We start from the raw sequence: 71,064 nt of genomic DNA on the forward strand, positions 1-71,064 counted from the left end.
GATCCGGGTTCCATCCCAGGCTGACTCGCAGCTGGCTGTGACCTTGAGACCCATGAGGCGGCGCACAATTGGCCCAGTGTTGTCCGGGTTAGGGGACTGTTTGGCTGGCTGGGATGTCCTTGTCCCATCGCGGTCTAGCGACTCCTATGCCGGGCGCATGCACGCTGACACGGTCACCAGTTGTACAGTGTTTCCTTTCCCTAGTCCGTACAGGATTTACTGCATGGGACAAGACTAACTACCAATTGGATATCACAAAATTGAGATAAAATACATTAAAAAGACATTTCACATTTACTTAAGTATTCAAACTCTGTACTTTGTTCAAGCACCTTTGGCAGCGATTACAGCCTCCAGCCTTCTTGGGTATGACGCTACAAGCTTAGCACACCTGTATTTGGGGAGTTTTTCTCATGCTGTCAGAATAGCTGCGGAGCATCACTGCACAGCAAATTTTCAGCTTTCTCCAGAGATGTTCGATCAAGTTGAAGTCTGGGCTCTTGCTGGGCCACTCAAGGACATTCAGAGACTTGTCCCAAAGCCACTCTTGCATTGCTTGTATGCTTAGGGTTGTTGTCCTGTTGGAAGGTGAACCTTCACCCCAGTCTGAGGTCCTGAGTGCTCTGGAGTGGGTTTTTATTAAGGATCTCTCTGAGCTCCATTCAGTCCCTTAATGCTGAAAAACATCCCCACAGCATGATGCTACCACCACCATGCTTCACTGTAGGGATGGTGCCAGGTTTCTTCCAGACGTGACACTTGGCATTTAGGCCAAAGAGCTCAATCTTGGTTTTATCAGACCAGAGAATCTTGCTTGTCATGGTCTGAGATTCCTCAAGTTGCCTATTGTCAAACTTCAAGCGGGCTGTCATGTGCCTTTTACTGAGGAGTGGCTTCGGTCTGCCCCCTCTGCCCTAAAGGCCTGATTGGTGGAGTGCTGCAGAGATGTTTGTCCTTCTGGAAGGTTCTACGATCTCCATAGAGGAACTCTGGAGCTCTGTCAGAGTGGCCATCGGGTTCTTGGTCACCTCCCTGACCAAGGCTCTTCTCCCCCGATTACTCAGTTTGGCCGACTCTAGGTTGAGTCTTGGTGGTTCCAAGCTTCTTCCACTTAAGAATGATGGAGGCCACTGTTCTTGGGAACCAGACTTCTTTCCCTCGATTGCTCAGTTTGGCCGGGCGGCCAGCTCTAGGAAGAGACTTGGTGGTTCCAAACTACTTCCATTTAAGAATGATGGGAGGCCACGGTGTTCTTAGGGACCTTCAATACTGCAGAAATGTTTTGGTACCCTTCAGATCTGTGCCGACACAATCCTGTCTGAGCTCTACGGACAATTCCTTCAACCACATGGCTTGCTTTTTGCGCTAACATGCACTGTCAACTGTGGGACCTTACATAGACAGCTGTGTGCCTTTCCAAATCATGACGAATCAATTGAATTTACGACAATTGCACTCCAATCAAGTTGTAGAAACAATGACCAACAGAAACACCATGCACCTGAGCGCATTGTCGAGTGTCATAGCAAAGGTCTGAATAGCTACGTAAATAACTTGTTTTTTCTAAATACATTTGCAAACATTTCTAAAAACCTGTTTTTGCTTTATCATTATTGGGTATTGTGTGTAGATGAGGAAAATGTTTTTCATTTAATACATTTTAAAATAAGGCTGGAGCAAAACAAAATGTGTAAAAGGGGAAGGGGTCTGAATACTTTCAAAATGCACTGTGTGATGTGTATGGTGCAGCGTAGGCTAAGAATGTATTACGAGTCCATTCAATAAAAGATAAATGATACCCAAAACAATGGTTATTAATTTATCTATTAATGTATTTATTTCTATACAACAAATGAACTCAAATACAGACAAATCAAACAATTGACCAATCCTGGAGAGTCATTATTATAAACATTAAAACACTTTGTATATACTGTATGTTTTCAACAGAGAAATGAGTTTCAGCCACCTCCATTCATAGAATATTGCTTTCCTGTTAAAAGGCATCTCAGGTTCCAACCATCACACTATAGCATCCTTATGACTAATAGAGTGGACGCGTTCCTCTGCTCAGCCGTTGCTTATGCATGCCAAATCTTACAATGCCCCGTAAGGTATTTTACCCATCAGCTAACCACATTATGTTATAGCAATCTGGTGCCTGACCACAGTCGATGAGGATGCACGCAACCATTGTTGATGCATCCAACTTCTGAGCAGGGGAACGCGACCATTGACATTGCCCTGTGTAAACTGTCAAAGGCAAAAAAATTATAGAAGAGAAAACATAGCACTGCAAAAGAGACTTACAGTATGAGGCCCCAGCAATGCTTTTTCAAGGTCATTTGAAATATTAACAATGAATTTTTATGCCAACAGAGCTCCTTTTTGACTACAAGACTTTACGCTGCAAGGTGGTTCAATCAGAAATTAGAGCCAGCTGGCAGCTGAAACGCGCTAAACATGTCTGGGCAGAAACACCAACAGAATAAAGGGTAAAAACTCCAACACCTAAATAGAAGTTGCATAAAGGCTGACATTCCTTTATACATGTTTTGTCTGAGACACTTCTGCCTTTGGGACCTCTTCTTTCCCACATCTTTCCTTTGGAGGCAAATGACTTTGAACTGTCAGGTTGTGAATGAAAACAACTGGTATAGATGAAACAGAACATAATAAAGAATACAAAGATTTCCTGTATAACATGTTCCTCTGTCCCAACTACCACCACCTGATTCACCTTAATAACAGGTCAGATGAAAGTATACAAACCCCTACTCATCCTCCCACAACACTTCCCATTCATAAGTAAACAGTGTTAAAATGCAAAAAATATAATCAAAGAATGATCTCCAGCAGCTTTAGAATTAGAACACAGGGGAGGAGTGAAGACACTAGAACGCCTGCCGCTGTGACCTCACAGAATACGGAGGAACTAAACAGGCAAACCTGAAGTGCTCCTTTTCCGTCTCCTCCATAACGCCCGGCTCACACCCTTCCCTCATCGGAGATGAAGGGCAGGAGCCCAAGCACATATTACCCCTGAGCTGACAACCCTCATATCGATCCCCTCCTACAGTCTTCTTGTCTCTCCATCCTCCCCAGATCGTTTTCCAGGCCAAGTCCTCGGGAGACAGGCCTAACGCTTGGACTTGGAGTCTTCAGCTTCTTTTTCTAGGAAATCGTCAGATAAAGACAGTCAGGCACTGAATTCAAAAGGAGCAACCACAGTCTGTCTGATTAAACAGTGCCTGTATGACTTTCTGACTAACCATTTAAGTCCTGTGCTCCTGTCAGACAGTATAGCACAAAGGACAAGCACAGTATGAGAGATTCCTTATCCCTCACCTTTTTTGAGGCCGTCCCTCTTCTTTTGTGCGTCCTCTCTCTGCTTCTTGATGATGGCCAGCCTGGCGAGGTCGGCCCGTGCCTGGTCTGTCTTCCCCTCTAGGTGAAGCTTCATGTAGCGTTCCTTAGCTTTCTGCTTCTCTATCTCCTCCCTGAGACAGAAAGCAAGATGGTCAAACCGGGTCCTGCTTTCAAGACTTTAGAATGATAACATATCCTTGCCTACACCTACTCCCAAGACTTTCACCAACAAGTCAAAACGGGCTCTTCCGAAATCCACCGACTTCAATCCTTTCATTTTAGACATTGGCATTAGGCCTGAGATCCTCACCTCTCTCGGCGTGACAGCTCTTTGGGTGCGTTGACATCAAGCTCGGTCACCTTCTTACTTTTCTGGGATATACGGTTGGGATTCTCAATCTCAATCAATCCTTCCACTCCACTCTTCTTCTTATTCTGCAGTAACAGAACATCAAGCCATTGAACAGAGAGCCAACACTGCAGCTCTGACTGAGGTAGTGCTGGCAAGTAAATGGTAGGTGACACTTTGAAAGTGAGTAGGTGCATCTTGACAAGCCTTTCAGTAAAACCACGACACTTCTAATTCCTTAGCGGACAGACTAGACATTAAAAGGAGATCCCACACTCACAATGTCCTCCTCTTCACTGCTGCTGTCGTCAGATCCTGATGACTTCTCCTCCTCCTTCTCTACTCCACCGTTCGCCTCCTATCACACATTCACCGGTTAGATCATGTTCAAGACATCATGTCTGTTTGAAATGTATTTCACACCTCTGAATATATAGATATGTTACTAGCTAAATTAACTGGTGCAGGAGGTCGAGCAGCCAGGCTATAGACTGCAAGGTAAACACATTTTCAACCATCCTTGACAATACCTCCAATCGAGGGCAGGTGGAATGCCAAAAAACAGAATAGAGAAAAATATTAAATCCACTTTTTGCAGAGTAAAGAGCTCCCTCGTAATTTAGTTGAAGGACATCGCCATCTTCCAAACATCATTGCTGGAACTAGAAGAGGTCTGTCTTCATGTAGCGTTCCTTAGCTTTCTAAATGACGCAGCCACACGTGGAAGAACATGAGAGCACTTTACACAGCTTCACCCAAAAAAAAGACCTACACATATTCGAAAGGCATTTATCACACAGTATATTCTAAAAGGTATTTCTCAATCTGGATTTAAAATATTTCGGTATATTTATTCGTTGGAGTTACACCTGCAATTTGAAACGGGAGTTTAAGTCACTGGTGGGTTCCAAATCAAGAATTTATGAAATATCAGCAAGTAAATGCAGGTTGAAAATATATTTCCCACGCATTGCACCTGCAAAGCTGGAACCTTGTATGTGGTCTATAATACAGGGATCTGTTTAGAACTGTTAACCACAAGGGGCAAAAACTAGATATCCCCTCAGAGCCATGGGTCCTTTACTCACCAGCTCTCTCTGTGCTTTCATCTGTCTATCAATCTCTTCAGGGTTGCTGAACTGCTTTCCCCGGCCCTTGTGACCTTTTTTACCTAAAAAACAAACAAACGACAAATGAGAGCAAGGCATGTTGTAGGAGATCAGAGAACCAGAGATGAGTCAAACATGACGTTCACTCTGCAGGATGGTTACAGATGTCAGAAAGTGATTGAGCTTCTTCGCTGCCTTACTATATTGTGGCATAATGTTAACTCATTAGTTACATATCATTACTACTGGGGATGAAATTAACTGGCTGAAATCAACTGGGTACAAATGGTGTTCGCCAGACCAAGTTTAGCGATCAACTACTGTAGTGACAGTAGCCTAGCTTGCAAGCTAACTAGCTAACAGCTGTAACTAGTTAGCTTGCTAGTTAACTAACGTTACGTCAGTTCTCACGAAACGTTGATACTCAAGTAGAAGATACATTTTACCAGATCCAGCAATTAGTTAGCTAGCAAGCTATATTTCTTGAGTTGATATTACGTTGGCTGGCTAACTTAGCTAACAGTTACACTTGGAACGTTAGCGAAAATATCGTCGCTGGATACTCACCCCCTCTTGGCATATTTGGTATAAGAACTTGAACGACTAAGACCGCAAATAAATAAGTTCACTGTTTCCAGTTAAACATAGAGTTTATTTTCTAAAGAAAAGGCCTTCGCGACACAGTCCTCTTCCAGCTAGACTATCTTTTACCCGCTTCCTGAGAGCAACAAGAGTGGAAGGCGTTAAAAGTACAATGACGCAATATTCAGCCAATCGCTTCACAGGGATTTTGACAGACTTGTCAACAGACCATTCACACCAGGAAAACACATGCACAATGTACGAAAAGTAAAAATAGCCAATGATAAAACACAGGTCTATAGGTGCGTTGCTTTATCTAAGCACCGCCATAATAACTTTTGTGGCGGTCATTTTTTCACTAGCAAATGTTGCGTTTATATGTTTGTTCAGTACAGTTCACAGACAAGGCATGTGTATGTGTTATTGAAATGATTCAGATCTCCAGACAAAATACATGTCCAAGATGGTCACATTTTCTATTTTGATCCTCCCATTCAAAATTGCAGTCCTTTTTGTTGACATCGGACAGCTTTGTTTTTCGTATAGGATTCAACCTCAGAGGCCCCTAAAGCATCTCTTTGATCGTCTTCAGACCTGAGCTATAGAGCATGGCCAGTATGATGGAGGATATCCAGGCTGTGTCGCCGTTACCCACGAAAAAATCCCTCATCAGCTCTTTGAAGTAGACACTGATGGCTTTGGGGAAGGTGTAGGAGAACCCAGTAACAACAAAACAGCTGAGCAGCATCATGCTGCCCCCAGCCATCATCAGGGGATGAAGCCTCCATCCTCTTGGTTGTACTGACTCCCATTTTCCATCATGAGGGTGTTCCTCGCTAGGAGGCAGGAGTGGGGTATGTTACACAATCCATGTCTCAAATGTGGAATGTATATTGTGGAAGGAGGTACTGTGGCTCACACTGAGTAATAATTGGTCAATTCATAACCAAACAGTGAAAATGTCACTTTGTTTTTGTTTTCCCCCACACACTGGTGCAATGCTTACTCAATGAACGACTGACGAAACCTTTGGATTATGATTGTATTTACTACATTTGTTTACAGTGACTTGGCCTGTTTGAGAAAGCTAATCAGATTGAATTTGTCTGATATGGTGTCTGAGATTGCTGTTAATAACAGCCTGTTACTATAGAATTGTCTCTTGCCACACAGAAGTATGATGTAAGTCTATTTACTTGATGGATGGGCTTGTTTGTTTAGGTCTTGAATTAAATATCTGCTTAGTTGCTGGTGTCTGATCTCAACACATTCACTGACCCATTTCACCACAATCTCAAGCATCCCCACCAATAAAAGTACATTTTGAGTTAATGGAGTCTACAGTTATCCCTCTTAAAGAAAAAGTATAAAAACCTTCTCTTGCATGGGTCCTCAGATCCTCAAAAGGTTCTATAGCTGCATCCCCACCTGGTATGGCAACTGCTCGGCCTCCCACTAGAGGGTAGTGTGTACGGCCCAGTACATCACTGGGGCCCAAGCTTCCTGCCATCCAGGACCTCTATACCAGGCGGTGTCAGAGGAAGGCCCTCGAAATTGTCAAAGACTCCACCCACCCTAGTCGTAGACTGTTCTCTCTGCTACCGCACAGCAAGCGGTACCGGAGCACCAAATCTAGAAGCCTCTGGAGCCTAAACAGCTTCTACCCCCAAGCCATAAGCCTCCTGAACATCTAATCAAATGGCTACCCAGACTATTTGCATTGCCCCCCGTACCCTCTTTTACACTACTGCTCTCTGTTATTATCTATGCATAGTCACTAATAACTCTTACCTACATGTACAAATGACCTCAATTACCTCAACTAACCGGTGCCCCCACACATTGACTTTGTATCGGTACCCCCTGTAATATAGCCTCGCTATTGTTATTTTACTGCTGCACTTAAATTACTTGTTTTATTTTTGGGGGTATTTTTCTTAAAACTGCACTTTTGGTTAAGGGCTTGTAAAGTAAGCATTTCACTCTAAGCATTTCACCCTGTTGTATTCAGCACATGTGACAAATAACATTGGATTTGACATTGTTAAACACATGGCAAAAACATTACAGGAATGTTACAGTAAAGCATTTTTGCTGAATAATAGGATGCAGTATGTATAATGAAGTAAACTGCTGGAGAAATCTGCTGAGATCACTGAAACCAGCTTGTTTTTCAGCTACAGAATTAAATAGCCTACCTTTAATGACATTCCTCACATTCAACATCTGGTATAACAACATTCTAGCAGTTACATTGTAATAACAATCTCACCTGACCTGTGACAGAAAACCACAGGGATCCAAGAGATGGTAGAAATATCCAGTGATACAGTTTTGAAGATGGAGACCTGTTGAATTTGTAACCTCCACAATCCAGAGCATCCTTCTGCTTCTTCTGCCCCCATATTCTTGCCAGTTTTATCAGCAGATGTTGGTCTAAGCTTGCATTAGTATGGGCACTTACATACTAATACAGACATGTATGCAAACAAAACATAACTTTATGAAATGTAGTTAAAACCTTTTAATGAAGTAGAAAGGATATGAAAACAAATATTCTAATACACACAGCTGCCAAACCCATACACACACAGGACGTTGAATATAAATCATAGTATTCTAAAATAGGTCAGCACTGATACGATAATGCTTACAAAAATTAATAAATCAAAGAAATTCATTTTTATAAAAGGATAGGGCACATTTAAACTCTCATACCTTCAACAATTTAAAATCCATATAACGTATAGAATGTGTAACAGTCTAATTTTACAGCACAGTTGGTCACTAACACTGCCATCCATCACCATCCCTCATCTATCCCCTTAATGAATTCCTTTTCAAGTGTCACTGGGAAACCAGTCTTCAGTTTTCTATTCATCACTTCTTCCTTCGGCTGTGATTTTTCACCTCCTCCAGTTCCTTCTCCATCAGGTGAGACTCTGCAGTGGTTTCTGACAACTTAAAGGAAAGGAAATCGGTTACTTAACCTCTAATATTCTAAGCCGTTGTTTATATTTTTAACTAAGTTAACACATGGAGTTGTTTACAGATGGTCATACCATGGATCCTTTAGCTATTGGATTTAGAATTTTAGGACCCTTTAAGGTAATTTGTTTTATTTTTATAAATTTGATAAAATATTGAATTTGGACTTTACTACTATAGCCCCAAAAAACACATTGAATAACACATTCATAAATGGCAAAAAAGACAAACACCGCTGTAGCTCTGCCACTTTTCACCCCAGCTGTAGAAGGGCGACATTGGCGGACGCGGTGGATTGAGACTCAGCCAATGCAAACTGACAGATTTTGATGGGGATTTTTGTATTATGTTCATTAGATTGACGCACGGGTACATGAATAGAGTCTTAAGGATTTTAAAAGGGAGTGTAGCACTTATTTCTCACTGCCAAAAACACATCATTTTAATTTAGAGAACGCCAAGAAAACATGACCAAATTAAACTCTTTAATCAATTATTATAATGTAGCGGGCAAATTGGGCGTCTACTCATCCCTCTGCAGGGCACATTTCATCCCTGAAAACTTCCACCGCTATAAACAATGGAAGGAGTGCTGAAGCAAGAAGTTGCTTCTCAAAGTGGATGCTGTCCCTACCATCAATGTGGCTTCTAAAGCATCTCAAACAGCCAGCAACACCGGCAGCGCCCAAGCATTATCATGGGCTTCAGTGAGCATGTAAATCAACCTGGTAAGTGAAAGAGTTAACTTTCTACCTCTATGCTAATGTTTGCTTGCTATATTGCATTTAGCTCACAGCTTTCATCTAAATAACAATGATTCAGATTGTTTAATAGTCACATGTACAGGGTTGCAGGTAGCCTAGCGGTTAAGAACGTTGAGCCAGTAACTGAAAGGTCATTGGTTTGAATCCCAAAGACGACTAGGTGAGCAATCTGTCGACGTGCCTTTGAGCAATGCACTTAACCATCATTGCTCCTGTAAGTCGCTCTGGACAAGTGTGTCTGCTAAATGACTAAAATGTAAATGTGATTGCAGGGTACAGTGAAAATCTTAGGCTTCGAGCTCCTGCAATGTTTTATCGGAGCTCGAGGCGCCCTCTGTCGGTGCCATCTTAGCCAAGATAAAAACTAAACAAATGTAGACATGTCTGCCAGCTGTTGGTCACTAACTGCTGATGCTGTCATACTATAGATTGCCTTGTACTATGGGAAAGAGTAGTGTTGGTGATTGTGGAGGCTGCACGTTGTGATAATTTGGCCATTTTGTGGCTATAGGGGAGTTTTCTATAAAGCCTGCTGATTGTGGGTTCATCCAAAATGACATTTTGGAGATGCCCCAGAGCCATGCCTTCTCTGGAGGGGTGGATTGTGCTCATTGGGAAAGTTTTTTAAATTTAAATTTTAGGATTAATGTTGTCACGGTTACTTCTTGTTGAAGAGGCAGCTGCTAACATTATTTTGCTATATCTAGCTATCCTCTTCCTCCATTTCTGAATGAATTTGTAGCCATTTGTTTTCCGCTAGCAAAATAAGTGAGCTAGATTTTGTTAGTGTACTGCAATATGTCGATAACACAGCTAAGTTTGACACTGGTATGGGCGAGTAAATATCCTAAACCTAGTCAGCTAGACGTGAAGCTAAAACCAGGGAGAGCGAGGAGAGAATTCATTTTCTGCTGCTGGCTTGCTAACCATCACTCAAGATACATATTTCCACATGTAAATTTATGAAATTAGATTTCTATTCCATAAAGATTGTAATTTAGTCAATATGTTGTGAATATTGTCGAAAAGTTTTCCATACTAAAAAGTGAAGCGCCACTTACAGCTTACCATGTACAGTGCATTCAAAAAGTATTCAGACCCCTTGACTTTTCCACATTTTATTACATTACAACATTCAAAATTATTTAAAATATTTTCCCCTCACTCTATACACAATACCCCATAATGAGAACGCGAAAACAGGTTAATAGACATTTTTGCACGTGTATTACAAATACGGACTATTCCTTCAACCTCATGGCTTGGTTTTTGCGCTGACATGCACTGTCAACTGTGGAACCTTATATATACACACAGGTTTGTGCCTTTCCAAATCATGTCCAATCAATTGAATTTACCACAGGTGGACTCCAATCAAGTTGTAGATACATCAAGGATGATCAATGGAAACAGGATGCACCGGAGCTCAATTGAGTCTCATAGCAAAGGGTCTGAATACTTTAAATGTTTTAAAAATGTATACATTTGCAAAGCATTCTAAAAACTTGTTTTCGCTTTGTCAATATGGGGTATTGTGTGTAGACTAATGAGGGAAAACATTATTTAATCCATTTTAGAGTAAGGCTGTAATGTAACAAAATGTGGAAAAAGTCAAGGGGTCTAAATACTTTCCGAATTTAGACCCCTTAATATTAGTTCATATACAGCACCAACTACATAAATATCTGTTATGGTCCATTATCTGCTACCTGGACATTAAAGGCTCCTATGAAGATCTCCAATGGCCTATACTCGGAGTTGCTATTCACTATTTGGCCACCGTGGAGGAAAACATGGGGGTGTTCTCATTAGAGGCATCATTTGGGTATGGCATACCCTAGCTCAATACCAAAAATGTAAACTAGGCAACAACAAAAAAATAAGCAAAAAAAAGAAACAGACCCTTTTCAGGACCCTGTCTTTGAAAGATATTTCGTAAAAATCCAATAACTCCTACAGGGAAGAGGTGAGGGCACTCGGAGTGCGGTGTCAGGAAAACAACCTCTCACTCAACATCAACAAAACAAAAGGAGATGATCGTGAACTTCAGGAAGGGAGCACCCCCTTATCCACATCGAAGGGACAGCAGTCGAGAAGGTGGAAAGTTAAAGTTCCTAGGCGTACACATTAGAGACAAACTGAAAATGGTCCACCCACACAGTCAGGAGGCTGAACAAATTTGGCTTGTCACCCAAAACACTGACAAACTTTTACAGATGTCGAGCTGTATCACAGCCTGTTACGGCAAATGCACCGCCCTCAACCGCAAGGCTCTCCAGAGGGTGGTGCGGTCTGCATGCATCACCTGGGGCAAACTACCTGCCCTCCATGACACCTACAGCACCCGATGTCACCGGAAGGCCAAAAGGATCATCAAGGACATCAACCACCCAAGCCACTGCCTGTTCACACCACTACCATCCAGAAGGCGAGGTCAGTACAGGTGCATCAAAGCTGGGACCGAGAGATTGAAAAACAGCTTCTATCTCAAGGCCATCAGACATCACTAACTCAGAGACCCAATCACTGGCCACTTTAATAAACGGATTACTAGTTACTTTATACAATGCACTCTAAATAATGCCACTTTAATAATGTTTACATAACTTACATTACTCATATCACATGTATATACTGCATTTATACCATCTATTGCACCATGCCTATGCCGCTCGGCCATCGCTCATCCATATACTTATATGTACATATTCTCATTCACCCTTTTAGATGTGTATATTAATTAGGTGGTTGTTGGGAAATTGGTAGATTACTTGTTCGATATTACTGTACTGTCGGAACTAGAAGCAAAAGCATTGCGCTACACTCGCATTAACATCTGCTAACTAATGTGTATGTGACAAATAACATTTGATTTGAAAGCAGCTGCCTGTGCACCTTTCGTCTCACTTTTAGAAAGCAGAAACCTTGCCAGTTTGCTTTGCTATAATAAATGTGCATTGTCATGCAGTGACAGAATGATAGGCCTAATTGTGATAATGAAAATCATTAATGATTTCTTAGTTGGGCTAGCCTACATCCCTAATCCCTACCCACCGCTCACTCCATCAATCTGGATAGTCCATCTTTTTAAATTAAAATGTGATATTCTTACAGATCAATCCAGCTGGCAAGATCATTAAACATTGCTAAGTTATTTAGCTGTAGTGTGGACTTATGGCAGTTTAAAAATATATGTATGTGTAAATCAGACTAGCTGGCAGGTGGAAAAATCTGAGCGAGCCGCCCCCTCGTTGGATACTGTTACAATGAATATTGTCTGAGCTGCCTTGTTGATACAACGCTTCAATATTCACTAAATGTTTCTCTTCCCTGGTGAATAATGCAGACCGGAAGCCACAAGGGTGGCTTCATATACAGTAGTTTATAGCAGGGGGTCAGTAACCTTTTTCACGTGGAGTGCCAATTTACAATTGCTCCTACCATTTCTAAAGATTTGCGAGCCAGGTATGATTTAAATATAGGTCTACGCATTGTAAGCTACTTAACTGTGCCCCCATCAATGTCTAACTGCCCACAAACTAAATAAGGATATAGCTGGTTACTCGTCAGAGGCGCCGTCCATTCATACCAGGCCACGGAGCTCCACTATGCCTACTTGTACTGAGGCGCTGAATCTTTGCCAAGATATGCCACACCTGTCAGGTAGATGGACTGTCAAAGAAGCCAATTAAACAACGTGATCATTACACAGATGCACATTGTGCTTGGAACAATAAAAGGCCACTCTAAAATGTGCAGTTTTGTCACACAGCACAATGCCACAGATGTCTTAAGTTTCAATATCACATGCACAAGTACAGTGAAATGCCTTCCTTGCAAACTCAAAACCCAAATGCAATAATCAATAACAATGTATTACTAGAAAAACATAAAAAATATGAAACACACAACAAGTAAGCAAGCATACTAAATACAGGGTCAGTTTCAATACCATATTTACAATGTGCAGGGATGCTGGTGTGATGGAGGTAGATATGTATAGGGGTAAGATGACTAGGCATCAGGATATAAAATAAACAGAGTAGCAGCAGCTTGTATGTGAGTGGGTGACTCTACACACTCGCACACCAATGATCACACCTGTCAGGGGGATGGATTATCTTGACAAAGGAGAAATGCTCACAAACACGAATATAAACAAATTTGTGCACCAAATTTGAGAGAAATAAACTTTTTTGTGGTATGGACCATTTCTGGGATCTTTTATTTCAGCACATGAAACATGGGACCAGGGCATAAAATGACATTTTTGGTCCACCAGCCACTGTGGCAAGTAGATTAAAAAACAAATCTATCAGCCACTCAGGTTTTTTACCAGCCCAAATATTTTTGTTCTGCTAACATTACACAAACACACACAAAAAAAAAATGAGCATGCTTTGTAATGTTTCTAAAACAAATGTATTACTATTAAGAAGTATTGTGGTATTTTGTTTAATTTCATGTTTTGTGAGTCTTAAGCAAAATATCACAGATGAGACTAAAATGTTCACCAGTCCCTTTAAGGGCGGGGGGTTACCGTGCTAACTTGACTTCATTTTTGTGCCGGTGAGATTGAATCTACCTAGTAGAAGCATTGTCTTCTCTTCCCAACAGTTTAAACTCTAACATGGAAAAACAACCTAGCTTGTGAACAAAACAATGTAAATAGCCAAAAAGCCAACAAAGTTTCACTTCAGTAGACTTTAATTATATATATATTCTTACATAATTAGCCCAGAACATTTTTTTTGCATTATTAAATGGCATATATTACATACAGCTGGAAAGAACTTTTGGATATCAGAGAGGCGGTAACTCACCAGCATTCCAACCAGAAATACGACTTTCCCAAATTGGATTCTTTGTTCATACCCCCCAATTGAACTTATCCCTTTAGCTGCTCCAAGACGTCGCCGGCGGAGAAAAGGTATTCGGACTGGACTTCTAGTCCGACTCAAGAGGCATGCACACCATCCACCGTTTCCCATTATATTACTCGCCAATGTTCAGTCCCTGGACAACAAAGTAGACGGGCTCAGGGTGATTTGATTTGACCACCCTCCAATCGTGGCTGGTGAAATAGACATCTTACCCGCCAATGCCAAAATGTTAGGCCCTGCATTGGATCAACACTTTACATGTTGCATTTATATTTTTTGTTCAGTGTACTTAAAAAACAGTTCAACCAGTAAAATGGCTCTTTAGCTTTGCTACAGCCTATTTCAATGAGTGTTCGCATTCTAACATAGAATGCTGCATCCAAATAGGTATTTCGCAACAATCACAAACAAATATAATCTTAGCGACTGTTAAAGCATTAATCAAAACAACAATGTAAGCCAACTAAGTAATAACTAAGTGGCCTCCGCAGCTAGCACTGCGCCACCAGATTCTTGGTTCGAGCCCAGGCTCTGTCGGCCTCGACCGGGAGGCGACGCACAATTGGCCCAGCGTCGTCCGGGTTAGGGAGGGTTTGGCCGGCAGGGATATCCTTGTCTTATCGCGCATTAGCAACTCCTGTGGCGGGCTGGGTGCAGTGCATGCTGACCAGGTCGCCAGGTGTACAGTGTTTCCTCTGACACATTTGTGCGGCTGGCTTCCGGGTTGGATGTGCATTGTGTCAAGAAGCAGTGCGGATACGTTGGGTTGTGTTTCGGAGGACGCATGGCTCTCGACCTTCACCTCTCCTAAGTCCGTACGGGAGTAGCAGCGATGAGACAAGACTGTAACTACTACCAATTAGGTTTAAAAAAAGTAATAACCTAGTAAATCTGGGCTATGGTGTATGGGCGCAGACAGTAAAGGGCAGTTGTTAACCCCCAACGTGTCTGTTGTACTTGTTTATGACGTGAATAGTGACTGAGGATAAAAAAAGGAGTCGCTTATTCACCCTGCAACTGTATGGCTGATGATAACTCACCATGTCCAACAGGAGGTCAATCTTCAGCCTCAGTAGGTTGTTCTCCTCTTCAAGCTGTAAGTTCCTCTTTTTTAGTCTCTGCACCTCCTTCCCTGATGCATTCCCTCCAGACTCTGGGGGCAAGAAACAAAACACATGAAGAAAAACAAAAAGGATCAGTGGGGATCAGATAGATCAGACTTCTTACAGTAGCAGTGCAGTTAGTGCAGTTTTCTACTGCATTTAAGTGAAGATCATTTACCTGCAATCCATTGTCCCTCTTCAAATTTCAAGCTCTGCCCCCCGATGTTCATTACAGGGGCTCCATATTCAAGACCCAACTCTATTTCTCTCGTAGACCGATCCAACTAGACCCAACAAATGACCCCACAAAGGGGTGATTACACAAACTAACTTCAGATAACCAACAACAGATGCACATAGAGCTCCACAGTGGAGGTGTCATAATACTTATACAATCTATCGATCAAACAGGGAAATGGATCCAATCGTTTTGCACCTTTCATTTTTCCCCATAGGGGATTTTAGAAACACTTAAAATAAGGGCTGTTTCTCAAGTAGGCTTACCCTGGCTCGAGGTTTTGATAACCTTGTCAATCTTTCTCGGACAAAGTTACTTTTATATTCAAGTCCATTTACTCTCAGATTTGAGGGGGTAAATACAGCCGAATATATTGTTAAGTCACTTTGTCCTTATTTTAAATGTTTCTAAAAATGTCCTATGGGAAAACTGAATGGTGGAAAAACGATTGGAACCATTTCCGTATTTGATCGCTAGGTTATGGGTATTATGACACATACTGTGGTGTAATACTCTATAACAGGGTTTCCTAAACTCAGACCCTCCCCCCATAGTTGATTCAAATAACCAATGTATCATCCAGCTTTGATTATTTGAATCAGCTGTATAAAGCTATGGCAAAAAACTAAACGTGCACCCAGGGGTGGCCCCAGCCCAGGACCAAGTGTGTGAAACCCTGCTCTGGTACACAAGGATGTTTGCGGATTACAGGGGAATTTGATCAACTCACCGTGTGCAGATTGGAGAGAGAAACAGATTTGCGAGGAGGGGTTTTCTTTGGACTGAAGGTGTTTCCAAAAAACGGCATCTTCTTAATCAGCGGCGTTATAAATAGCTCTGAAGTGAAACAAACAGAGTTTGTGGAAGTTTAATGTTGGATTCATAACTTTTTACTTTGCAGCTTTAGAAATAATCAAGTAGCGTTAACTAGCTACGCAACGCGATAGCTAGGACTAATAGCATTGCCAGCTAGCCAAGGCTACCAACAGCTAACAATACACCACTATCTTTGCTGTTTTGATGAAGTAGCTAGCTTAATCTGCTACTGTACAGCGCTAATATTTACCTTATTCCTTATCAATTGGTTAGCAGAGGCTTCCCTTCCCTTTTTCGCCCAGCTAGGTTATTTTTACCTGCTTTTTACACACATGCAGGTTACTGCGCAAGATCCATTTTGCCCCAACCGGGTAATAATGGAAGAATCTACAAATGGCAGCACAGCATTTGAGTTGGATGATATCAAATAATGTTACAATGTTATGATTTTTTACTTTAACTACATACAATTCGATTCTATATAATATGACAAAGTCTAGGTTTGATCCTTGTAATAATGTAAACATTTGATCAATACCCCTGCTGTTGAGTTTAAGTGGAATAGTCTGTCAATGTGAATGTATCACCATGGTGATAGCGTCACTTTGTGGTTGTTTACAGAAAGCTTCGATCTAACTATTTTCCCCGATAAATAGTTTTCTGTGTGTCACTCACTCATTACTAGATTTAACAGATTTATCAGCCGATACAAAAAGTCGTGCCCATCAATCACTGTTACTACATTTCCCGTGGTTATCACGAATATTAATTTGATAAAGGCCTAACCCCGCCCATTTCACAACTAGCCCCAGTGGCCTAATGGATAAGGCACTGGCCTCCTAAGCCAGGGATTGTGGGTTCGAGTCCCATCTGGGGTGAATTATTTTTGTCCATTGAATTGTTCAAAGCCGTGTCAACAACTAAATACAATGTTTATTATCAACATAGCAAATAGCTTAAAAACGTACATTGATATATATACACACATTATGAATCTTATCAAATTTACAAAGATTATAGTTGGAAATGTGTAGCCAAAGTCATCCTACAAAAGATCAATCTCATGTAGCCTCATTGCTGACCATGCCGCTCGTGGCAAAATAAATGTACTCAATTTATTGCTCGCGCGGGCCAAGGAGCTTCTGCTTTGCAAGTGATAAAATAGAAGTCAGTTCTATTTGTGATGCTGTACAAGGTGCAAGTCCTGCCTCTCCCATCTCGCACAGCCGGTTTGGGTACGGTGTAACATGCTGAACAGACCACATGCACGCATGAATCCACGTGTACATGTTGATTTTGTCCACCCACACCAGATGGGATCAGGACATGCAGGTTGAAATATCAAAACAAACTCTGAACCAACTCAGGTCCTGTATGTATCTAACCGACCCGCTCTGCCCTTTATTCGCCATTTACCCACTGTTGTCTTAGCTCTCCTGATCAACACCTGTGACTGCTTTATGCCTCTCTCTAATGTCAATATGCCTTGTCTACTGCTGTCTTGGCTAGTTTTAATTGCTTTATTTCACTGTAGAGCCCTCAGTCCCCCTCAAATTGCCTTAGATAGCTATTTCGTCCCATCTCACACACGTGCAGACACCTCACCTACAGTAGGGCAAAAAAGTATTGAATCAGCCACCAATTGTGCAAGTTCTCCCACTTAAAAAGATGAGAGAGGCCTGTAATTTTCATCATAGGTACACATCAAATATGACAGACAAAAGGAGAAAAAAAAAACACATTGTAGGATTTTTAATTAATTTATTTGCCAATTATGGTGGAAAATAAGTATTTGGTCACCTACAAACAAGCAAGATTTGTCTCTCACAGACCTGTAACTTCTTCTTTAAGAGGCTCCTCTGTCCTCCACTCGTTACCTGTATTAATGGCACCTGTTTGAACTTGTTATCAGTATAAAAGACACCTGTCCACAACCTCAAACAGTCACACTCCAAACTCCACTATGGCCAAGACCAAAGAGCTGTCAAAGGACACCAGAAACAAAATTGTAGACCTGCACCAGGCTGGGAAGACTGAATCTGCAATAGGTAAGCAGCTTGGTTTGAAGAAATCAACTGTGGGAGTGATTATTAGGAAATGGAAGACATACAAGACCACTGATAATCTCCCTCGATCTGGGGCTCCACGCAAGATCTCACCCCGTGGGGTCAAAATGATCACAAGAACGGTGAGCAAAAATCCCAGGTACCACACAGGGGGACCTAGAGAATGACCTGCAGAGAGCTGGGACCAAAGTAACAAAGCCTATCATCAGCAAGGGCATTGAAAATGAAACGTGGCTGGGTCTTTCAGCATGACTAAGTGCGAAGTTGCTAGATATTGGCAGAAACTAGAACAAGCTGACGTACCCGTTGATCCAGAGCATCCCAAACGTGCTCAATGGGTGACTTCTGGTAACTATTCTGACCATGGAACAACTGGGACATATTCAGCTTCCAGGAATTGTGTACAGATCCTTGAAGATAGGGGGCCCTGCATTATCATGCTGAAACATTAGGTGATGGCGGCAGATGAATGGCACGACAATGCCAGACAGGATCTCGTCACGGTGCATTCAAGTTGCCATTGATAAAATGCAATTGTGTTCGTTTTCCATAGCTTATGCCTACCCATACGATAACCCCACGCTATCATGGGGCACTCTGTTCACAACGTTGACCTCAGCAAACCGCTCACTCACACAACACCATACACATGGTCTGGGAACAGCTCTGGGGGACATTCCTGCAGTCAGCATGCCAATTGCACGCTCCCTCAAAACTAGAGACATCTGTGGCATTGTGTTGTGTAACAAAACTGCACATTTTAGTGTCCTTTTATTGTCCTCAGCACAAGGTGGACCTATGTAATGATCATGCTGTTTAATCAGCATTTTGATATGTCCCACCTGTTAGGTGGATGGATTATTTTGGCAAAGGAGACATTTTCAGTAACAGCGAACAAATTTGTGCACAAAATTTGAGAGAAATAAGCTTTTTGTGCGTATGGAGAATTTCTAGGCTCTTTTATTTCAGCACATGAAACATGGGGCCAACACTTTACATGTTGCATTTATATTTTTGTTAAGTGTATATGCAACTGCACCGGAAGGTGCATAAACTGGTAGCCTGGTTTCTCATTTTCAAGTCAAAGAGGTTAAGTGATGCCGTTATCGAAGATTTGCCATCGTCCCTGTTCCTTGTCATACAAATTCTCTTTCAGGCCCCACCACCATTAAAACTGAAGTGGCTTAAAAATGCTATTTTTAGAGCTAAGCAGGGAATGTTATCTCACTCTCAGTGCAGAAACCCGCTACATTAAAAAGGACTAAAATACACTCCGGGTGCTAGGAATTGAATCCCTCTTTTCCTAAGCCTGTGCACAGGCTTACCACAGTCTCTTTGGGACTGAAACCTTCTACATTGTAATGACATGTTTAGTTCCAATGTGGTGCTAGGAATGTTACACCCCACATATGTCCTTGCCATTAGCCCACCTTCTCTTCTCCCTACACGATGGTGCAAGGGATGGTAGGCTATATTACGACCACATGTCCTCTCCCCTCCCCTACCCCTCCATGCCCTCTTCTCCCCTCATGTACAACCTGTACATGCATGAATAACCTATGAGCTTGTATTTAGGTGTGGTGTGGTGAGGTGTGGGGATAGATCTTGTGATTTGTGTGCTACTGTACATGTTAATTGATTACATGATTTCTGTGTAATAACTCTAAATAGTTTGTCTTGAATTGATTGCTGCATAGTATGATAAATGGTAGAGTACGGTACTGACCACAGATGACAGAGCTGTCATGTTCTCTGTGCTGTACTGTAATCGGTCTCTGTTAATAGAGCCACTGCAGCAGGAGACAACATAACGTGTTGCTTAGGAGGAACAGTACAGCCGGTTCTCACTGAGGGGACTGACTGGCCATAGCCTCTCTGTCTCTGGAACCTAAAATAACCAGAAAGTACACTCTGACTGACACCTGAGATGTGCACATGATCATATATGTGCGAACTCTGCTCATCAGTGCCTAATTCAAAATACCCTCTTTTGACTTTTTATGGGTCCCACATGCTCCAGTGTAGTGCATGTGTTCCCCACAGTCCCATGCCATTACATGCTGTATTTAAGGAGGTGACTAGTTTCTCCTGTCTTTCAAGGACTTGTAATAACCAGTAGATAATAAACAACAAACCAAGTTACCACAACTAATAACACAATTACATTTCCCCTCCTGCCCTCTCCCACTCCCTCCCTCCTTAGGAACCTATAACAACCAGTGTTTGACCTGAGCAGGGTGTCATTGGTAGGGAATATAAGGTCCGGGGCGCGGACAGTGTTGGAGTAGATTCCAGGGCTGACGTTACACTCTGACCAGACACAGGCCCTGAGACAGAGTAAAAGACAGTCATGTCAGTCCTTTGAATTATATATGGTGGTATCTGATGGGTTTTATGCCATGCTAATTGACCCTCTGGGATTAATAAAATCTTATTGGAATGAACTTCATATGCTTCCCCCAAATGTAATTATATGAATGGCAAACTGATATCTTGCTCAATTTAATTTCTAAGCCTGGGGAGTAGGAGAAATATATTGTTTGTATAATGTGATTAAATGGCAGCTGTACTTGCCATGATTATATCTATGCATTTATATTGTAAAATAACATTTTGTTTTGTGTGCATATTACTTCAAGAAATAATAGTGTCCTATAAGCCCATGTCAGCTGGGTACCAATAGTTGTATGACATTTATAAATGAATAAATCTGTCAATTAATCAATCTGTCTTTCAGAATCTGATATGTCCCTACGTCACCTTTTCTACATTATTATTGCCTTTCCCCTGGTCCCTCCACCAGACTACTAACCGTCCTACAACGTGTCCTTCCATGAAGACATCTACAACCTGAGTGGCTATGGGGTGATGTGGAGGAAGCATGGGGAGGACCTCTCCTACGATCTCTGTCCCCAGGGACCAGGCCAGGGTTAAAGACCTCGCCTCCCTCAAGCACATCATGAGATACAACAGTGAATGCTGCTACAGTATATTCTTCTTTTATCAGACTTGGGTTGGTAACGCTAGTCCATTTATACTTAGGCAGATGCAAGTAACACCAGGCTTATTATTATTATTATATGCCATTTAGCAGACGCTTTTATCCAAAGCGACTTACAGTCATGTGTGCATACATTCTACGTATGCAGGCTTGTAGTGTCTGTAGGCTGCAGCTGCAGCTGTAATCTGTCTGGAAAAAAATAGCCTTTCATTCCGGTCTGCTCAAACTATGCCTATAATTAGAATGAGAATTCAGATAGAGATTCAATTATTCAACCTCACGAGGAAGATAGATCATTTATATGAGTGGATTTACTGTATTGTCATGTCTGCTGTTCTAACTTCTGAACTCAGTGCTTTTGAACTGTGTCTCCAGACTACAGGAAAGACCCGTACTCCAAGGGCCATTCCTGTAAAACCATCTGCTGTCGCAACAACCTGAGTCTGAAAAGGTTGAGGTTCAAATATCACCATACCCAGTCCAGACATTCATTCACTCACTCATAAATTAAGAATATCAAAGGGAACATGATGGCACAATTTAGAGTCTTTCAGTGCATCACAATACTAGAGTAACATTCAAGTAAAACAAATGGGCACTTTTAATTCTCTCTCTCGCCTTCCCTCTCCTAGGTAAACTGACTTCCACCTGGCCCTCAGTTAACAGCAGAGCCTGCTTCCGTTCATCACTCCTGGGGGCCTGCTTCCGTTCTCCTGGGGCCACTTCAACAGCACAGCCCCCCAGGGTCTGCCGCAATCATATACAGTGCATTAGGAAAGTATTCAGGCCTCTTGATGTTTTCCACATTTTGTTTTGTTACAGGCTTTATTTAAAATATATGATTTCCCTCATCAGTCTACACACAACACCCCATAATGACAAAGCAAAAACAGGTTTTTAGATTTTTTTGCCACAAATAAAATAAAATACAAATAAAATACCTTATTTATATAAGTATTCAGACCCTTTGCTATGGAGACTTGAAATTGAGTTCAGGTGCATCCTGTTTCCATTGATCATCCTTGAGATGTTTCAACAACTTGATTGGAATCCACCTGTGGTAAATTCAATTGATTGGACATGATTTGGAAAGGCACACACCTGTCTATTTAAGGTCCCACAGTTGACAGTGCATGTCAGAGCAAAAACCAAACCATGAGATTGAAGGAATTGTCCAAGAGCAGACAGGACTGTGTCGAGGCACAGATCTGGGGAAGAGTCACAAAACATTTCTGCAGTATTGAAGGCCCCCAAGATCACAGTGGTCTCCATCATTCTTAAATGGAAGTAGTTTGGAACCACCAAAACTCTTCCTAGAGCAAACTGAGCAATCGAGGGAAAGGGCCTTTGTTCAGGGAGGAGACCAAGAACCCAATGGTCACTCTGACAGAGCTCTGGAGTTCCTCTGTGGAAATGGGAGAACCATTCAGAAGGACAACCATCTCTGCACCCCACGAATCAATATGGTAGAGTGGCCAGACAGAAGCCCCTCCTCAGGAAAAGGCCCATGATAGCTCACTTGGAGTTTGCCAAAAGTCACTTAAAACCTCTTTGCGCTAGGGGGCACTATTTTCACATCCGGATGAAAAGCAGGCCCAAAGTAAACTGCCTGCTACTCAGGCCCAGAAGCTAGGGTATGCATATAATTGGTAGATATGGATAGAAAACACTCTAACGTTTCTAAAACTGTTAAAATTATGTCTGTGAGTGTAACAGAACTTATTTGGCAGGCGAAACCCCGAGGACAAACCATTCAGGAAAACAATTTTTTGAGGTGACTGTGTTTTCAATTGGTTTTCTATGGGAATCTAGATTTCTGAGGCATCTGGTTGCAGTTCCTATGGCTTCCACTAGATGTAAACAGTCTTTAGAATTTGGTTGATGTTTTTCTTTTTGAGTAATGAAGAAGTAGCCCTTTCCTTTCTGGGTGTTGAGCCAAGTGAAGTGTTTTGTTTGGGGGGCGCGATCTGGGGCTCGCTCCACTTTCATTTTATCCGCTATTGAACACAGTATATTCCGTCTTAAATTGTATCGATTATTTACATTTTAAAATACCTAAAGTTGGATTAGGAAAGTTGTTTGAAATGTTTGGACCAAGTTTACAAGTAACTTTTTAGATAAGTTGTAGTCATGTTGGGCGAGTTGGAACCTGTGTTTTTCTGAATCAAATGCGCCAAATAAATGGACATTTTGGGGATATAACGATGGAATTTATCGAACAAAAGGACCATTTGTGATGTTTATGGGACATTTTGGAGTGCCAATAGAAGAAGATCTTCAAAGGTAAGGCATAAATTATATCGTTATTTCTGAGTTTTGTGTCGTGCCTGGGCGGTTGAAATATGATTGTCATGTGTTTGTATGATGGCGTGCTATCCTCAGATAATCACATGGTTTGCTTTCGCCGTAAAGCCTTTTTGAAATCTGACACGGTAGCTGGATTAACAAGAAGTTAAGCTTTAATTTGGTGTATTGCACTTGTGAGTTTATGAAAGTTAAATATTTCTAATCATTTAATTTGAATTTCGCGCTCTGTTGTCGAAACGTCCCACTAATGGAACATCTAGCCGTAACAGGACTCTCAGACCATGAGAAACAAGATTCTCTGGTCTGATGAAACCAAGATTGAACTAGTCTCTGAATGTCCTTGAGTGGCCCAGCCAGAGCCCAGACTTGAACCCGATTGAAAATCTCTGGAGAGACCTGAAAATAGTTGTGCATCCAACGCTCCCATTCAAACTGACAGAGCTTCAGAGGATCTACAGAAAAGAATGGGAGAAACTCCCCAAAATCAGGTGTGCCAAGCTTGTAACTTAAGTTTTGAGGCAGCGTGCAATTGGCATGCTGATTGCAGGAATGTCCACCAGAGCTGTTGCCAGATAATTGAATGATCATTTCTCTACAATAAGCCACCTCCAACGCTGTTTTAGAGAACTTGGCGATATGTCCAACCGGCCTCACATCCGCATACCACCATGTAGCCACACCAGCCCAGGACATTCACATCAGGCTTCTTAACCTAAGACCAGCCACCAGGACAACAAATGAAACTGTGGGTTTGCACAACCGAAGAATTTCTGCACGAACTGTCAGAAACCATCTCAGGGAAGCTCATCTGCGTGCTCGTCATCCTCACCAGGGTCTTGACCTGACTGCAGTTCAGCGTCGTAACAGACTTCAGTTGGCAAATGCTCACTTTGATGGCCACTGGCACGCTGGAGAAGTGTGCTCTTTACAGATGAATCCCGGTTTCAACTGTACAAGGCAGATGGCAGATGTGTGGTCGAGGGGTTTGCTGATGCCAATGTTGTGAACACAGTGCCCCATGGTGGCGGTGGGGTTTTGGTATGGGCAGGTATAAGCTACAGACAACAAACACAATTGCTTTTTATCAATGGCAATTTGAATGCACAGAGATACCGGGACGAGATCCTGAGGCCCCATTGTCGTGCCATTCATCTGCCGCCATCAGCTCATGTTTCAGCATGATAATAGATTACCACATATCGCAAGGACCTAAGGAACATTTCTGGAAGCTGAAAATGTCCCAGTTGTTCCATGGCCTGCATACTCACCAGACATGTCACCCATTGAGCATGTTTGGGATGTTCTGGATTGACGTGTACGACAGAGTGTTCAAGCTCCCGCCAATATCCACCAACTTCACACAGCCATTGAAGAGGAGTGGGACAATATTCCACAGGCCAAAATCAACAGCCTGATCAACTCTATGTGAAGGAGATGTGTTGCACTGCATGAGGCAAGTGGTGCTCGCACCAGATACTGACTGGTTTTCTGATCTGTGACCAACAGATGCATATCTGTATTCCCAGTCATGTGAAATCCATAGACTAGGGCCTAATGAATGTATTTAAATATACCGATTTCCTTATCTGAACTGTACCTCAGTAAAATCTTTGAAATTGTTGCATGTTGTGTTTATATTTTTGTCTGTACAATCTAATAATGATATTCTCAGGTGGGATTTGTTTGTGAGTTATTTGTGAACCTTTTGATGAAAGATGTGTGTAGAACTAATAGCAATCAACCTAATCCTGTGTAATTAAACTACATGTATTACACTTTGTCTATTACAAATGGTATGTTTCTCATTCCCCACAATTTACACAACAATGCAGTTGAAAAGAATTGCAGTCTTGGCTCAGATAGTTATTGAATAATATTAGGCTATCATCCAATTTTCATTTTATTTTGACATGATTTTCTTTAGGCAAGATTTTGGAACTACAAGATCCACAGTTCTCGGTGCACGGCAACAGCTTGGACATGACGCTCCGGTTGCTCAACCCGGGGAAGATAGGCGGAGCTCGAGTCAAAGCGGTACACGGTTGTGGTAGAGAGGGAACAGGCGTTGTTGAAAGGGAGAGGAAGCTGAAACGGCAGTTGGTACGCAAGCTATTTATTTTTAACGTTGCTTGCATCCATTGCTATTTCCTAATGGCAACGGAGGATAAAAGGAAATCTGTGCCGCAGGCTGAATCAGAAGTCGGTTCGTTACCGACACCTCATGGCTACAATAACAATAATAACAACAACAACAATAATAACAAAGATAGCGAGGGAAGCGAGAATACGACCACGGCCACTTCGAGCGCTACCGCATCGAGCGGGACAGGAACTCATAGCATCGGGAACGGCTCTGGAGTCAACCCTACAGTGGGAAATAACGGGAAATGGGTCCGGTTGAACGTCGGCGGCACAGTATTCCTCACAACGCGACATACCCTACTCAAAGAACAAACGTCCTTTCTCTATCGGCTCTGTCAACACCAGGACTTACATTCGGACACGGTAAGGCGAGTTGATCAAGCGCTTGGCTTCGATCAAGATAACATATCAGAGAAGAGTGATAAGGCAAGATGTTCATCGAACTCTCATGATCACTTGATGGAATTAATTAATTGAATGGATGGATGGATGGATAGATAGACAGACGAATCAATTACATTTGAATGGTACCAGTAGATATGGCTCTGTGGTACGCCTACCCACCACCAGATATGGCTCTACCCAATACCCAGTGAGTCAGATGGATGTGCACTGGCTGCCGAATTCAGACCTGTGCAGAGTGTTTATGCTGGCAGCACAGAGGGGGAGGAGATTGGTGGGTTAGACACATATCTATAGATAGGTTGGCAATATGTGACTGATCTGTTTGTGAAATACAGTACATCACTAATGAAGTAAGCCTATAATAGGATTTATTTCAGTGTCTCTGTCTTTCTGTATGTGTGATCACAGATAGTATTGTCCCTTGGCTTCAAACATAGCCCTATAGTAGGCTGCTAAAATTGATTTGCCCTCCTACATCACTGGTTACGGTGAGTAGATAAGGTGCATCATCTTTGTGTGACCTTCATTAATGCCCTAGTGTCCATTAGTCTCGTTCCGACTCTCTTTCTCTCCCTCTCTGTCTTTCTCTCCCTCTGTCTTTTTCTCTCTTTCCATAGAATAAGTAAAGAGATTGTATGTGCGACTGTCTCTGTGTCGAGGTAAATAACACCTCTGTTTCCCTGTGGGACCTACTAAGGGACCTGGCACTAGGCTCAGCACACCGTGTAGTTCCTTGTGCAAATTCCGGGTAAATCATGAACACACCAGATGAGGGTTGACTTTTCCTGACCGGAGGCAGTGTGGCTGAACAGAGAGGCCAGGATGACAGGCGATAGAGAGACAGAGTAGCTCATTTTTAATCTTCGCCCTCTGTGTTTGTGTGTGTGTGTGCGCGCACATCTGTCTCTGTCCTCCTGCACCACTGGCCACAGTGAATAGATAAGGCACATCATCTTTGTGTGTGACCTTCATTCCTCCTCTCTCCCTCTCTCTCTCTCTCTCTCTCTCTCTCTCTCTCTCTCTCTCTCTCTCTCTCTCTCTATTTCTCTCTCCCTCTCTCTATTTCTCTCTCTCTCTCTCTATTTCTCTCTCTCTCTCTCTATTTCTCTCTCTCTCTCTCTATTTCTCTCTCTCTCTCTCTCTATTTCTCTCTCTCTCTCTCTCTATTTCTCTCTCTCTCTCTCTATTTCTCTCTCTCTATTTCTCTCTCTCTCTCTCTCTATTTCTCTCTCTCTCTCTCTCTTTCTCTCTCTCTCTCTCTCTCTATTTCTCTCTCTCTCTCTCTCTATTTCTCTCTCTCTCTCTCTCTATTTCTCTCTCTCTCCCTCTCTATTTCTCTCTCTATTTCTCTCTATTTCTCTCTATCTCTCTCTCTATTTCTCTCTCTCTTTTCTCTCTCTCTCTCTCTCTATTTCTCTCTCTCTCTCTCTCTCTCTCTCTCTCTCTCTCTCTCTCTCTCTCTCTCTCTCTCTCTCTCTCTCTCTCTCTCTCTCTCTCTCTCTCTCTCTCTCTCTCTCTCTCTCTCTCTCTCTCTCTGCCTCTAGTCAAACACCATCTAAACACTCCCTCCTCTCCTCTGTTATCTCTCACCCCTTTTATGGACCCTCTCTCCTCTTTCTTTTCATTCTCTTCTCACACTTGAGTCATCTTATTCCTCTCAGGCTACTATCATGTCATTGCCTCTTAATTAACTGTTTCTAAAACAGTACTAGCAGTCTACTTCTTTTTCTCCCCACTAATTTACTGTTAGTCCCTTCTTGTAACCTGGCTTATGATGAAAGGCCCCACAGAGTCCTCAGGAATACAGAGTACCCAAGTCCAACATTACATCCACAGAAGAAAGAGAATAAACAAGTACTAGGCCACTAGCTGTGTTTTTATTTTTCTGTTACCCAGGTGATTCTATCTTCACAGGACCTCTATTGTTATCCTCTGGTTTGTGCTCCAATCTGCAGTGGGTTGCCGCGGTGTTTAGAACACACACACAGACACACACACACCAACTGTGTATTACTATTTTAATAAGATTATTGTCTGTCTGGCACCTACAGGCTTGCCCCCCTGTCTCAAAATACATCCCTGGTGCCTGCTGTCACCCCTGCCCTGACTTCCACTCCCTTGTGACATCCTCCTGTCCCTTCCTGTCCCCCTTCTTTCTCTCATTATATTCTCCTTTTGTCTGCCTCTCCTCCTCCTGCTCCTCTTTCACTCCTCCTGCTCTCCCTCTGGCTCTGTTCACCGTACTCCAGCTGAAACCAGCATGTATGCTGTAGTTACAGGTTCTCCGTTATCACAGTTCAGGATTGTTGTGAAGCCTCTCCCTCCACCCTCTGTGTCACTGCAGATTCCAACACATGCCCAAACTCATCTTGATAACCTGGGTAGTGATAAGATACAGCGGTTAGGGAGTTGGGACAGTAACCGAAAGTCTGCTTCGTAATCCCCGAGTCGGTAAGGTGAAGAAATATGCCGTTCTGCCATTGAGCAAGGCAGTTAACCACCACAACAACCGTTTCTAACCCCAAGCCATAAGACTGCTGAACAATTAACCAAATGGCCACTGGATTATTTACATTGACCCCCCCAACCCCTCCCCCCATTTGTTTTTTAACACTGCTACTACTTGCTGTTTATAATCTATGCATAGTCACTTCACCCTACCTACATTTAGCAATGACCTCGACTAACCTGTACCCCCACACATTGACCGGTACCCCCTGTATATAGCCCCGTTATTGTTATTTTATTGTGTTACTTTTTATCATTTTTTACTTTAGTTTATTTGGTAAATATTTTCTTAACTCTTTCTTGAACTGCGCTGTTGGTTAAGGGCTTGTAAGTAAGCATTTCACGGTAAGCTCTGCACATGTTATTTTCGGAGCATGTGACATATAAAGTTTGAATTGATTTGATTTTGCTCCCCGGGCGCCGATTACATGGATGTCGATTAAATAGATTTTTCTTCTCAAACTATTTTGTGAAAAATGATCATATCTAAATCTGAAAACTACAAATTTCAAGAACAAATCACTCTGGAGTCAGATGTTTACAGGATGTGTAATTTAGTCTGTTAAATTAAAGTTCAAATTAGGCAGGTCTGGTGCCGAAAAAGAAAGGAAAGTCTTGCCTATTTCACAAATATTTTATTTTTGAAAAAAAAGTTGTGTGTGTAGTCCAGTCAGTAAAAATATTTTAAAGTACTACATACAGTGCCTTCAGAAACTATTCATAACCCTTGACTTATTCCACATTTTGTTGTGTTACGGCCTGAAATCAAAATATATATATATCTTTTTTTCACCCATCTACACACAATACCCCATAGTGACAAAGTGAAAACATGTTTTTAGAAATGTTTCACATGTATCAAAATGTAATATAGAAATATCTAATTTACATAAGTATTCACATGCCTGAGTCAATACTTTGTACAAGCACCTTTGGCAGCGATTACAGCTGTGAGTCTTTTTGGGTTAGTCTCTAATAGCTTTCCACACATGGATTGTGCAACATTCCCATTTTTATTTTCAACATTTTTCAAGCTCTGTCAAATTGGTTGTTGATCATAGTCTACCGAAAGTTGTCTGTTCTTTCGGCCTACATTTGCGCGCTGGCCAGGTAGCCTCTAGGCCTACTTCTAAGCGTAATCGGGTGTGTGTCCTGTTCTACTGGTGATATACAGTATGTAATGGGGAATTGATATACACTAACAATCAAACGCAAACCATTCTCATAATTAAGTTTTAAAACAATGAATGTGCCCAATTGGCGGGGAGAGAGCGCATTCTTGAGAGAGAAGTGCATTGTGCATCTGGGCGCTACATGGTCAATCCGATGTCTGCATTGGCTATGCAGCATTTACAGTAATAGCCTGTGCAGATGTCAGGGTATTCATACTTCTTGCGCTTGGTGGAGCAGTGCAGAGCTGTTGTGAAGGAAGTGAGTTTGGGTTTATACAGGATGTACCGCCCCCACCTACCGTCAACCAATCAATGCGCAGCTATATGGAGCCCTCCACATTGTTACAATATTTGGGAGGCACATGGCCGATGCGGTTAGTCTAGACCTCAGAAATGTATTAGTTCACCGAGATGGGAACAAATGTGTATTTAATACTGCTCTACTAAAAATGATTGGTCGACCAACAGCCTATCAAACAAACAATGACCAGTCGACTCATTGGGGTCAGCCCTAGTTGATAATTGCCATAGATTTTCAAGTAGATTTAAGTCAAAACTGTAACTCAGCCACTCTGGAACATTCAGTCTTCTTGGTAAATGACTCCATTGTAGATTTGGCCTTGTGTTTTAGGTTATTTTTAGGTTATTATTAAAAACTCCCCAGTCCTCAACGATCACAAGTATACCCAAAACATGATGCAGCCACCTCTATGCTTGAAAATATGGAGAGTGGCACTCTGTATTGGATTTACCCCAAACGTAACATTTTGTATTCAGGACAACAAGTTAATTGCTTAGCTACATTTTTTGCAGTATTTCTTTAGTGCCTTGTTGCAAACAGGGTGCATGTTTTGGAATATTTTTATTCTGTACAGGCTTCCTTCTTTTCACTCTTTCTATTAAGTTAGTATTGTGGAGTAACTACAATGTGGTTGATCCATGCTCAGTTTTTCTACTATCACAGCCATTATACTCTCTTAACTGTTTTAAAGTCACCATTAGCCAAATCCCTGAGCGGTTTCCTTCCTCTCCAGCAACTGAGTTAGGAAGAATGCCTGTATCTTTGTAGTGCCTGGGTGTATTGATACACCATCTAAAGTGTAAAGAATTACTTCACCATGCTCAAAGAGATATTTCATGTCTGCTTTTTTATTTTTACCCATCTACCAATAGGTGCCTTTCTTTTGCGAGGCATTGGAAAACCTCCCTTGTCTTTGTGGTTAAAGCTGTGTTCGAAATGCACTGCTCGACTGAGGGACCTTACAGATAATTGTATGTGTTGGGTACAGAGACGATGCAGTCATTCATGTAAAACATTATTATTGCGCACAGAGTGAGTCCATGCAACTGATTATGTGACTTGTTAAGTACATTTTTACTCTTGAATATATTGAGGCTTGCCATAACAAAGGGTCTGAATACTGGCTGACTCAAGACATATCAGCTTTTCATTTAACTAATTAGTAACCATTTGGATTGACATAATTCTACTTTGACATTATGGGGTATAGTGTGTAGGCCAGTGAGAAAAAAAATCTTTATTTAATCCATTTTAAATTCCGGATGTAACACAACAAAATGTGGAAACAGTCAAGGGATCTGCATATTTCTGCGCAATATGCAGCACTGTTGTTGGCAGAGTGATTAGGACTTTACAATGCTAGAGGCTGGTGTTATGTGCTCTTGTGTGTACTATTTGACCTCCAATCCAAAATAGACCCAGCACTGAAGTAGCACAGTTGCAGATCTGTATGCGCTTCAGCCAACTTTATTGTTTATGTTGTCATGCATGATAAAGGCAGTTCACTAAAACACTTGATTTCAAAGTTTACCAAACCCTACAACTCTATACACAAGACTACTTTTTAACAATTTACACAGAACATTTTTACAAAAAACACATTTACTGAAACTAACTGTGCAAATGCAAAGTTTGGGAACAGAATTTTGGTAAAAATCTCCCTCAGTTTTTTGTGTCCAGGTTTTCCAAAAACGGTTAAATATATGCTGAGATTTCAACAATGTCTGCAGAAAGAATGGGGTGTCAGCAATGACATGACACATTGAATTTGAAAAAATATATTTTGGTATTGAACTATGGTATGTGAAGTGGATTTACACCCGGTAACAGAATTGCGGTAACACAATTTTATCATGGGTCCCTGAGCTGTACTACACAGAAATGCATAATTATGGATATGCATGTCATTCTCTTCATGGTGGTGCATCCTAAATAGGTGCACTAAGGTATACATATTCAATATCCTCTTTGCATATTTGGGTATTATTCTACACAATGGCAATATTTTTTTTATGAGCTCTGCCTCCAAACAAGACCAAACTTGGTTGGTCCAAACCGGACCAAATCTGAACCAGTCATAGACGTCAATGTTTCACAAGTTTGGACTTCAAAGTACAGAATAGTAGAGCTCAGTAGAGTACAGTACAGTTCAGAACAGTACAGTACACTAGAGTTCAGTAAGTAGTGTTGAGTTGAATTCAGTACAGTACAGTACAATATAGTACAGTAGAGTACAGTAAAGTTTAATATTGTTCAATACAGTACAGTAGAGTACATTAGTGTACTCAACTCTAGTGTGCTCTACTGTGTATTGTACTGAAATCTGCTCTACTGTACTCTACTGTGCAGTACTGTACTGAACTACACTCTTGTTTACTGTGCTGTACTGTACTCTACTGTGTTGTCCAAACTTTTGAACCTAACTGTGACTGTAACTACTATGATTTCCCATTGTAACCAGTTCAATTGCAGAATATCCGTTACCGATTGTTTTTGGTGGGGGAAATTCCGTTACCAGTTTGGTAAAGAAATTCAGAGTTAAACAAAATTGGTATCATTAAAAACACTAACTAGTGCCTCCCGGGTGGCGCAGTGGTCTAGGGCAGTGCTAGCTTTGCAGTGCTTGCTTTGCAGTGCTTGCTTTGCAGTGCTTGCTTTGCCACTCTGTCGCAGCCAGCTGCAACCTGGAGGTCCATGGGGCGACGCACAATTGGCCTAGTGTCGTCCGGGCTAGGGAGGGTTTGGCCGGTAGGGATATCCTTGTGTCATTGTGCACTAGCGACTCCTGTGGCGGGCCGGGCGCAGTGCACGCTAACTAGGTCGCCAGGTGCACGGTGTTTCCTCCGACACATTAGTGCGGCTGGCTTCCGGGTTGGATGCGCGCTGTGTTAATGAAGCAGTGCGGCTTGGTTGGCGGGTGGAGCAGTGGTCGCAGTGCAAGCTGTGCCACCAGAGACTCTGGGTTCGAGCCCAGGCTCTGTCGCAGCCAGCCGCGACAGGGAGGTCCATGGGGCGACACACAATTGACCTAGCGTTGTCCAGTTTAGGGAGAGTTTGGCCGGTAGGCATATCCTTGTCTCATCACGCACTAGCGACTCCTGTGGCGGGCTAACCAGGTCGCCAGGTGCAGGTGCTCGTACGGGAGTTGTAGCGATGAGACAAGATAGTAACTACTAACAATTGGATACTACAAAATAAAGGAGAGAAATTTTAAACACAGACTTGAATTATCCTCCCTCTTCATGAGGAAAATATCTGTGTCACGGTTTTCTTTAGGTGAAAGAGAGTCAGACCAAAATGCGGCGTGGCTATTGCGATCCATGTTTAATGAAACAAAGTAAACACGAATCAAAAACAATAAACGTAACACGAAAACCGAAACAGCCTAATACTGGTGCAAAGTAACACAGAGACCGTAACAAGGACAATCACCCACAAAACCTAACACCAAACAGGCTACCTAAATATGGTTCCCAATCAATCAGAGACAATGACGAACACCTACCTCTGATTGAGAACCATATCAGGCCAAACATAGAACTAGACAAACTAGACATGTAACATAGAATGCCCACCCAGCTCACACCCTGACCAACCAAAACATAGAAACATACAAAGCAAACTATGGTTAGGGTGTGACAATCTGAAAGATAGGTGGGTATTTGGTAAAGGAATTTCAAGGCAGTGTTTCTGCAAAACTAAATATGTTTTGATATTAGTCTTTACTTCAAAATTATTGTGTTTTGATGCATTTCTGATACCCTTTAAGATATTTTCTGTCAGATCTTTTCTAAGACCCCTTTTCCATCTGTTTGACCAGAAATCAAAGCGTGTTCTTAATTTTTAGCATGGAAAATAGTTGACAAATGCATATATGCCTGAATAAATAAATAAAATACTCTTCGCTTTTATTAGACACTCAATTTGATATTCTCCTATGAACTTCACATGTTGGTACACATGGGTCCTTTTAGATGTAAATGACCTGACCAGGCTAGCATTAGACTGGTTCAGTTTGGTCTCAGTCAGTGTTTTCACACCAGGAGAGGAAGTAAAGATTGTATGTGTGTCTGTGTCTGTCTCTATTTCTGTGCTGAGACAAATAACACCTCTGTTTGCCTAACAGATATTTCCTGTGGGACCCAGTGAGGCCCCCATAGAGACTAGGCTAGGCATAGTTCCTTGGGTAAATCATTAACACACCAGATGAGGATTGAATCTTCCGTGGAATTGTTTTTAATGGGCTGACTGGCGGCAGTGTGGCTGAACAGACAGGCTAGGATCACAGGAGATCACAGATATAGCCAATTTTTCATCTTCACCCTCAGTGTGTGCGTTCATGCCTGAGTGCATGTGTTTATCATTCATAGCGAGGGTACCTAGATATTCTGGAAGCCTCACACAGGTGTCATCATCATACATACTGTCAAGTCATGTCCAATGAGGAGGTGTCTGTCTGTCCTCAACTGTAGTTGCTCTGGGTTTGTTTGTCTCTCTGCCTCTGTCTAGGCCCCTTTCCCCCAGCAACTCTCCCTGTGCCCTTGTCTGTCCTCTGTATCTCTCTCTTTCGGTTTCTCTGTCTCTCTCTCCCTCCCCCTGTCTGAGTCCTCCTTTATCCAGTGTCTGCCAGCTCTCATCTCCAATCGATTCTTCTCTGCCTGTCTCCCCAGTCCCTTCTTCATTCAGCTGAGTGCCTCACATACCCTCCATCCCTCTGCCTTCTCTCTCTCGCTCTCGCTCTAATCTGCAGGCTCTCATTCCTTTCCCTCCATTCCTATTATTTTGCAGCACTTCTTCGATTCAGATTCAGAGCTGTGCCCTCTTACCACAGCCTCTCCATCCCTCTGTCCGTCTCATTCACACTCTCTCTCTCTCCCTCTCGCTGTCTGTCTGATCTGCAGGCTCTCATTCCTTTCCCTCCATTCCTAATCATTTGCAGCACTTCTTCAATTCAGATTCAGAGCTGTGCCCTCTTACCACAGCCTCTCCATCCCTCCCCTCTTCTCCATCCCGCTCTCCATCTGCTCCTTAATCAGCTACTTCTGTCTTTCTTCTCCTCTCTTATCTAGCTCGCTCCACTCTGCCACTTGTTTGTGTTCCTGAATCCCTCTCTCCCAATTTCCTCTTTCTGAACTCCTTGGCCTCTCTCTCCTCCTCTTTCTCATCTCTCTCTACCTCCCTCTCTCTGTCTAGAGTCTCTGCATCTCTGTGTTTGAAAATGGGTGCCTGGGGCTGGTTTAGTAATTGGCGTGCAGGGAGAGCTTTATGGGAGATGCTGTAAAGGCACTGGCATGCCGTCAGCTAAGAAAGGGCCACGCCATGTGAATGTAACAGGCTCTCTCTCAATCTTTCTCTCCCCATCTCTCCATATCTTTCTCTCTCTCTTCACTCTCAGTCCCTCTGTATATATCCCCTCTCTCTCTCCTTATCTCTATCCCCCTCACCACACTCTCTGAATCTCTCTCACACTATCTGTAATATAGAACCACTAGGCTCTAATAGTGCCACTCTTATCACTCTGAAAAGAGGACTTTTGCTGTTAGTTTGAAAAAAGTGATCGCAAGTGGGTTTCCAAACATAGATCTCGACCAAAACCCAATACAATAGAATTGCACAATAGAATAGCACTTAATATTGATCTCATATTAATACCTTTATTAATTCTTATGGTTGTTTTCTCCCTTCCTCTGTTGTAGGACGAGACAGGGGCCTATGTGATAGACAGAGACCCCACCTACTTCGGCCCTATCCTTAACTACCTGCGACACGGCAAACTGGTCTACAACAAGGAGCTGGCTGAAGAAGGTACTAGATTACATTTGGTATTAGACATTGCGTTATGATGCTATTATAATGTATAGTAAGATTGGTAATAAGAATGTAATAACACTTTGATTGACCGTGTGTGTGTGTGTGTGTGTGTGTGTGTGTGTGTGTGTGTGTGTGTGTGTGTGTGTGTGTGTGTGTGTGTGTGTGTGTGTGTGTGTGTGTGTGTGTGTGTGTGTGTGTGTGTGTGTGTGTGTGTGTGTGTGTGTGTGTGTGTGTGTGTGTGTGTTGTGCTCTGCTCTGTCCCAGGTGTGTTAGAGGAGGCTGAGTTCTACAACATCACTCCTCTGATAAAACTGATCAAGGAGAGGATCCTGGAGCGGGACTGTAAAGTCACACAGGTCAAACACACACACACACACAGCTTTGTTTTTGTGAATTTTCTGGACTTTTTGGGGAGTACATTTCTTTTCTTCTTAATCCTAATTCAGGGCATGAGAAACGCCATGATTGTTCTTTTTTTCCTACCTTGTCAAGACTTTCTGGTGACTTGTCAGGACATTGTGGTCCTGATAAGGTAGGAAACACACACACACACACACACACACACACACACACACACACACACACACACACACACACACACACACACACACACACACACACACACACACACACACACACACACACACACACACACACACACACACACACACACACACACACACACACACACACACACACACACACACAGTAGATAAGATACAGGGATTTACACAGTACAAGATGGCTACAGGTCTGCTAAAACAAAAACAGACTTGTCCATGTGCCAAGCAGAAAGACTGTTCAGCCATGTGTTTCACTCTTTCTGTATTTTAAAGTTATTTTCAGTATATTTCACCCATCATGTCTATGATTTCTGTTATGTAACTTTCAATCTTCCTCCTACTCTCTGTATTATACGCTTTACTGTACCCTCTGTCTCTACCCTTCGGCTAGACACACGCTCATGCACACACACACTGTGGGCTGTGGGGGTGCGTCCTACGTCACTGCTTATAACTATAAGAAATCTAAAATGTGTCAAATCAATTATATCAAGCTCAGGGCACCAGCTATACATTTGGCTAGTGGCTAGATGTCAAAATCAAGACTCTTAGTTACAGCAGCCTTTCAATCCCCTCCTAGATGCGTACACAAAAATAAAAGATGAAATATTTTATTTAGGTAATACCATATGTTCCAGTATGGTGATGGCACCCAACCCTAACGCTCACTCTCACTATCATTCATCTTCCAAACATCACTACCTCTTGCTAACCTCTTGCTCTCCCAATCCTCTTTCTCTCTGCTAATAAATTTCCTTTCCTTACAAACATCTCACCTTCTACTCTCTCTCTCTCTCTCTCTCTCTCTCTCTCTCTCTCTCTCTCTCTCTCTCTCTCTCTCTCTCTCTCTCTCTCTCTCTCTCTCTCTCCATACACCTTTCCCACCTACCTATATCTGTACATTCCCTCCCTCTCTTCCTCCTTCTCCTATCTTTACACCCTCTCTCTGTCCATCAGCAGGTGCCTCCTAAACATGTGTACCGGGTGCTGCAGTGCCAGGAGGAGGAGCTGACCCAGATGGTTTCCACCATGTCAGACGGCTGGAAGTTTGAGCAGGTCAGCGTGCGCACCTGCAGAAAGCCCCGCACCGGACTGCTCTGGACTGTGGGTTGGACTCACGCTGCTGCTCTGCTCTACCACACTCCCAACCAATCAACCCCTTTCCTGCTCTCTGTTAGCCAATCAGAGCCTCAGAGTCAGACCAATCAGACCAATCCGAGACCAAGGCCTAGTCCCAATCTGCTCACAAAAAGGCCTCCTTTTCACATTTCCCTCCGCTCAGAAGAAGACTGATCTAAACAGACACAGACCAGTGATCATAAGGGGAAAGAGATGCAAAAAGGAAGCAGAGCCAAGGAAGCTCCAGTGGAAGCTACCATATGCTGGCACATTGCCAGTTCAGTAAAGTGTTTTGAGTAGTACTGTAATGCTAAACATTGCCGTCAGTGCTTCAGGGTGTTACAGTTCAGTCTCACTGCCCACAGTAGAGTTGTAGCAGACATGTAGTGCTGCTAGGCTGTCCTTACCCTCTGTCCCTCCTCCCTGCATGAGCATCCATGACTTTACGGGCCACCTCTCTTACTCTGTCCAACTTTCTTTCTCTTTTTTTTGTTGCTCCATCTCTCTTTTTCTCTCTGTCTCTAATAGATGGTAAACATTGGTTCGTCGTATAGCTATGGGACAGAGGACCAGGCAGAGTTTCTGTGTGTGGTGTCCAAGGAGCTACACACACCTGGCTCAGGCCTGGGCACCGAACAGAGCCACAAGACCAAGGTGAGACTGACACACAGGAAACATATACACACACACACACACAGGTACATGGGCAGATGTGTCTTAGGGATATACTCATACATCGTACACCACACACCATTCACATATCACCACCATTCACTTCCACAAAGGTCTGAAGTAGCAGGATACGGATCTGTCACAGAGTGTCTCCATGTGACATTTCTCTTCATCCAAGATGATCTGAGTATCCCTTTGATCTTAGTGTTGGCATTTTCCACTCAAACACTGAATGTCACCCACACAACTCTCAAATGTCATTCACAAGCGCATTCACATTCACTCCATCATCCACACCTCTCTCTCTCCCTCTCCCAGATACTCAATCTGTTCATTCATTTTTGTTGTCGTTCTGTCTCATTTTTTTTATTCTCCGTCCTTTTATTGGAGTGAAGGCTTCAGAGGTGCAGCAGGAGAAAGGAGCGCAGGATGAGGTGGAGGGAAGAGAGAGAAATACCACCCCGAATGAGTGGATAAGGGAATGACAGTCTTGTGTCAGTTTTCCAAAGACGTGAATGGGTGAGGATCCATGCTAGTGTTGTTGGCTGGTAGTGGGTAGTAGCAGTAGTAGACTGTGATCAAAAGGGATCCAGGGCTGTTCCACAGCATTACATTGCCTTGCCTCAAACTCCATACAGTATTCAAAGGCCAAGGAGAGACTAACTTTTATTAAAGTTTTTTTGATTTACAAATATGTAGAGAGAAAAAAGTAGGCCTTGCACTTTTGCTCCCCATCTTAAAAAGTGAACTACTATTTGTTTGAAATACCATGTGTGATGCCAGAGTGTTCGATATTGCTCTGGGGACATTGTGTCCTGCCTGGAAAATGATCTGTTCAGCAGCATAACCCAGCTGGTCTGATGATGAGTTAGTCTCACCAGGCAGGCGGGTTGCCTCCCACATTAACAATGCCCTAGATCTGGGATTTTCCAGACTAATGATGAGCTGATGCTGCTGTGCTGCCATTGAGCCAACACGACACCTAAACGTCTCTCATTACCAATGCAATGACATGGAATAGCCCTGACATTTTGTGTAGTGGTAGTATAAGTGTGTTTTATATTTTACATGAAAAAAAAACACAAACACACACAATCTTACTTGTACATGTGTAAAGGGGACATTTTGGCAGAACTGCACAGTAGGGCTGCAACGTTTATTTTCATCCAAACACCAATTAATCAAGTGACGAGAAGTGCCAAAGAAACAATACAAGCTCATGTTGTTTTTTCCATTCACAACAAAGGGAGTCCTGGATGTCACAAACACTATTACTTTATCATTCTGTCCCCATCGTCACCATCAGCATCAAACATAAAAAATACTACATTTACTGTATGTGTTTAGATTGTTTCACATGTCACCCAATCAAAGCTGATACACAGTATGAGATGTGAACATGTAACATGAGCATGTAACCGATCAACTCTGAAATACAACACTGAGAATCTGTCTTCAAAGATGGCATCCTCTGATGTTTCTCCTGTCTGTGCTTGTCTTTCAGCTTTTTCAGATCCATGGATCCCGGATGTACTAGAGAGAATTGTACTGTTTTAGCTTGACATTTCATTTTGTGTGTGTTGACATATGTTTTATCATTGTTGTTGCTTCTGGAGAAAAAAAAACAGAAGTGCTCAAACATTATTTTTCAAAGATTATCGAAGTGTCCCTCTCACCAGCAGCGAAACACCAACATTTCAAAGTGTGTAGAGAGAGATATGTAAAAAAAAAAAAATGTTTTATTTATTTATTATCATTTATAATTTTTTTAATGTATTTTAGTTCTAATCACTTAAGCCATGGAAGTTAGTGAATCTTAGTAAAATAGATTTGACCAAAGACAATGGTTAAAAGCACTGCAAATCAATGTGCTCATCCAAATGTGAAAAATGGTATGAAATATGTGGAATCTGACTCATAAGTAAGTTGTTGTTGTATGCAGTAGTTCTGACTTGTCTGATGCTTGATACAGTAGTGAGACCTGGGCCTGAGCCTGTGATGTGGCAATGTCCTGTCTCTGATACTGCTCTGCTGCAGTAGAGATTGACAGTGAGACTCACACAGAAAGACAGACAGATGTCAACTAACTGGCCACAGTCAGCACCACAAAAAAACTCTTCCCCCTTACACACACTCCCTTACGCCCTCTCACAGACACGCGCACGCACACAGTCTTGTATAATTAACTTTGTTTGGACACACAATTCAGTCCCATTCAAAATCCTATTTTTCCTAACCTTAAGTATAGTTAAACACGTACACACACACACACACACACACACACACACACACACACACACACACACACACACACACACACACACACACACACACACACACACACACACACACACACATCTTTCACTCGCTCACTCACTCACTCACTCACTCACTCACTCACTCACTCACTCACTCACTCACTCACTCACTCACTCATACCCATAGCAGTGCTTCCTGTCGGGACATGTGTGTTCCCTGAGGCATGTGCATGCTCAGCAGAGCAGAGCTCTCAGCCTGTCGCCCTGGCCTGGCTCCAGTGTGACTCTAGGCACTGGCAGGATAAAGAAGAGAAAGGTGCTGAAAGAGGTCTGCCTCTGAAGTGGCACCTTATTCCCTACATAGTGCACTACTCTGGTCAAGAGTACTGCACTATATATGGAATAGGGTGCCATTTTGGATGCATCCCTGTTCTCTGCTCATGTTGTAATGACAGGCCCTTGCACCTCGAGGCCAGGATGTTGTCATTACACTTTTAGCTAGGACTATGGCACAAATATTGTTAAAGAATTTCATTTTTTTTGTATGTATTTCACTGTAAATGAGTAGAAATTAGATAAGATAAGACCTTGTCAAAGGCATCATGCACTTAGAACAGAAAATTGTTGCAACTGAATTCTTAGAAGGTTTTGGCACTGGCCATTATCACCTCCGAGCCCCTGCAGCCCAATATTGTCACTGTCAGTAGAGACAGCCTGTGTCTGCAACCTTCAAATACTGCAAATATACTCATTCTAGTCTCTGCTTGTCAACATACCCACAGATCACCATTTGAGTTGATTTCAGTTAAAAGCTTTCATGGAGGCAATATTGAGTTTTTGTGCATGTGCATTGTGAATATAACGTTTGGCTTTGGTCATCAAAAAAAGAGCATAGCATATGGATTAAGATCACTTAATTGGTAAATTGCACATAAGGTCCAACCAAAATTTGACGTCTGCTTTTAACCCAACTCATCCAAAGCATACATATCCAGGTTTTTTTTAGAGCAGTGTGTGGGCACTTCCAAACTGTGTGCTGTTGTTGTGGGGAGTTAAGTGCCTTGCTCAAAGGCAGGCAGTGGCATCTAGGATTTGATACCAGCAACCCTCATGTTGCCAGCTCACTTCGCACAAGATTTATACCGTCAGACACACTTCAAGTTGCTGGCTCGCCTCCCTAACTGCTAGGCTACCTCTCTAACCGCGAGGCTTGGGTGCCTTGACAATATAGGCATGTACAAAGTCTCTGGGAAAATTAGTTTGAGTCGGTCAATGGACTGCAAAATTACTATACTACATTTCTTTTGTACACGTGTTTTGGTTATTTATTTTCATGACATGTTAATTGCATGTTTTTTTCAGAATCATGATTACTGCTGTAAAATATTTTTTACAACAAAGCTTATCTTGTATTTCTCCTGTTTTTAAGTGTCATTGTTTTAAAAAAAAGTATTCTATGTCTAGCCATGTGCCAGGCATTGACCTCATGTTTTAGTGGTTTTGCATCAGAAGATGTCCCCCTTAATGAGACGACTCTAGTTTGTAGCCTTAGCTCAAACTGTTTGTACTTTTCCAAGACATCAGAACTTGAGCTGAAAACCTGGTATTCCTCAGCATGTTTTTAAAAAAAAAGTTCTACTCATCCATGAGCATGACAGATTTGATCTATTTATATATATATATATATATATAGTACCAGTCAAAAGTTTGGACACTTACTCATTCAAGGGTTTTTCTTTATTTTACTGTTTTCAACATTGTGGAATAATAGTGAAGACATCAAAACTATGAAATAACATATATATGGAATCATGTAGTAACCAAAAAAGTGTTTATATTTCAGATTCTTCAAAGTAGTCACCCTTTGCATTGATGACAGCTTTGCACACTCTTGGCATTCTCTCAATCAGCTTCACCTGGAATGCTTTTCCAACAGTCTTGAAAGAGTTGACTCTGCGGTCCAACTCATCCCAAACCATCTCAATTGGGTTAAGGTTTGGGTGATTGTGGAGGCCAGGTCATCTGATGCAGCACTCCATCACTCTCCTTCTTCGTCAAATAGTCCTTACACAGCCTGGCGGTGTGTTGGGTTATTGTCCTGTTGAAAAACAAATGATAGTCCCATTAAGCTCAAACCAGATGGGATGGTGTATCTTCTGCAGAATGCTGTGGTAGCCATGCTGGTTATTAAGTGTGGCTTGAATTCTAAATAAATCACTGACTGTGTCACCAGCAAAGCACCCCTGCACCATCAAACCTGCTTTACCATGGGAACCACACGTGCGGAGATCATCAGTTCACCGACTCTGCGTCTCACAAAGACACGGCAGTTGGAACCAAAGATCTCAAATTTGGACTCATCAGACCAAAAGACATATTTCCACCGATCTCATGTCCATTGTTCATGTTTCTTGGCCCAAGCAACTTCTTCTTATTGGTGTTCTTTGTTAGTGGTTTCCAGAAATTCCACCATTAAGGCCTGATTCACACAGTCTCTGAACAGTTGATGTTGAGATGTGTCTGTTACTTGAACTCTGTAATGCATTTATTTGGGCTGCAATTTCAGATGCTGGTAACTCTAATGAACTTATCGTCTACAGCAGAGGTAACTCTGGGTCTTCCTTTCCTATGACGGTCCTCGTGAGAGCCAGTTCCATCATAGCGCTTAAAGGTTTTTGGGAAGTGTTCTGCATTGACTGACCTTCATGTCTTAAAGTAATGATGGACTGTCGTTTCTCTTTGCTTATTTGAGCTGTTCTTTTACCAAATAGGTAATAAATAGGTAACTAATTCATGAAGTTGGTTGAGAGAATGCCAAAAGTGTGCAAAGCTGTCATCAAGGCAAAGGGTGGCTACATTGAATCTCGAATATAAAATATATTTTGATTTGTTTATCATGTTTTTGGTTACTACATGATTCCATATGTTCATAGTTATAATGTCTTCACTATTATTCTACAATGTAGAACATAGTATAAATAAAGATAAACCCTTGAATGAGTAAGTTAGGTTTGTCATCTTTTGTCTGGTACTGTATATGGGTTTCACTGTAGTTAATCTCATTAACTTGTTCCCGGACAATAGATCAGAAGTGATTTTTTTTATTAGGCATCTAATGCTGTTACAATAGCCAGGGTTGATTTGCTTTACAATACATTATCTTTATACAGATGTTTTTTTATGGGTATAACAGTAATAGCAGTCATGCTATATTCTTTTTTTTTTTAAAGAATCTAAACAATGTAAATATGTGTTAGACAATTGTGCATAGTCATTTATAATTCACTGTAGAAAATCATTGAGAGTGAGAACTTCCTTCCTACCCCCTTTAACTAAAGCTTCAATGTACACAGATCCCCCCCCATAACTTCTCAGACATCAGTGACATGGGAATTGTAATGCCTCAATATACTGTAAAAGGCTCAATGAAACATGCTGTACAGGAATGATTCCTACAACTGTCAAATATAATCACATAAATAAATACAGTTTCAATGTCATTTGTTTTTAAACCATCAATTATTTTAATTTTCAGGATGGGAAATATTATCACAACAATGGTCCCCATATATTGCAATGAGTTAAAAGGAAGAAATGTATGAGGATTAAAAATTGTAATATTTGATTGTAGACAACACAATTATTTAACACTTAAAAGGTACAAAAAAAGTAAGTACTTTTTGCTATCCTACCTAAGGTCAGTATTCTTTTTCTCAGCATTTCTAGTGCTGAGGTTGTGGAAGGGAAGGTTTCCAGTATATCAGTACAGTGCTTAGTTGGTCTACAGCTTTGTGGTTCCTGCAAAAGGCCAGAATTATAACTCAAGATCTGCATGTGACTTTAGTTTTCAGCGAAATCTTCAATTGACAACCAAGAATGATTGATGCAAAAGTTTGGAGAAAACTTTCACATCAATAGACAAAAAAACAGCATACCCCTATTTCTCCTTGTCAAAATAACTACAATAAAGTACTGAAGTTGTTGACCGTAGCCAGATGGAGGTACTCTGGCTGGTCATCGTTATCCTCCTCCTCTCCCCCCTGCTCCCCTCCGTCCCTCCCCACCCTCTGCCTCGTGGACAGGGTATTCCTCTTCTCCATGACCTCTGACCCCAGCGAGCGGTTCTCAAGACACTCCTGGATCATCTGGGCCAGATCTTGCTGCAGACGCTGGCAGTTCTCCCTGCAGGGAAGGACAAGGACATAGGAGTTAATTATATAGATCTACATACAGTGCATTCGGAAAGTATTCAGACCCCTTGACTTTTTCCCAAAAAATGTACTTGTCAGCCTTATTCTAAAATGGATTAAATTGTTTTTTCCCCTTGTCAATCTACACACAATACCCCATAATGACAAAGCAAAAACAGTTTTTTTGCACATTTATTAAAAATAAAAACTGAAATATTACATTTACATAAGTATTCAGACCCTTTACCCAGTACTTTGTTGAAGCCCCTTTGGTAGCAATTACAGCCTTGAGTCTTATTCTGTATGACGCTACAAGCTTGGCACACCTGTATTTGGAGAGTTTCTCCCATTCTTCTCTGCAGATCCTCTCAAGCTCTGTCTGGTTGGATGGGGAGTGTCGCTGCACATCTATTTTCAGGTCTCTCCAGAGATGTTCAGGTTCAAGTCTAGGCTCTGGCTGGACCACTCAAGGACATTCAGAGACTTTTCCTTAAGCCCCTCCAGCATTGTCTTGGCTGTGTGCTTAGGGTCGATGTCCTTTTGGAAGATCTCTCTGTACTTTGCTCCGTTTATCTTTCCCTTGATCCTGACTAGTCTTACAGTCCCTGCCTCTGATAAAAAAAAACACAGCATGATGCTGCCACCACTATTCTTCACCGTAGGGATGGTGCCAGGTTTCCTCCAGACGTGACACTTGACATTCAGGCCAAAGAATCCAGTCTTAGTTTCATCAGAACAGATAATCTTGTTTCTCATGGTCTGAGAGACTTTAGGTGCCTTTATGCAAACTCCAAGCAGGCTGTCATGTGCCTTTTACTGAGAAGTGGCTTCTGTCTGGCCACTCTACCATAAAGGCCTGATTGGTGGAGTGCTGCAGAGATGGCTGTCCTTCTGGAATGTTCTGCCATCTCCACGGAGGAACTCTGGAGGGCTGTCAGAGTAACCATCTGGTTCTTGGTCATTTCCCTGACCAAGGCCCTTTCCCCCCGATTGCTCAGTTTGGCCGGGTGGCCAGCTACAGGAACTTATAGGAACTTCTTCCATTTAAGAATGATGGAGGCCACTGTGTTCTTGGAGAACTTCAATGCTGCAGAAATGTTTTGGTACCCTTTCCCAGATCTGTGCCTTGACACAATCCTGTCTCAGAGCTCTAGGGGCAATTACTTTGACCTCATTGCTTAGTTTTTGCTCTGACATGCCCTGTCAACTGTGGGACCTTTAAATAGACAGGTGTGTGCCTTTCCCAATCATACCCAATCAATTGAATTTACCACAGGTGGACTCAAATCAAGTTGTAGAAACATCTCAAGAATGCTTAAGGGAAACAAGATGCACCTGAGCTCAACTTCGAGTCTCATAGCAAAGGGTCGGAATACTTTTGTAAATATGGTATTTCTGTTTTTAATTTTTAATACATTTGCTGTTTTTGCTTTGTCATTATCGGGTATTGTGTGTAGATTGATAAGGGAAACAAATTATTTAATCAATTTTTGAATAAGGCTATAACGTAACAAAATGTGGAAAAAGGAACGGGGTCTGAATACTTTCTGAATGCATTGTAGATATGTAGCTCTAATGATATCTGTTTACCCTACAAAATGGAAGAAAGAAATGAATGTAGAAGTTAATAATATAGATAGATCTAAAGATGACGTGTAGCTCTAGTGATGTACATTCTCGTGACTAAGTTATAGGTGAGCATATAAATTAGCAGAAGGTTAACTCACGCTGTCGGTGGCATTGGCAGGTTGTAGTCCTCTCCTGTTTCACCTGTCAACCAGTAGGTCAACTCTGTGCCTTTACCCTGGGATATATATATACACACACACAATATTATATGATATTCAACACAGTAGATAAGAGTACTAAATAGTTCAAATGGCATCCAAAAAATCTGTATGATTCTGTCATGACAAAGCGCAAAGCGGCATGTGCCATGTCCATACCTTGAGAAAAGTCTCGCCTCTCTTCTCGTACTCAAACTTGCAGTCTGTCCTCTGTAGGATGCTGACGGTGGGCTGACTGACGTGGATTCTCAGGGCTGGGCGGAGAGAGACAGAGTTGTATTTTACTCACCTGCCATGACAGCTGATATGAACATGAAATGTTTGTGTAGATTTGGTGTGGATATTTCCAGTGTTCCTGTAGCCTTACGATGTCCAGTTGACTCCATGCTAGAGGCAGTGTTGACTGTGTCTCCAAACAGGCAGTATCTGGGCATCTTTATCCCCACCACTCCTGCTGCACAGGGGCCTAGGGAACAAGTAGTAAGACTTAAGGGGGGTATTGATGACAGACAGAGGGAGGAGAGAGAGAGAGGGATGTTACAGGAAAGAGCAGAGACCAAGGAGGTTTTGTATTGATGATATGTACGAGGAGAGAGAAGGACGTGTTATGAATTCAGGATAGGACTTGGGGAGCTACGGATACCTGAGTGCATCCCAATGCGGATCCACACAGGTAGTCCCGGCAGATGTCTGAGCTGGAAGGTCCCCATAAATGCCAGAATGTCCAGGGCCATGCGGGAGATGTCCACCGCGTGCCTGTTCCCGTTCCGCCGAGGCAACCCCGACGCAACCATGTACGCATCACCTATCGTCTCCACCTGACACAGGACAAGAAGGAAGATATAGAAGCTATACATCTACTATTGAACTAAACGTTGTAGTATACAGTAAGCATAGCATCAACCACAACCTTAACCCTAACCTCAACCCTAACCTTGTATACGTCGTGGTGGTCGAGGATGCTGTCGAAGCCCTTGTAGATGTCGTTGAGCATGTCCACCACTTCCATGGGGGTGCTGTACTGGCACAGGGTGGTAAAGCCCACGATGTCGCTGAAGTACACCGTCACCTCCTCAAACAGCTCCGGCTCCACGATGCCTGTCTCCTTCAGAGAACGTACCACAGGACTGGAGAGAGGAGAGAGAGAGGTCATTTGCTGGTCTTAAAGTGGTTTTCTGGTTGTGCAGTCTGACAAAGACCTGGTCGAAACACTGCACTTTATAAAACAAGAACATGGAACTGTGTTCGGGTATTTGTTCCTTTTTGTTGTTGTTTGTCGACTGACCGAGGCAGCAGCATGAAGTTGAGGCAGTCGGCCCTGTCCCTCTCAGCCTTGTACAGAGTTGTCCTCTCCTCCACCAGGTGCTCCAGGTTCCGGGAGTACATCTGTAGACGACGGATCAGGTTGTCCATGTAGCTCTCATTAGCCTGGTTGTGCAGGTTACTTTGGAAAAAAAGAACAGGATCAGTCACACACATATATACACACACAACAAGGGCAGCACATGTAGGTGCTGCCCTTGTGAGGGATTTCTCAAAGGTATCTTAAATGAAAGAGATGGGTGCAGCTTTACAGAAACTACATGTTAGTTATTTAGAAGCACTGCAAACCATAACCATGCTGGTCTTACTTATATCTCTATTTATTGTCATGTTACAGAGACATTTTGCCATCTTTGTAAATGTATTCTTCACCTTTCTGATAAAATGGCCAAGTCCTGGCAAGTGTTTAGTTCTATCCAATAAAAGAGAGATAAAAGTAGGTAGCTGGTACCTGAAGATCTTCCCCAGTGAGCTCTCTATCTTCTTAAAGTCAGGCCTTCGCTCTGGGTCCTCATCCCAGCAGATCTTTATCAGCGTGTACACCTGTGGGCATTCAGAATAAAATAAATGTACAAGCCAAAGTGGATTACAGACTCTCTATATCTGTCTTTCTCTGTACTGTAATCCCCCCCCCCCATCCCCTATCTCTGTCTCTCTCTCCTTCTCTCTGTTGCACACAAACAGAGACAAACACACAAGCAAATGTCAATCTTACCTCCAGTTCTTTTTCTCCTGCAGTCTCAAAATTCAGATCAGGTCTGAAATAGGTTATTTTGATAGGGTACTGCACTCTGGCCATTTTCTCTGATGAAGACAGAACAACTTGTGTGAGCGTCTTGTTAATCTGCTACACTATGTTGAGCTCAACTGAACAATGCTACAGTTGACCAGGAGGGGTCGATACTTCCCCAGAATTAAATGCAGGACCACTCAAAGTGCCAAAGATTACATTTTAAATAAGGGTAACTACAGTATAGCAAAGCTGATGCAATGATCCTGTTCTGAATGTCTATATAAGGTGTTATATAGGAATGTGTTTAACCTGTGCGGTCGGAGTAGGCCTCAGTGTAAAAGGTTTTCCTCCTGAGAACTATCTCCTGGGCGATGATGGCAAAGCTGTAGACATCTCCCTTCTGGGAGATCCCCTGTCTTCGCAGGTGCTCTGGAGCTGTCCACAGGTCTGATGGGGGAGAAAAGGGAGGGGAAGGATGGAGAGGAAGAGAGAGTGAGGGGATAGGGGAGGATAGGTAAAAAAAACAAGGGGCAGAACAGGGATCAGACAGAAAGAGACATCCTAGGACAGACAGACCTCAGGGGTCTAGCCCTACCGAAGTAATAGTTCCTACCTCTGCCTGGGTTTAGAATAGTGTTGCAGCCAAAGTCAGTGATCTTGACCACCATGCGGTTGTCCACCACACAGTTAGTGGACTTGAGACGGCCATGGACCTGGATGTCACTGGAATGGAGGTAGGACATACCCTGCGGAGATGAAGAAAGGGGAGGAGGTTTTGTCTTTGAATAAAGGCCTACTGTATTTCAATGACTCAATGTTGTCAAATGGATTAAAGCACTTCGGAAATGTATATCAATATTGACAAGGTAAAAACTCTTGGATAGGGTTTTAGCTTGGCTAAGGTTTTAGCATCTTACGGTAAATTGCTCTGAGTTGGCATTTTCTGAGCTCATACAAACCAACAGCAGAGTGTAGACTAGAGTTGTTGCTAGCTCACCTTGGCGATGTCGTACATTACAGAGATCTTAAACTCCCAGTCCATGAAGGTCTCCTCCGGGTATGAAATATTGTCATTCAGCACACACTGAGGAAGGAAGAAGTTAAAAGTTCAAAGGGAAAGTGTGTGTGGGCGTGCGTGCGTGTTTGCATGTTGTGTTTCTCACCCTTAGAGATCCCCTCTCGCCGTACTCGAACACCCCAAACACACCATGATCATACTTGACTGTGCCATAGAACTTAGTCAGGTTGTAGTAGTCAATGTGCAGAAGCTGTAAATCAGGGAGATTGGATATAATAAGCAATAGGAGTTTTAATCAAATCAAATATGAACAACTAAACAAAGATACCACATGGACACATGTAAAAAGGCATACTTGATACCCTTTAGTAGTCTACCCGACATGATCAAACTTGAAACCCTTTAGTAGTCTACCGGACATGATCAAACTTGATACCCTTTAGTAGTCTACCCGACATGATCAAATTTGATACCCTTTAGTAGTCTACCGGACATGATCAAACTTGTTACCCTTTAGTAGTCTACCGGACATGATCAAACTTGCTGTATAATTGGTGACTCACCGAGTTGAGCTCTATCCTCTGGCTCTTGTTAAAGTTCCCGTCCGAGTGGTTCAGCTCCTTCAGGATCACAATCTGAAACCATGACAACAACAGTCGCCTCAGTAAACGTGACCTTCATCACCGTGACAACAGCAGTAGCCTTATTACACCTGACCATATCCAGCTCCCTCAAGATCCTTCTTCAAGTGTCAAAGTGAAGGAGTCGGGCAACATGAGTATACAATACACCTGACCTGACCACTGTATCAGTCACTGAGCCGTGGTAGTTGCTTCAACCTACATATGTATATATGGCTCTTCATATGTATGTATGTAGAGTTGAAGTCAGAAGTTTACATTTACATTTACATTTAAGTCATTTAGCAGACGCTCTTATCCAGAGCGACTTACAAATTGGTGCATTCACCTTATGACATCCAGTGGAACAGCCACTTTACAATAGTGCATCTAAATCTTTTAAGGGGGGGGGGGGAGAAGGATTACTTTATCCTATCCTAGGTATTCCTTAAAGAGGTGGGGTTTCAGGTGTCTCCGGAAGGTGGTGATTGACTCCGCTGTCCTGGCGTCGTGAGGGAGTTTGTTCCACCATTGGGGAGCCAGAGCAGCGAACAGTTTTGACTGGGCTGAGCGGGAACTGTACTTCCTCAGTGGTAGGGAGGCGAGCAGGCCAGAGGTGGATGAACGCAGTGCACTTGTTTGGGTGTAGGGCCTGATCAGAGCCTGGAGGTACTGAGGTGCCGTTCCCCTCACAGCTCCGTAGGCAAGCACCATGGTCTTGTAGCGGATGCGAGCTTCAACTGGAAGCCAGTGGAGAGAGCGGAGGAGCGGGGTGACGTGAGAGAACTTGGGAAGGTTGAACACCAGACGGGCTGCGGCGTTCTGAATGAGTTGTAGGGGTTTAATGGCACAGGCAGGGAGCCCAGCCAACAGCGAGTTGCAGTAATCCAGACGGGAGATGACAAGTGCCTGGATTAGGACCTGCGCCGCTTCCTGTGTGAGGCAGGGTCGTACTCTGCGGATGTTGTAGAGCATGAACCTACAGGAACGGGCCACCGCCTTGATGTTAGTTGAGAACGACAGGGTGTTGTCCAGGATCACGCCAAGGTTCTTAGCGCTCTGGGAGGAGGACACAATGGAGTTGTCAACCGTGATGGCGAGATCATGGAACGGGCAGTCCTTCCCCGGAAGGAAGAGCAGCTCCGTCTTGCCGAGGTTCAGCTTGAGGTGGTGATCCGTCATCCACACTGATATGTCTGCCAGACATGCAGAGATGCGATTTAGAGTTTACATACACTTAGGCTGGAATCATTAAAACTCGCTTTTCAACCACTCCACAAATTTCTTGTTAACAAACTATAGTTTTGGCAAGTCGGTTAGGACATCTACTTTGTGCACGACACAAGTAATTTTTCCAACAATTGTTTACAGACAGATTGTTTCACTTATAATTCACTGTATCACAATTTCAGTGGGTCAGAAGTTTACATACAATAAGTTGACTGTGCCTTTAAACAGCTTAAAAAATTCCAGAAAATTATGTCATGGCTTTCGAAGCTTCTGGTAGGCTAATTGACATAATTTGAGTCAATGGGAGGTGTACCTGTGGATGTATTTTAAGGCCTACCTTCAAACTCAGTGCCTCTTTGCTTGACATCATGGAAAATCAAAAGAAATCAGCCAAGACCTCAGCATTTTTTTGGGAGAAATCCACAAGTCTGGGTCAAACACCTGAAGGTACCACGTTCATCTGTACAAACAATAGTACACAAGTATAAACACCATGGGACCACACAACCGTCATACCGCTCAGTAAAGAGAGATGAACGTACTTTGGTGCGAGAAGTGCAAATCAATCCCAGAACAACAAGCAAAGGACCTTGTGAAGATGCTGGAGGAAACAGGTACAAAAGTATCTATATCCACAGTAAAACGAGTCCTATATCGACATAACCTGAAAGGCCGCTCAGCAAGGAAGAAGCCACTGCTCTAGAACCGCCATAAAAAAGCCAGACTACGGTTTGCACCTGCACATGGGGACAAAGTTCTTACTTTTTGGAGAAATGTTCTCTGTTCTGATGAAACAAAAACAGAACTGTTTGGCCATAATGACCGTTGTTATGTTCGGCAGAAAAGGGGCAGGCTTGCAAGCCGAAGAACACCATCCCAACCGTGATGCACGAGGGTGGCAGTATCATGTTGTGCAGGTTCTTTGCTGTAGGAGGGACTGGTGCACTTCCCAAAATAGATGGCATCATGAGGATGGAAAATTATGTGGCTATATTGAAGCAACATCTCAAGACATCAGTCAGGAAGTTTAAGCTTGGTCGCAAATGGGTCTTCCAAATGTACAATGACCCCAAGCATACTTCCAAAGTTTTGGCAAAATGGCTTAAGAACAACAAAGACAAGGTATTGGAGTGGTCATCACAAAGCCCTCACCTCAATCCTGTAGACAATTTGTGGGCAGAAATGAAAAATTGTGTGCGAGCAAGGAGGCCTGACACAGTTACACCAGCTCTGTCAGGAGGAATGGGTCAAAATTCACCCAACTTATTGTGGGAAGCATGTGGAAGGCTACCTGAAATGTTTGACCCAAGTTAAACAATTTAAAGGCAATACTACCAAATACCAATTGAGTGTATGTAAACTTCTGACCCACTGGGAGTGTGATGAAAGAAATAAAAGCTGAAATAAATCATTCTCGCTACTATTATTCTGACATTTCAAATTCTTAAAATAAAGTGGTGATCCTAACTGACCTAAGACAGGGAATTTTTAATCATTTTTCGGCCAGGTCGCAGTTGTAAAGGAGAACTTGTTCTCAACTAGCCTACCTGGTTAAATAAAGGTGAACTAAATAAATAAATCAAATAAATACAATTTGCTACCAAATACTAATTAAGTGTATGTAAGCTTCTGACCAACTGGGAATGTGATGAAAGAAATAAAAGCTGAAATAAATCATTCTTGTTGGCTGCTTTTCCTTTACTCTACGGTCCAATTCATCCCAGACCATCTCAACTAGGTTGAGGTCGGTTGATTGTGGAGGCCAGGTCATCTGATACAGCACTTCATCACTCTCCTACGTGGTCAAATTGAATTGAATTCTAAATAAATCACAGACAGTGTCACCAGCAAAGCACCCCACACCATCACCCCTCCTCAATGCTTCACGGTGAGAACCACACATGCGGAGGTCATCCGTTCACCTACTCTGCGTCTCACTAAGACATGGCGATTGGAACAAAAAATCTCACATTTGGACTCATCAGAACAAAGGACAGAATTCCACCTGTCTAATGTCCATTGCTCATGTTTCTTGGCCCAAGCAAGTCTCTTCTTATTATTGGTGTCCCTTAGTAATGGTTTCTTTCCAGCAATTCCACCATGAAGGCCTGAATCACGCAGTCTCCTCTGACCAGTTGATGTTGAGATGTGTCTGTCACTTGAACTCTGTGAAGCATTTATTTGGGCTGCAATTTCTGAGGCTGGTAACTCTAATTAACTTATTTTCTGCAGCAGAGGCAACTCTGGGTTTTCCTTTCAAGATAGAACAATTACATCACCACATTAGTAAACTGGTAGAGCAGGGTCACAAGGCATCATATGGGAAAGTACAACCAGTGAAACAAGAGGTAACATAGTAATTAAAGTGGTCTCCCTGTGAGCAGAAGTTATATTTGTTTTTACTATAATTTTAAAAATAAATTGTAACATTTGACGCAAAGACAGAGGTAGAGTATAGTAGAGATTGTAGAGGGATTTCTGAGTTAAAGGAAACAGAGATGTAGACTAGTGAAGGTAACAAGGTAAGTAAGTAGTAAGTTAATTGGAAAATAAGAGTTTAGAATTTGAATTGTTTGGATTGCTTAAGAGTTAGCAATCTAGAATCTAACAAAATGTTATTTCATTTGTTTTTATTGTTTTTTTCACAGTTAGAGAAAATATTTCTTAAATTGTCACACACACAGAATTTTCTTAAATTTGTATTTTCTGAGTTTTAAATGAACACATGAATTATTTTTGCTAAAAAATGTACTGAAGAAACTTACCGTGACCTTGGATATGAAATGTATGAAATGTTTGACTGTTTTTAAATAATTTGTCTAATAGAGAAAGAAACACTTATTTGAACGGTTTGAATGTCCTCTGACCTCTGTCCTGACTTTCTAGTGTGGTCACCCTCGCTGGAAAGCTGAGAGACATTGGATGAGGATTTGAAGTTAATTTATCATACTGATAATTACGGAGAAGTTTATAGTTATGTGTGATTCGGACCACGGGAAGGTTAGTCCTGTCTCTGGTTTATTTTTCTATTCCTTGAATCAAGTAGTAATTCTAATTGAGGCGGCAGGGTAGCCTAGTGGTTAGAGCGTTGGACCAGTAACCGGAAGGTTGCAAGTTCAAACCCCTGAGCTGACAAGGTACAAATCTGTCGTTCTGCCCCTGAACAACCCACTGTTCCTAGGCCGCCATTGGAAATAAGAATTTGTTCTTAACTGACTTGCCTAGTTAAATAAAGGTTAAAAAAATAATAATAATAATTTGATATGCAGTGCTGTTGTTTTTTATACATTGATCACGTTGTGAGTCGTGTCAAAATAGGGGAATTACTAGTCTGAGGTTTTTGGATTGAAGTTTACACACCTTGAGTAATATGTAGGAATGTATCGAATGATGTATGAAGGAGTGTATTGTTGTTTGTCTGTTTTGTTTCAATATAAATCTCACCAGATTGGGTCTGCTGGATGATCGGAATAATTTCCTGATCCTATGACTCTGCGATGAGGTTGACAGTGTCAGGGGGAGTATAAGCCAATTTGGAAAAATGGTTTCAACAAACAAATGTGATGTTATTTTCTTTGACATTTGTTTTAGAAATTGGTATTAAAAATATTGGTAAAAGTTACCATTTGTCATGCAGTCAATGCTTGTCTGGATTTCCTGAATCAGAAATGAACTGAACTAAACTGTTGTTCTGATCTATCCTTCCTTGAGATTATGGATTGTGACTAGAGATAGTATCTAGATGCAAGGAAGGGATCATTTGACCAAACGGTGTGGACCTCAAAACCCCCTCTAACCGGCTGAAGAAATGGTGTTCAATACGGCCCTGTCCTGCACCACTTCTATCAAGGGATCTGAGTCCGAGCCAGCAACTGGTGTGCAGCATCCAATATCAACTACTTTTTCTCTGCCCTTCTTTCAGGAGTGCAACATAAATCTATGTGGGGTGAGCATGAAGAGAGATCCGTTCCAAAACGTCTCTTATGTTGCTGCTATACTGGTGGGCAAATGGACAAGACATAATAGGCGGTGTGGTGGGGCTCAGGTGAGACATTGAAATTGGGACATTGTCATGGGCCATCCACTTTGAACTGTGAAGCTATCTGAAGATGAAGAAATGCCAGAAGAGTGCCGGGAAAGGGAGGGGGTTGGTCAACCGTGCCCGTAATTGATTTAGACTTGTTTGAAATTGTTTTATTTTGATTGATGAGGTCTAAACACTGCTAAATGTATAGTAATTTAGGCTGAGAATGCATTGAGATATGGATCTGTAATTATAATCATGATGAGAAGGTTAATACTGGAATTATAGGTTAAATATATTGTATGTTAAAATAAATGTTCATTCTGCCAGTGCTGATGTGTGTTAAATTGAGGGATATAATTTTGAGTGTTTGAACCAGTGTGAATCACTGAAGAATGTAATTCTACATTTTGGTTGGATAATTCATTGTTTTGTTTTGTGATTTGGAAACTGAATGATTATTTAAACAAAAACACATGTTTTTACTCCTGATCTCATTTTGGCTTGCCATAACAAAGGGATTAAATACTTATTGACTCAAGAAATTTCAGCTTTCCATTTTTAATTAATTTGTAAAAATGTCAAAGAACATAATTCAACTTTCACATTATGGGTTATTGTATGTAGGTTAGTGAAAAAAACAACTCTATTTAGTCCACTTTAAATTCAGGCTGTAACACCACAAAATGTGGAAAAAGTCAAGGGGTGTGAATTCTTTCTGAAGGCCCTGTATAAGTTTGAGTTACCTTTTTATCATAGCGTCCTTGGCGGATCATATAACTTTTGTTTGTCCTGTGGTCTTCGTCAATCTGACAAACAAATGGACATAGACGGGAGTTAGAAGACGTATTAGAGAATGTGACTTAACTTTGAGATCTCACAATGATGACATGCTTAGGGGTGCCGCATACTGATGAACTTGCTGACCTTGAGGCAGACCAAGCTACGTTCGTTATACTCCAGCGGGGTGATGAGGTCAGAGTGGATGTGAGACCATCTCTTCCTCACCTGGCGCTCTCTCCTATTCTGCCTGGTAACAGATAGCAACACAGTGTAGGAGGTCTCCCCCATAAAAAGAGTTATATTGGACTGGGGGTTCCTGTTCTAGTAATTATATTTCTATGGTCACCCTGAACATACCATGATAGATAAAACAACCCTCTATGGAATCAGGCACCAAAATGGCAGATTTGAGGTGATTCTAACTTGTGCCTTACCTGTAGAAGATGAATGCGATGGTAGCCACCACCACCACAGTGACACCTAAGACAATGACAACGATGTTCTGCACCCCCAAACCTGGGGGGGGGGCATGATTATGATGAGGAGACCAATAAAATGGACTGCGTCATAGCTATACAATTTCTCAATGAGTGTGCAGGGAAGGGGGTAATTTAGGTGGTATTACTGGACATTGAAATTGAGCAATTTAAGGTTCAGTGTCTTGCTTAAGATCGCTGTCGAATCCCCAAGACAACTTGGTGAATAATCTAGTTGGCTTACGGTTTTGAAACAGCAACCTTTTGATTGCTGACCCAATGCTCTTAACCCCTACGCTACCTGACACCCTGATCTCACAACACTGGTTCTTGTCCCATATCTGTCTTATCGATCAGATCTGGGATGAAAAACGAATATGAAAGACACAGACCATACCGATCACTTATCGCAGACATTTTGGTGAAATCGTCCATTATAAGTACAGTGCATTCGGATATATTCAGACCTGTTGACGTTTTCCACATTCTGTTACTTTACAGCCTTATTCTAAAATTGAATAATAATTTTTTCCCTCATCAATCTACACACAATACCCCATAATGACAAAGCAAAAACGGCATTTCAGACATTTTTGTTATTGTATTACATATACAACACTGAAATATCACATTTACTTAAGTATTCCGACTCAGTACATTGTTGAAGCACCTTTGGCAGTGATTACAGCATAGAGTGTTCTTGAGTATGATGCTACAAGCTTGGCACACCTGTATTTGGGGAGTTTCTCCCATTCTTCTCTGCAAATCCTCTCAAGCTCTGTCAGATTAGAATGGGGAGTGTCGCTGCACAGCTATTTTCAGGTATTTCTAGAGATGTTCGAGCGGGTTCAAGTCTGGGCTCTGGCTGGGCCACTCAAGGACATTCAGAGACTTGTCCCGAAGACACTCCTGTGTTGTCTTGGCTGTGTGCTTAGGTTGTTGTCCTATTGTAAGGTGAACCTTCACCCCAGTCAGAGATCCTGAGCACTCTGGAACAGGTTTTCATCAAGGATCTCTCTGTACTTTGCTTCGTTCATCTTTCCCTCGATCCTGACCAATCTCCCAGTCTCTGGTCTGAAACAAAATCACCACAGCATGATGCTGCCGCCACCATGCTTCAGCGTAGGGATGGTGCCAGGTTTCCTCCATATGCGATGGTTGGCATTCAGACCAAAGAGGTCAAGCTTGGTTTCATCAGCACAGAGAATCTTGTTTCTCATGGTCTGAGAGTCCTTTTGGTGCTTTTCGGCAAACTCCATGTCTTTTACTGAAGAATGTCTTTCATCTGGCCACTCTACCATAAAGGCCTGATTGGTGGAGTGCTGAAGAGACGGTTGTCCTTCTGGAAGGTTCTTGACAGAGGAACTCTGGAGCTCTGTCAGAGTGACCGTCGAGTTCTCGGTTACCTCCCTGACCAAGGCCCTTCTCCCCCGATTGCTCAGTTTGGCCGAGTGGCCAGCTCTAGGATCAGTCTTGGTTGGTTCCAAACTTCTTCCATTTAAAAATGATGGAGGCCACTGTGTTCTTGCGGACCTTCCATGCTGCAGAAATATTTTGGTACCTTTTTTTGGTACCCTTCCCCAGAACTGTGCCTCGACACAATCCTGTCTCGGAGCTCAACGCACAATTCCTTCGACCTCATGGCTTGGTATTGCTCGGACATGCACTGTCAACTGTGGGACCTTATATAGTCAGTTGTGTGCCTTTCCAAATAATGTCTAATCAATTGAATTTACCACAGATGGACTCCAATCAAGTTGTAGAAACATCTCAAGGGTGATCAATGGAACAGGATGCACCTGAGCTCCATTTCGTGTCTTATAGCAAAGGATCTGAGTACTTTTGTAAATAAGGTATTTCTATTTTTGATTTTTAACACATTTCTAAAAACCTGTTTTTGCTTTGTTATTATGGGGTATTGTGTGTAGATTGATAAGGAAAACAATTATTTGAATCAATTTTAGAATAAGTCTGTAACGCAACAAAATGTTGAAAAAGTCAAGGGGTCTGAATACATTCCGAATGCACTGTAGCCTATACTAGAGAAATGTGAAGTTTAAAATGAAATAATTTTGCTAATATGGGTGATTGTTAATTGTACAATTGATGGCTACAACCATCAAACTAGTAGTAGTAGTTTAAAGGATCATTAAAAAACTGTGCACATCAATTCAGGCAATTTATCGTGATATGGATTTCTGTGCATTTCGCTCAGCTTTAGTTTAACCCTTACCCTGATCTGGAATGTCATTTGGGAGATGTCTGCCCCAGATGAAGGATGGTTTACTGTTGACGATGTTGGTGTAGTTGTAGACAGTGTTGAATATAAATAAAGTTTCATACTGCGGAGGAGACAGGGAAAGTGTTAAAACATTCAAATTGACACGATAGAATGATGTAAGTCATCTGCTAAATTACTCAAATGTAAATGATGATAGCTGACCTACCTTGTTGTCAGTGGTGGTGTAAATGACTGAAAAATTCACGTCTCTGTCCCCATGGTCATCCAGCTTGTAGTGGCCTGCGATGCCTTTATGGAAACACATATACACAGCTTACACTAAACAGATCTACAGAACTACACAAACACACACGCACACACACACACACACACACACACACACACACACACACACACACACACACACACACACACACACACACACACACACACACACACACACACACACACACACACACACACACACACACACACACACACACACACAGGTGGTCCAGGCCAGACCACATGGCTTTATGTGTTGTTTCCTGGTCTCTTACCGTCAAATGAGATGTTTCTGAAGTGGTTGATATTGACTACCTCCGTGCGGTTGAGCTCAGACTCAGGCTTGCTCCAGATCTTTCTCATCACCTGACCAAACAGCAGCACTGCGTCATGGTACGCTGCCATATAGTCATTCATCTGGAGAGAGCGGAGATCGATTGCACCCTGGTCAAAAGTAGTCCATTACTTTTTTCTCCTTTAGTGATAATTCAAATGTAGGGGCAGCAGTTCATTATAATATTTTGGGGCATGGATTGCTTTTTGTGCAACTGTGAGTGAGTGCCATTCCAGATTATGTAATCTGTTTTGTTAAAAGCTAAATTAAAAATTTAAAAAGCAAAATATTTTTTTGTAGGATGTTTTCTGAGATTCTTAATGTAAACATTTAGGGCAGTAGTACCATTACATGTTATATATGACTATGGCCAGTGACGGTGTCTTGTGAAAGACTCACGTATGACTTTGTGTCAATTGAGAACACTTGACTCTATCAGTGGTTCTCAATTCTCTTCTTAGGGATCCTAAGCAGTTCCAGAGCTAGAACTCCTGATTCAACTTGTCAATTAATACAATTATAACACCTATGGAATTTTAACAATATCATATGGCTAACCAGAATTTAAAAAAACTGTATGGTTCATCAAAAAGATCTACAATGAACCTTTGAGATTGAGAAAGGTTCTATATAGGACCACTCTCCATAAAGTAGCCCCAGAAAGGGTTGTAACCATAGCGGGACTGTTGGAAGTAGTTCTTTATAGAACCTTCAAAGAATTTCACTATTTAGCCCCAAAACGTAATCTGCTATGGTTACAAGCCAATTGACCCTTATTTGGCACTATATAGAACCATTTGTTTTTAGTGTGTACAGTACATAGGGAATAGGATGGCATTTGGACACAACCTCAGAGTACAATGATAGACAGGGCCCCAGCCCAGCAGGGTGTCTCACCGTCACGTTGTTGCCCAGGTCTGTGTCCACAGTATAGTTCCTAGTGTTGGGCATGGTGAGAACCAACACGTTCTTCATAGCAGGGATAGAGGACTTATTGGTGTAGTACTTATCACTGTGGGGAGTCATGGGTTCATTGTCAATGACACTGCAAACACTGGTGCTCTCTGACAAGCAAGGCGATTACAGTATTAAGCCTCGTGAACTTTTTCAGGTGAAAAAATGCAAACACAAATAAAAGACTGGGGAGGGAGAAAAAGCGAGAGAGAGAGCGAGAGAGAGAGAGGCAGAGAGAGAAATGAGGATAGAGAGAGAGTGACAGAAAGAGAGAGGACTAACTTGTAAAGATCGACCAGGATGAAGACAACACTAGGATCAACCTCCATAGTTCCATTCTTCAGGTCCACGATATCTCCTGGAGTCCCACACACTATGAACACTGCACGAGAGAGAGAGAGAGAGAGAGAGTGAGTCGTGGCCTTCAATGGCGCGCCCCGAAATCTGATTGGTCTCTGAATATTTTGATAACTTTGACTAAGACGGACACTGACATCAATCTCACCTGAGAAAGCATCCGAGCAAGCGATACAAAACCCATGTATCTCATGTTATCTGGTCAAAAATAGTATGACATGCTGTCTTGACAAAAATAGTATAGAAAATAGTCGTATTCTTTTTGGCCAGACAGCATCAGATAAACTACATGGCCAAAATGATTTGGACACCCATTTCAGCCACACTCGTTGCTGACAGGTATATAAAATCTAGCACACAGCCATGTAAACTCAATAGACATACATTGGCAGTAGAACGGTCTTACTGAAGAGCTCAGTGACTTTCAACGTGGCACCGTCATAAGATGCCACCTTTCCAACAAGTCAGTTTGTCACATTTCTGCCTTGCTAGAACTTCCCCGGTCATCTGTAACTGCTGTTATTGTGAAGTGGAAACATCTAGGAGCAACAACGCCTCAGCCGCGAAGTGGTAGGCCACACAAGCTCACAGAATGGGACCGGTGAGTGCTGAAGTGCATTGCACACAAAAATTGTTTGTCCTCTGGTGGAAACACTCACTACTGAGTGAGTGTTGCAACCGTGGCCGAGCAGCCACACGCAAGCCTAAGATCACATGCGCAATGCCAACCGTTCTCTGGAGTGATGAATCACACTTCACCATCTGGCACTCCGATGAACGAATCTGGGATTGGCGGATGCCAGGAGAACGTTACATGCAAGAATCCATAGTGCCAACTGTAATGTTTGGTGGAGGAGGAATATTGGTCTGGGGCTGTTTTTCATGGTTCGTGCCTTGGTTCCAGTGAAGGGAAATCTGAAATCTGAAGGGAAATCTTAACATTACAGCATACAATGACATTCCATACAATTCTGTGCTTCCAAATTTGTGGTAACAGTTTGGGGAAGGCCCTTGGCAGTTTCAGCATGACAATGCCCCCATGCACAAAGTGAGGTCCATACAGAAATGGTTTGTTGAGAACTGTGTGGATGAACTTGACTGGCTTGCACAGAGCCCTGACCTCAACCCCATCGACCCCTTAGGAATGAATTGGAACGACTGCGAGCCAAGCCTAATCGCCCAACATCAGTGCCCGACCTCACTAATGCTCGTGGCTGAATGGAAGCAAGTGCCCACAGTAATGTTCCAACATCTAGTGGAAAGCCTTCCCATAAGAGTGGAGGCTGTTATAGCAGCAAAGGGAGACCAACTCCGTATTAATGACTATGATTTTGGAATGAGATGTTCGACGAGCAGGTGTCCACATACAGTTGAAGTCGGAAGTTTACATACACCTTAGCCAAATACATTTAAGCTCAGTTTCACAATTCCTGACATTTAATACTAATAAAAATTCCATTTTAGGTCAGTTAGGATCACCACTTCATTTTAAGACTGTGAAATGTCAGAATAATAGTAGAGTGAATGATTTATTTCAGCTTTTATTTCTTTCATCGCATTCCCAGTGGGTCAGAAGTTTCCGTACACTCAATTAGTATTTGGTAGCATTGCCTTTAAATTGTTTAACGTGGGTCAAACGTTTTGGGGAGCCTTCCACAAGCTTCCCACAATAAGTTGGGTGAATTTTGGCCCATTTCTCCTGACAGAGTTGGTGTAACTGAGTCAGGTTTGTAGGCCTCCTTGCTCGCACACTCTTTTTCAGTTCTGCCCACAAATTTTCTGTTGGATTGAGATCAGGGCTTTGTGATGGCCACTCCGATACCTTGACTTTGTTGTCCTTCAGCCATTTGGCCACAACTTTGGAAGTATGCTTGGGGTCATTACCATTTGGAAGACCCATTTCGGACCAAGCTTTAATTTCCTGACTGACGTTTTGAGATGTTTCTTCAATATATCCACTTAATTTTCCTCCCTCATTATGACATCTATTTTGTGAAGTGCACCAGTCCCTCCTGCAGCAAAACACCCCCACAACATGATGTTGCCACCCAACTTCACGGTTGGGATGGTGTTCGTCGGCTTTTTTTATTTTTTTATTTTTTATTTCACCTTTATTTAACCAGGTAGGCAAGTTGAGAACAAGTTCTCATTTACAATTGCGACCTGGCCAAGATAAAGCAAAGCAGTTCGACAGATACAACGACACAGAGTTACACATGGAGTAAAACAAACATACAGTCAATAATACAGTATAAACAAGTCTATATACAATGTGAGCAAATTAGGTGAGAAGGGAGGTAAAGGCAAAAAAGGCCATGGTGGCAAAGTAAATACAATATAGCAAGTAAAACACTGGAATGGTAGTTTTGCAATGGAAGAATGTGCAAAGTAGAAATTAAAATAATGGTGTGCAAAGGAGCAAAATAAATAAATAAATTAAATACAGTTGGGAAAGAGGTACTTGTTTGGGCTAAATTATAGGTGGGCTATGTACAGGTGCAGTAATCTGTAAGATGCTCTGACAGTTGGTGCTTAAAGCTAGTGAGGGAGATAAGTGTTTCCAGTTTCAGAGATTTTTGTTGTTCGTTCCAGTCATTGGCAGCAGAGAACTGGAAGGAGAGGCGGCCAAAGAAAGAATTGGTTTTGGGGGTGACTAGAGAGATATACCTGCTGGAGCGTGTGCTACAGGTGGGAGATGCTATGGTGACCAGCGAGCTGAGATAAGGGGGGACTTTACCTAGCAGGGTCTTGTAGATGACATGGAGCCAGTGGGTTTGGCGACGAGTATGAAGCGAGGGCCAGCCAACGAGAGCGTACAGGTCGCAATGGTGGGTAGTATATGGGGCTTTGGTGACAAAACGGATTGCACTGTGATAGACTGCATCCAATTTGTTGAATAGGGTATTGGAGGCTATTTTGTAAATGACATCGCCAAAGTCGAGGATTGGTAGGATGGTCAGTTTTACAAGGGTATGTTTGGCAGCATGAGTGAAGGATGCTTTGTTGCGAAATAGGAAGCCAATTCTAGATTTAAATTTGGATGGAGATGTTTGATATGGGTCTGGAAGGAGAGTTTACAGTCTAACCAGACACCTAAGTATTTGTAGTTGTCCACGTATTCTAAGTCAGAACCGTCCAAAGTAGTGATGTTGGACAGGCAGGTAGCGATCGGTTGAAGAGCATGCATTGAGTTTTACTTGTATTTAAGAGCAATTGGAGGCCACGGAAGGAGAGTTGTATGGCATTGAAGCTTGCCTGAAGGGTTGTTAACACAGTGTCCAAAGAAGGGCCGGAAGTATACAGAATGGTGTCGTCTGCGTAGAGGTGGATCAGGGACTCACCAGCAGCAAGAGCGACCTCATTGATGTATACAGAGAAGAGAGTCGGTCCAAGAATTGAACCCTGTGGCACCCCCATAGAGACTGCCAGAGGTCCGGACAGCAGACCCTCCGATTTGACACACTGAACTCTATCAGAGAAGTAGTTGGTGAACCAGGCGAGGCAATCATTTGAGAAACCAAGGCTGTCGAGTCTGCCAATGAGGATGTGGTGGTTGACAGAGTCGAAAGCCTTGGCCAGATCAATGAATACGGCTGCACAGTAATGTTTCTTATCGATTAAGATATCGTTTAGGACCTTGAGCGTGGCTGAGGTGCACCCATGACCAGCTCTGAAACCAGATTGCATAGCAGAAAAGGTATGGTGAGATTCGAAATGGTCGGTCATCTGTTTGTTGACTTGGCTTTCGAAGACCTTAGAAAGGCATGGTAGGATAGATATAGGTCTGTAGCAGTTTGGGTCAAGAGTGTCCCCCCCTTTGAAGAGGGGGATGACCGCAGCTGCTTTCCAATCTTTGGGAATCTCAGACGACACGAAAGAGAGGTTGAAGGCCTGCAAGCCTCCCCCTTTTTCCTCCAAACATAATGATGGTCATTATGGCCAAACAGTTCTATTTTTGTTTCATCAGACCAGAGGACATTTCTCCAAAAAGTACGATATTTGTCCCCATGTGCAGTTGCAAACCGTAGTCTAGCTTTTTTTACAACAGTTTTGGAGCAGAGGCTTCTTCCTTGCTGAGCGGCCTTTCAGGTTATGTCGATATAGGACTCGTTTTACTGTGGATATAGATACTTTTGTACCTGGCTCCTCCAGCATCTTCACAAGGTCCTTTGCTGTTGTTCTGGGATTAATTTGCACTTTTCGCACAAAGGTATGTTCATCTCTAGGAGACAGAACGCGTCTCCTTCCTGAGCGGTATGACAGCTGCGTGACCCCATGGTGTTTATACTTGCGTACTGTTGTTTGTACAGATGAACGTGGTACCTTCAGGCATTTGGAAATTGCTCCCAAAGAGGAACCAGACTTGTGGAGGTCTACAATTCTTTATCTGGGGTCTTGGCGGATATCTTTTGATTTTCCCATGATGTCAAGCAAAGATGCACAAAGTAGATATCCTATTTGACTTGCCAAAACTAAAATTTGTTAACAAGAAATTTGTGGAGTGGTTGAAAAACAAGTTTTAATGACTCCAACCTAAGTTTATGTAAACTTCTGACTTCAAAAGTACATGGGCTTCATATAATAAGACAGAGGGAGACTGTTTGCCTCGCTCAGATGCTTTCTCTGGTGAAATGGATTCAGCCTTGTGCGAATTGAAGGAATATTATGAAACACGGATAGACACGAATTATAAATTATTTTCTACTTTGTTGTTTTTTCTTATAAGCAAAAAAAATTATCCATGAATGGACGCCACTTTGTAGGCTGAATGTCAATACACTTATGGTGTTTATAATAGAGATCTCTTTCCATTCAAATGGCGGGTGCACAGTGCATTTCGCTCCAAGGCACTGCATCTCAGTGCAAGAGGTGTCACTACAGTCCCTGGTTCGATTCCAGGCTGTATCACATTTGGACGTGATTGGGAGTCCCATAGGGCGGCGCACAATCAGCCCAGTGTCGCCGGCGTAGGTTAATTTTTTTTAAATAAAAAAATTGTGCAGACGTTGGATTTATTTTGAAGTGGACGAACGTACGCAGGTAACCTACTGTATTTAACCGACTTTTTGAAGTGATTTATTTGACAATCAGATGAAAACATAATGACTGGTTGTGTTCATGACATATTCAAATGAAATACATATTTACAGTTAAATTCCATCTTTACTATAAAGCCCATAAAAATGATATCGCTCCTATGCACACATAGAAGGTCCAGTTAGAAAAATAGACAGCCCCCGAATGTCACAGTGTCACTTGCACTTGTGATGGCACTTTCAAGTGAATTTACTGCTGAATGCTAATGCCCTTTTATAAAACCCTGACCTTGAATGCAAACACTGTAACAAGACTTTTGGAATTGACTCATGATTTATTTGACCTGTAAAATGTACCAACGCTAAGCTGAAGCATTTAATGCGTTGAACCATCATAATTATATACAAAAAATCCACCTTGCAAATGTTATGGCCACCCTAAACTGGGTCTGTGCCCCACCTTGTCCACCCCATTCAAAATGTTCTGGACACTCCATTGCTGGCCTTCCCCCTGGTGGGCTATCTATCTGCCAATCCTCCAGATTTGTGAAAGGAGTGAGATGATGTGGGTTTACTTACAATTGCTTGTCCTCTTTTTGGAGTTTAATTCCATTCTAAGGTCTTCCGCTTTGGTTATAACTTGGGTATTTTTGACATGTAAGGAAAAGTGGGCTGAGCCTGTACCAAGTGCATTGATGTACCTGAGGAGGGATGGGGAAATACAATGACATCAGTATCAACATCACATCTAAGCAAATATAATATACACAAATAAATATTCTCAGTCATCAAATCGTCCATGAGCCTACGGAATCACTTGTCAGGTAATATCCACCTTCTCCCTTTTCCAGCATATTACACCTACAGAACTGACAAGTCAGGACACAAGTGACTCAAAAGCAACTCAAAGGAAACTCACAAACAGCTCACAAATGTCTCACAAGCGACCCACAAGTAAATCACTCACCAGAAGCAGTCCTCAGTGTTCTCCTGCTTCTTATAGAGGAAGGCTGTGGACCACTTGGGTTTGATATTGTTTTTGAAGTCCCAGAATTTTGTGAAGAATGTGGAGATCTTGCGTGCAGGGGGCAATATGCGGGTCAGGTTGTCTTGGTAGTCACATGACAGAGCAAAGCTGCCTGCTGAGATGATGGGCATGAGGAGCTTCAGACCAACCTCTTGACTGGAACATTGAGAGGGGAGGGAGAGAGGGATTGAGGGAGGGAGAGGGAGAGAAAGAGAAAGAAAGAGGGATGGAGACAGAGAGAGAGAGACAGCGAGAGAGAGAGAGAGAGAGAGAGAGAGAGAGAGAGAGAGAGAGAGAGAGAGAGAGAGAGAGAGAGGGATATGGGCAGAGGGATGGAGGGTATGTGAGACAGAAAGACAGACAGACACACACAGGGGAGAGTGGGAGAATGACACAACAGTATGTAATAAATTACTGTGTTATTAAAATGTAACTACAAGAGTAAACAAGTTGAATAAAGGTGTGGGCAATATATATAGAGGAAGTAAAAGAGAAAGGGTGTCACAGCAACACAACACTTACTCAACCATCTGAAAGGTTGCATGGGTACAGGTGGGCCCCAGCAAAACCCAGCCCTCCTGGCCTGTTTTCTGAAACAAAGGAGAAGCAGCTTATGTGTGTGTGTGTGTGTGTGTGTGTGTGTGTGTGTGTGTGTGTGTGTGTGTGTGTGTGTGTGTGTGTGTGTGTGTGTGTGTGTGTGTGTGTGTGTGTGTGTGTGTGTGTGTGTGTGTGTGTGTGTGTGTGTGTGTGTGTGTGTGTGTGTGTGTGTGTGTGTGTGTGTGTGTGTGTGTGAGAGTTGGTTAACACTCACAGTTAGGTTCTTCAAGGTCTCCACCACTTCACAAGTGCTGCTTTTGCAGCCTTTCTTGCTGTACAAACTAGTCTCGAGCCCAAGGAAGTTTGCAGTCAGGTTTCGCTTCACTCCTTGGAAAAGAAAACATCAATACACCATAATGGTGGCACAAAGATTACGGACCCACAGATAGTAAGTCAGCAGAACATCAAATCTGAGCTGATAAGATAAGTTAAATCACAAAAAATTAAGCTAAAAATATTTAGGTTAGGCTAAGGTCCTTACATCTATAACACAATGTAGGCCTAGGATATCCTTATAAACCAATTTTGTTTTTTATAGTCTGCTATATGTGATAATTGTACACTACCAATTAAGGGGGCTCAGCCACGGTGGGACTTGAACCAGCAGCCCTGTGAAAATGCTCTATTAATTTACAGTTTTTAAATTATAATTACATTTACCGTTTGGACAGCTTTTACAGGGGAGTTCAGCGTCGAGCTGGATTGCACTCTCCACAGCGCTACGGACAAATGTCATACTCCAGGGAGAGATGTCGTCATCCAGCAGAACTACGTTCATCATGATCCCATCCAGACAGTGAGGGTATATCGCCTCGCATCGGCCTGCGATCAACACCATCCAGCAGACACACACCCACCAACCTCTATGAGCCATTCTGAGGACTTAATGTATAAGCTAATGAATGTTCCTATTTTTCATAAGGAGAGTCTTTGGATTTCCCAGTCTAGATGACCTGTTCTGGTACCAATGGTGTTGAGAAGATGTTCAATGACAAGACATTGAGCTGTGGGTAAAATCCATTTGCCAGAAATGTTCTAATAATTCCAAAAAGTAAAAAGTTACTTGTCATCCCTTTTATTCTGTATTCCAAATATCGCAATATTCTCACTGAATATATATTCCATTCAGCACATGTACTTTTTCCAAAATTGGTGTGTGAAAAACAGCCTATAAAAATGTATTTACAACTCTGAATGTCTCAAACGTTTTTCATTCATTTAACTACTTACTGTGAAATCTTTCATTGATCGACTGCTTTGTTTCAAAACAAGGATGTATGGATTTACACACCTGCTTTGTTCCGCTCAGACCTGCTTTCTTAACTCACCTGTTAATGAACAACTGGAATCGACACATAGTCTGAGGGATGGGTTGGTCTGCCAATAACTTCCTCACCATTCATTGTTCAAGGTCCGTATGAACCAATACTCAGACATACTGCACACTTCACATCACACAACCACCATGTGGACAATACACACAGGCTAGTACACATCCATTGGCCTGTAGGCCTATAGGGTAAAATGACTGGAGTCAACAGCATCAAATGGGTAATGAGGCATCCACCAGATTTCACTACGAATAATGTATGGACCTCCCTTCCATCTTATATAGTGCAAGTGAACAGCAAACCTGGTTTCATAAACAAATAAAACAACACCTCATGGCACAACGCCTCTCCCCCATGTGACCTACTTGTTGCGTGTATGCACTGACATGTACTGTACTTTTTATATATTTTTTATTTGAACCTTTATTTAAATAAAGTCAGTGTATGTGTAACAGATAGATGCACACATACACACTACATGTTTATGTTTTTAAATGTATGTAAATTGTTTTGCCTGTAATGTATTTTTTTGTTATGTGTCGGGCCCCAGTAAGACTAGCTGTTGCCATTGGCATCAGCTAATGGAGATCCTAATAAATCCTAATCAAATGGTAAGACAGGAAAGGGGAAATGGTGGTTTCTAATTGGAAAGTCTGGAAATGATCAAATCTGTTTCAAATGGCAGCCGAGATAAGATCTCAAAGGACCTGATGAGAAGAAAAATCCAGAAAATCACATTGTAGGATTTTTAATGAATTTATTTGCAAATTATGGTGGAAAATAAGTATTTGGTCAATAATAAAAGTTTCTCAATACTTTGTTATATACCCTTTGTTGGCAAGGACAGAGGTCAAATGTTTTCTGTAAGTCTTCACAAGGTTTTCACACACTGTTGCTGGTATTTTGGCCCATTCCTCCATGCAGAGCTCCTCTAGAGCAGTGTTGTTTAGGGGCTGTTGCTGGGCAACACGGACTTTCAACTCCCTCCAAAGATTTCTTATGGGGTTGAGATCTGGAGACTGGCTAGGCCACTCCAGGACCTTGAAATGCTTCTCACGAAGCCACTCCTTCGTTGCACCCGGGCGGTGTGTTTGGGATCATTGTCATGCTGAATGACCCAGCCACGTTTAATCTTCAATGCCCTTGCTGATGGAAGGAGGTTTTCACTCAAAATCTCACGATACATGGCCCCATTCATTCTTTCCTTTACACGGAGCAGTCGTCCTGGTCCCTTTGCAGAAAAAACAGCCGCAAAGCATGATGTTTCCACCCCCATGCTTCACAGTAGGTATGGTGTTCTTTGGATGCAACTCAGCATTCTTTGTCCTCCAAACACAACAAGTTGAGTTTTTACCAAAAAGTTCTATTTTGGTTTCATCTGACCATATGACATTCTCCCAATCTTCTTCTGGATCATCCAAATGCTCTCTAGCAAACTTCAGACGGGCCTGGATATGTACTGGCTTAAGCAGGGGGACACGTCTGGCACTGCAGGATTTGAGTCCCTGGCGGCGTAGTGTGTTACTGATGGTAGGCTTTGTTACTTTGGTCCCAGCTCTCTGCAGGTCATTCACTAGGTCCCCCCGGGGTGAGATCTTGCATGGAGCCCCAGATCGAGGGAGATTATCAGTGGTCTTGTATGTCTTCCATTTCCTAATAATTGCTCCCATAGTTGATTTCTTCAAACCAAGCTGCTTACCTATTGCAGATTCAGTCGTCCCAGCCTGGTGCAGGTCTACACTTTTGTTTCTGGTGTCCTTTGACAGCTCTTTGGTCTTGGCCATAGTGGAGTTTGGAGTGTGACTGTTTGAGGTTGTGGACAGGTGACTTTTATACAGATAAGTTCAAACAGGTGCCATTAATACAGGTAACGAGTGGAGGACAGAGGAGCCTCTTAAAGAAGAAGTTACACGTCTGGTTTTCCCCCATAATTTGCAAATAAAATCATTAAAAATCCTACTATGTGATTTTCTGGATTTATTTTTCTTATTTTGTCTGTCATAGTTGAAGTGTACCTATGATGAAAATTACAGGCCTCTCTCATCTTTTTCAGTGGGAGAACTTGCACAATTGGTGGCTAACTACATATTTGTTTGCCCCACTGTATAGAGAGAGAGGGGAGCGATTTAAATATATATAAAGAGAGAGAGAGAGAGAGAGAGAGAGAGAGAGAGAGAGAGAGAGAGAGAGAGAGAGAGAGAGAGAGAGAGAG

General features: G+C 42.3%; 4 protein-coding genes and 1 non-coding gene across 10 annotated transcripts; 2 read left to right on the forward strand and 3 right to left on the reverse strand.

The window, feature by feature from the left end:
* Positions 1-1,811: 1,811 nt before the first annotated feature.
* On the reverse strand, positions 1,812-5,563 carry LOC118402979 (28 kDa heat- and acid-stable phosphoprotein-like). The gene is made up of 6 exons (XM_035801391.2): positions 5,395-5,563; positions 4,807-4,889; positions 3,999-4,076; positions 3,680-3,804; positions 3,349-3,500; positions 1,812-3,174 (listed from the first exon to the last, which is right to left on the reverse strand). The coding sequence occupies exons 1-6, from the start codon at positions 5,405-5,407 to the stop codon at positions 3,140-3,142; spliced, it is 486 nt and encodes a 161-aa protein (XP_035657284.1). The 5' UTR covers positions 5,408-5,563; the 3' UTR covers positions 1,812-3,139.
* Positions 5,564-7,918: 2,355 nt separating this feature from the next.
* On the reverse strand, positions 7,919-16,725 carry cby1 (chibby homolog 1 (Drosophila)). Its single transcript, XM_035801392.1, has 5 exons — positions 16,452-16,725; positions 16,116-16,222; positions 15,326-15,431; positions 15,085-15,197; positions 7,919-8,370 (listed from the first exon to the last, which is right to left on the reverse strand). The coding sequence occupies exons 2-5, from the start codon at positions 16,191-16,193 to the stop codon at positions 8,290-8,292; spliced, it is 378 nt and encodes a 125-aa protein (XP_035657285.1). The 5' UTR covers positions 16,194-16,222; positions 16,452-16,725; the 3' UTR covers positions 7,919-8,289.
* Positions 16,726-17,006: 281 nt separating this feature from the next.
* trnar-ccu (transfer RNA arginine (anticodon CCU)) lies at positions 17,007-17,079 on the forward strand. The gene has a single exon. It is a non-coding gene; the product is annotated as a tRNA-Arg (tRNA).
* Positions 17,080-25,612: 8,533 nt separating this feature from the next.
* Positions 25,613-40,591, forward strand: LOC118402981 (BTB/POZ domain-containing protein KCTD5-like). 6 transcript variants are annotated; one of them, XM_052478107.1, is made up of 7 exons: positions 25,613-26,080; positions 35,800-35,908; positions 36,179-36,270; positions 37,435-37,581; positions 38,125-38,250; positions 38,664-38,787; positions 39,773-40,591. In XM_052478107.1, exons 1-6 carry the CDS (start codon positions 25,727-25,729, stop codon positions 38,751-38,753), a joined length of 918 nt encoding a protein of 305 aa, XP_052334067.1. In that variant the 5' UTR covers positions 25,613-25,726; the 3' UTR covers positions 38,754-38,787; positions 39,773-40,591. The 6 variants fall into 6 exon arrangements, with proteins under 6 accessions (XP_052334067.1, XP_052334069.1, XP_052334068.1 ...); XM_052478109.1 differs by having other exon boundaries at positions 37,435-37,533; XM_052478108.1 differs by having other exon boundaries at positions 37,438-37,581.
* A 3,581-nt stretch (positions 40,592-44,172) lies between these two features.
* LOC118402982 (guanylyl cyclase C-like) lies at positions 44,173-68,821 on the reverse strand. The gene is made up of 27 exons (XM_052478106.1): positions 68,182-68,821; positions 67,736-67,848; positions 67,447-67,514; positions 66,865-67,080; positions 66,477-66,598; positions 60,787-60,886; positions 60,448-60,562; positions 59,492-59,633; positions 59,158-59,240; positions 58,944-59,052; positions 56,669-56,750; positions 56,379-56,481; positions 56,198-56,260; positions 50,141-50,212; positions 49,723-49,827; positions 49,557-49,643; positions 49,173-49,305; positions 48,869-49,006; positions 48,542-48,630; positions 48,278-48,369; positions 47,789-47,947; positions 47,438-47,630; positions 47,147-47,321; positions 46,871-46,969; positions 46,663-46,757; positions 46,444-46,520; positions 44,173-44,708 (listed from the first exon to the last, which is right to left on the reverse strand). The coding sequence occupies exons 1-27, from the start codon at positions 68,393-68,395 to the stop codon at positions 44,486-44,488; spliced, it is 3,267 nt and encodes a 1,088-aa protein (XP_052334066.1). The 5' UTR covers positions 68,396-68,821; the 3' UTR covers positions 44,173-44,485.
* Between the last annotated feature and the right edge of the window lie 2,243 nt (positions 68,822-71,064).

This window comes from Oncorhynchus keta, chromosome 24, assembly GCF_023373465.1.
Source record: "Oncorhynchus keta strain PuntledgeMale-10-30-2019 chromosome 24, Oket_V2, whole genome shotgun sequence".
NCBI classification, from domain to species: domain Eukaryota; kingdom Metazoa; phylum Chordata; class Actinopteri; order Salmoniformes; family Salmonidae; genus Oncorhynchus; species Oncorhynchus keta.

Excerpts from the sequence above, each read along its gene's own strand:
- LOC118402979 (XM_035801391.2), bottom strand. Across the intron at positions 4,077-4,806 it reads TGAAAGCACAGAGAGAGCTG|GAGGCGAACGGTGGAGTAGA; the intron begins GTGAGTAAAGGA and ends AATGTGTGATAG. Across the intron at positions 3,501-3,679 it reads GAGCTGTCACGCCGAGAGAG|GGAGGAGATAGAGAAGCAGA; the intron begins GTGAGGATCTCA and ends TTTCTGTCTCAG.
- cby1 (XM_035801392.1), bottom strand. The coding sequence starts at position 16,193 with ATGCCGTTTTTTGGAAACACCTTCAGTCCAAAGAAAACCCCTCCTCGC. Across the intron at positions 15,198-15,325 it reads AGAGGGACAATGGATTGCAG|AGTCTGGAGGGAATGCATCA; the intron begins GTAAATGATCTT and ends TCTTGCCCCCAG. Across the intron at positions 8,371-15,084 it reads TTGACCTCCTGTTGGACATG|TTGTCAGAAACCACTGCAGA; the intron begins GTGAGTTATCAT and ends CTTTCCTTTAAG.
- LOC118402981 (XM_052478107.1), top strand. The coding sequence starts at position 25,727 with ATGGCAACGGAGGATAAAAGGAAATCTGTGCCGCAGGCTGAATCAGAA. Across the intron at positions 35,909-36,178 it reads CAAGGAGCTGGCTGAAGAAG|GTGTGTTAGAGGAGGCTGAG; the intron begins GTACTAGATTAC and ends GCTCTGTCCCAG. Across the intron at positions 38,251-38,663 it reads AACAGAGCCACAAGACCAAG|GCTTCAGAGGTGCAGCAGGA; the intron begins GTGAGACTGACA and ends ATTGGAGTGAAG.
- LOC118402982 (XM_052478106.1), bottom strand. The coding sequence starts at position 68,395 with ATGGCTCATAGAGGTTGGTGGGTGTGTGTCTGCTGGATGGTGTTGATC. Across the intron at positions 59,241-59,491 it reads CAGAAACATCTCATTTGACG|GCATCGCAGGCCACTACAAG; the intron begins GTAAGAGACCAG and ends GTTTCCATAAAG. Across the intron at positions 56,482-56,668 it reads ATCGCATTCATCTTCTACAG|GCAGAATAGGAGAGAGCGCC; the intron begins GTAAGGCACAAG and ends ATCTGTTACCAG.